The following is a 63,737-nucleotide window of genomic DNA, read 5'->3' as shown; positions in this document are numbered from 1 at the left end:
GTTCTTACGGTTGACACCCGATTTGGTTCAGGTGACCTAATGAATTCCAGGTGAATTCCTAGGATTTTACGTTCAATGGTAATGAACGTATTGAAAATAGGGCTTTCAGAAAACAAATCGGTTTGTAATTTTGATCAAAATATTTTCTCGTTTAAGCTCGAGTTTAGATATCATCGAATTCCATGAGTTTGTAATTCTCAATCTTTAAGGTCAATCTCTAGGATTGAGTAATATCAGTCTTAAAAGCTGATTTTTAATCTTTAAGGAGATTATCCTTTCTGGGGATCTGATTCATTAGTCTTATCCAGCTAATTTGCACGGTGCCTCCCCATTGTACGAGATAAATCCTTCTCATGGTTAGGATAAATCTGACCACTTGGCGACCCTGTTTAATGCTGAGGTTCGTGGATTTCCTGCTGATTTTAGTGATGATTTTTCTAGATTTTTCGTCAACCTACAGCTGGTCTGGACGACAACTTCATGACCTAAATCAAGAAGCGCGTGTCTTTTTCGGAAGACTTTACTTCCTTTTAATGATGGAATTGATTCATCGTGTAGATCCATCTCTTCTTTTCTTTCATCGGGTAAAACAGTTTAGTTTAGTCCAAAGCAAAAGTATTTTCAGTTATTTGTTACAGATATATGTGACATATGTTTAAGATAACTTGGTAAATTTTCCCACACTTGGCTTTTATTTTCCTTTTTATCGTCCTCTATTCCATTTTAAATGAATTTTAACATTTTAGTTTGTTTCTTAATTTATGTCCTTTCCGAGGTAACAATAATTTCGGTGTTAAAACCTAGTTTTATCGTTCATAAATATGTATAAACATGATTTTGAATTCATTTAATTAAAAATTTTGAAAATTTTTACTAGAATTAGGTAGTCAGTATATAAGACTAGGGCTGTTCTTTTTTATCAGAGAGCACTAGATTCTAATACAACTACTGCTTTACTAGCATTTTTAATGGTAACCAAGTGTATAAAGTAAAAATTTTTAAAATCCGAAAGAATTTAACCCCTTCCCACACTTAAGATCTTGCAATGCCCTCATTTGCAAGAAATCGGTAACAATTTAAATTATTGAGGGTGATTAGTGTGAAAATGATTAAATTTTACCAAAGTTTCCAAATATATTGGCGTTTGTTTGCTGAATGATAAATGGTGCACATCATTTGTTCATTCCGTCTTGTTGTTATTTCACATATATTTTGCATCTTGTCGTCAAAATTAGTTGCTTTTGCTGAACTTAATGCCAGTCTTTGAAAATGCGTTGTTTTACCCTGTTGTGTACATAAGATAAACTGCAAACATATATACATATTTTTGAAGTTTGGTATATTACCCCACATTCAAAAATTATTAAAATCTAAGAATAAAAGTTAGATAATTATAAAAAATGATTACAATATTAACAACAGTATTAAATTTATCAATAATTACAAATTACAAAATAAATAAATAAATAAAAAATAATAAGTATACTAAGGATGATATTGGTACCAATAGGGGTTCCAGGCATAACCATAGGTGCTATAGAATGCTTCGGCAGGGTCATACGTAGGATATGGTGGCTGCATCTCTATAGACCAAGGAGGGAAGATGGGTTTCGGTGTAGGAATATAGTTTCTACCTATATGTTGGCAATGAGCTATGATTTAGTTCTGATGAACTTGCCAATCTTCAAATGCTCTCTGTCTAGCATTTTCGTATTCCTGAGAAGCTATAAACCTATGCATTTCTTGCATCTCATTCCCCCCTCCTACATTACCTTGTTGCTGGTTTCTCTCCACCTGTGGATGTCTACCATGGTATCGTACTGCGGCGTTATTTCACCTCTTCAAAACTTTCGCACCATGGTATACATTTAAACCTATAGTATCACGGGGTTCCGGCTCTTCTAGTAATAATCCCCCCCGACTTATATCCACACCGAGATATTCACCAATCAAAGTAATAAAAATACCACCTCCTATTATGCTATGTGGTCGCATCCCCCGAACCATAGCTGATAAATAATAACCCACACAATATGGTATACTTACAGCGCTTTGTGGGTCTCGAATACACATATGGTAAAACAAATCCTGTTCATTTACTTTTTCCTTGTTTTTACCCCTTTGTGTAATCGAATTAGCTAAAAACCTATGTATCACTCTTAATTCGGCTCTATCTATATCCAAATAAGAGTAATTTCCCCCTTTGAAACGGTGATGGCTTGCCATTTGACTCCACACACCGTGTGTATCAAAATTTTCATCTATCTTTCTACCGTTTAGTATCAATCCTCTACAATCGGCAGACGCTAACTCCTCAGGCGTATATATACGTAAAGCCTGAGCCATGTCCAGTAAAGACATGTGGCGCATCGAACCGCCTAACAAAAATCTAATAAAAGAATGATCGGTTAAACTAGCTACCCGATCATTCAACTCTATACTACATATCAATTCTTCACACCATACTTTATATACAGGTCTACGTATGGTGAATAAACATATCCAGTCATTAAAAGAAGAATTACCATACCTCTGTACAAGTAATTCCCTAATTGGCCCGGCCAATTCTACAGCTTCTAAGGGTCCCCATTCTATGACCCTCGGTACCTCAACAACCTTAGAATGAAGAGTATGCAAACCCCTTTGATATTTTGGATAATCTATCCAAAGTCTGTCAAATCTCAGGTTCGGGTGCAACTCTTCCAAGTGCATATCGGAAAAGGTCATGACTGGATGAGGTATATCCTGCTTGTAGTAGTTATCCACCTCCTGTTGTTCCAAATTCTCAGCAGGAGCATTGCGGGCTTGGGATGAAGATTCACCCCTTTCATTCTGCAAAACACACCAAACACAATTTTTGTGCATCCAAATATGCATTAGTGTCAGCAAAATCATCAATCAAAATAATTACAATGACATTATCAATTTATATCAAACTTAAGCTCATTTTTACATTTTTATCAAATCTACACTTTTTCAAATAAGCATATACGAAAATGTTCGCCAAGTTCATAAGCATTCAACTCAAATAACATGTCAAAATAATCATTACTAGCAATTAAACAAGTCTCAAATGGCATTATCTTTCAAAAATCAAGTTCATGAATTTTAGACTTGAAAAAGTCCACTTTAATTCTCAAAATCATGTTTAGGCTCAAAGTTTGGATCATTTAACTACCTAAACATGTTACACTACTTAATTTAGCAACAATTCATGACAAAAATCGGCCATAACCTGTTTATATCAAAAAGCCCCAAATTTGCTCAAGAACACAAACCCTAGATTATTCAAAATTTGAAGTTTAAGGCTTCTAATCATGTTAAACAGCATCAATCTAGGTTATACAAGCATAATACATAAACAATTTAAGCTTAATTACACTAAAAAACATCAAAATCAAATTGGGAAAAAATAGCTCAAGAACATCAAATTTCGGATTAAATGGTGTTTAGGTGTAGAAATTTACCGTTTTTCTTGAGTAATTCTTAGATAGCATCCTTCTCAACATGATTTTAGCAAAAAATTTGGTGATTAACGGTTAAAAATTGGGATTTTTGGGGTGTTTTTGGGTGGTTTTTCGCAGCTATTTTTCTGTTTTGGGGTTGTGTGGTGCACTGATCGTTCAGCTCTTTTTATTTTTTTTTTCTGATTTTCGGTCCCTCCGATAGTCGCGGCAAAATACACTTCAAACTCCGCGACTCGCGGAGTTTTTTTTTTTTTTTTTTTTTTTTTTTATAATCATTAACTTTTGAAAACAATTAAGAAATTAATTTTAAAATTTTGTTTCCCTTGTTATTTAGGACGAGGTCGTTTCGGATCGATGTCCTAGTCCGTCCTTCGACAAAATTTTAAAATTTGTCTTTTTGTAGCGATTGTTTTAAAAGCTAAGATTTTTGGGTTTTTTCAATGTTTTTGGCATACTCTAATTCAATAAGATTAAAAATAATGATAATAAAAGTTCTCGTCCCTCCCTCGGGTAAAGCAATTTCGGTTCAAAGACCTAGTCTTCAACTTACGACGAATTTTAAAAATCATATTCTTAACTTAATGAGATAAAGTAAATTTTTGTTTTTAAATTCACACAACTTAAATATAAAATTCAAAATTATTATTAAAAATTCACACCAAACTTAAAATTTGAAATGCATAAAATTAAAAATTTATATTTTAAAAATTAAAAATTCACACCAAACTTAATTTAAAAATTTATAAATTCATATCAAACTTATATTAATTTTTCAAATATTTACAATTTTAAATATATTGTTTTTACAAAGTTTACAATATTAATTTAAGATTTAAATATTAATTTTAAAAACATGGTAAAAAAAAATCTTTTTGTCTTTTTATCCCACTTTAATCAATCAAATATTATCAAAAATATGCGCCCCTCTTTTCGGTAAAGTAATTTCGGTTCCAAAACCTAATTTAACTCATGACGAATTTTTGAAATATTTTGGGTTGATTGTTTAAAGATATTTATACCTTAAGAATAAACGTTAAATTTCGCAGTTATGTAATAAATTTTTGAATGATATCAATAATTTCGGTCGCCAAACCTAATTTTATTCAATACCAATTTAATACTTTTTAGCGAACAAATTAGCGTTTATTATCAAAAGGTTAAAAATAAAAATAAAAATAAAAACTGTACAGACATACCTGTGAAATAGATTTCTTAGTTATATGATCTATCCCATTCATAAGATAGTCGGTTTAATTGGTTTTTCATGGCTACATAGGCGTAACCTCGAGCATTCAGTGTCTTTTCTTCTAAACATATGAACGGTCCGTCTCTGCATAAAGTAACAAATTCGGTATTTGAATAGGTTTGATTATTTGAACATTTACCTCCATGTGACCATTTTCCGCATTTGTGACATCTTTCTAGGTGTCGTGCTCTTCTTTTCGCTGCGGATTTTGATTTTCCTTTACCAAATTGTAACTTATTATCTTCGCATCTGGATTCTTTTCTAACTCCGTCCATTCTTTCTCTGATTACTGATACTATTTCACTCGGTAGTATGTCATTATTTCTTTTAGTGATCAAAGCGTGTAGCATTAGACCATGGTTTAGTTCACAGGCAGTCTTCATTTCGTAAAAACCTAAAAAAAATAAAAATTCAGAATGGGGGGAGAAGACTAGTTCTTTAGGGTCTGCTAGGGAAAGACCATACGTGTTCCATTTTCGAGAACTACACGAAAACAGACAATCTAACTCTAACAGAAATACATATTATCCTTTAAAGACTTGATTCTCCCCACACTTAGTTAGCTGTAGTGTCGAAATTGTGATTAACTTCGTTGTCGACTTCCATCGGACCATGTATGTAATGTTTATCTCTGTGACCATTAACTTTAAATTCAATCCCATTTGAATTTATCAATTCTATCGTTCCGTATGGGAAAACTCTTTTGACTATGAATGGTCCAGACCATCTTGATTTCAATTTTCCAGGAAATAGCTTGAATCGTGAATTGAAAAGAAGAACTCTGTCTCCTTCTTTAAATTCTTTTGAACTTCTGATTCTTTTATCATGCCATTTCTTCGTTCTTTCTTTATAGATTAACGAATTTTCGTATGCTTCATGTCTTAATTCTTCTAATTCATTTAGTTGACTTAATTGTAGACGTCCGGCTTCATGTAAATCAAGATTACATGTCTTCAAAGCCCAAAATGCTTTGTGTTCAATTTCTACTGGAAGATGACATGCTTTTCCATAAACAAGTCTAAAAGGTGTGGTTCCAATTGGAGTTTTGTAGGCTGTTCTAAAAGCCCAGAGTGCATCCTCCAATTTAATGGACCATTCCTTCGAATTTGATCCTACGGTTTTCTCTAGAATACGTTTTAAAGCTCGGTTGGTATTTTCAACTTGTCCACTTGTTTGTGGATGATATGCGGTGGAGATTTTATGAGTTACTCCATATCTTTTAAGAACTTTCTCAAGTTGATTATTACAGAAATGAGTACCCCGATCACTTATTAAAGCTTTCGGTGTTCCAAACCTTGCAAAAAGACGTTTTAAAAAGTTGACTACAACTCGTGCATCGTTAGTTGGGAGAGCTTGTGCTTCCGCCCATTTAGATACATAATCAATGGCTACGAGTATATATAGATTATTATGAGATTTTGGAAATGGACCCATAAAGTCAATACCCCAAATGTCAAATACTTCACATACTTGGATGACATTTTGTGGTATTTCATCACGTTGACTTATTTTTCCGGCCCTTTGACATGCATCACAGGATTTGCAAAGAAGGTGTGCGTCTTTGTAAATTGTAGGCCAATAGAATCCAGCTTCATAAACTTTTCTTGCTGTTAGTTGAGGCCCATAATGCCCTCCTGTTGGTCCTGTGTGACAATGGTTTAAAATTTTACTAGCTTCATCTCCAAATACACATCGGCGTATTATTCCATCGGGACAACTTTTAAACAGATGTGGATCTTCCCAGAAATAGTGTTTTATATCACTGAAGAATTTCTTTCGTCTTTGGTACGATAATCCTTTTTCAAGGAATCCACAAACTAAGTAGTTTGCATAGTCTGCAAACCATGGGATTTCTTTATAATCTATCTTCAATAGATATTCATCAGGAAAGTTGTCTTGTATGGCCGATTCATTTAGAACTTCTAACTCGGGATTTTCAAGACGAGAAAGATGATCAGCGGCGAGATTTTCTGCTCCTCTTTTATCTCGAATTTCAATATCAAACTCTTGTAAGAGTAAGATCCAACGGATTAATCTTGGTTTAGCATCTTGTTTTGAAAATAGGTATCTAAGAGCAGAATGGTCGGTATAGACCACCGTTTTTGCTAGAACGAGATATGATCGAAATTTGTCAAAAGCAAAGACAATAGCAAGGAGTTCTTTTTCAGTAGTTGTATAGTTCGTTTGTGCTCCTTGTAATGTCTTACTAGCATAATATATAGGTTGAAATCGTTTTTCAATCCTTTGTCCTAAAACGGCTCCCATTGCAAAATCACTTGCATCGCACATTAGTTCAAATGGTAGATTCCAATTTGGTGTTATCATGATCGGCGCATTAGTGAGTTTTTCTTTAAGAATATTAAAAGATTTGATACATTCATCTGAAAAGATGAATGGCGCATCCTTTTCTAGGAGTTTATTCATAGGAGTGGCAATTTTAGAAAAATCTTTTATGAAACGTCGGTAAAAACCGGCATGCCCTAGAAAACTCCTAACTCCTCTAACATTTGTGGGATGTGGAAGTTTAGCAATTACATCTACTTTAGCTCTATCCACTTCAATTCCTTCTTTTGAAATTTTATGTCCAAGAACGATGCCTTCTTTAACCATGAAATGGCATTTCTCCCAATTAAGTACTAGATTTGATTTTTCGCATCTAATTAGCATTCGTTCCAGATTAACTAGACATGATTTAAATGTATCACCGAAGACTGAAAAGTCATCCATGAATACTTCCATGCATTCTTCTATCATGTCGTGAAAAATCGCCATCATACACCTTTGAAAGGTTGCAGGGGCGTTACAAAGTCCAAATGGCATGCGTTTGTAAGCAAAAGTACCATAAGGGCACGTGAATGTGGTTTTCTCTTGGTCCTCGGGTGCTATTGGAATTTGAAAATATCCGGAAAATCCATCTAGAAAACAATAGTAACTATTTCCGGCTAATCTTTCCAACATTTGATCTATAAAAGGTAAGGGAAAGTGATCTTTTCTGGTGGCGTCATTTAATTTTCTATAATCAATACATACACGCCATCCTGTTACAGTCCTAGTAGGAATAAGCTCATTTTTCTCATTTGTAATGACAGTCATGCCACCCTTCTTAGGTACGCATTGAACTGGGCTTACCCATGGACTATCAGAAATTGGATAAATTAAACCTGCATCTAGCAGTTTAATAATCTCTTTCTTAACTACATCTTGCATATTCGGATTTAGTCTTCGTTGGCGTTGCACATACGTTTTATGACCTTCTTCCATAAGGATTTTATGTGTGCAATACGAAGGACTTATTCCTTTAATATCATGAATCTTCCATGCAATGGCTGGTTTATGAGCTTTCAACACAGAAATGAGTTGTGATTTCTCATTTTCAGTAAGAGAAGACGATATTATTACAGGTAATTCAGATTCACCATGTAAATAAGCGTATTCCAAATGGTTTGGAAGTGGCTTTAACTCTAATTTCGGAGGTTCTTCTATCGATGATTTATATCGATATCTGTCTTCTTCTTTTAGCATTTGAATTTCTTCTGTTGTTGGTTCATATCCATTAGCTATAAGTGTAGCTAACATTTCAGTTTCATCAATTGGTTCATTACCTTCTCCTAAAGAACATTCTCCTGTTCCTTGTAATTCTGGAAATTCTTCTAATAATTCTGCATGTGCATCTATAGTTTGAATATAATAACATGTATCATCTGCAGATTGTGGTTGTTGCATTGCTCTATCAACTGAAAAGGTAACACTCTCATCCTCTATACTTAGGGTCAGTTTCTTACCGAACACGTCTATCATTGCTTTAGCCGTGTTTAAGAATGGTCTTCCTAATATGAGAGGAACTTGAGAATCTTCTTCCATATCCAAAACAACAAAATCTACTGGAAATACTAAAGTACCAACTTTAACTATCATGTTCTCCATTATCCCTCTAGGATATTTTATTGATCTATCGGCTAGTTGTATGCTTATTCTGGTTGGTTTCAATTCTCCAAGGTCTAGTTTAGTGTATAGTGAATACGGCATTAGATTTATACTAGCACCTAAGTCTGCCAATGCTTCTATTGAACTAAGACTACCCAGAAAACATGGAATTGTGAAACTTCCTGGATCAGATAGTTTTTCTGGTATCTTATTCAACAGCACTGCTGAACAATTAGCATTCATAGTAACAGCCGAGAGTTCTTCCATTTTCTTTCTATTTGAGATTAGATCTTTCAAGAATTTAGCATATCTTGGCATTCCTGAAATCACATCAATGAAAGGAAGATTTACATTTATCTGTTTAAACATATCCAAAAATTTGGATTGCTCGGCTTCAAGTTTCTCTTTCTTCATTTTACTCGGGTAAGGAAGTGGTGGTTGGTATGGTTTAACATAAGGTTTATCCTTAACTGTGTTATTTTCATTAACCTTTTCAACTACCGGTTCTTTTTCCTTATCTTGATCAGGTTGTGGTTCTTGTGGAGTAGGAATAGCTTCATCAGAAGTTACAGGTATTTCAGGTGGTTTAAGTGTTGTACCACTTCTTGTGGTAATGGCTTTAGCTGTTTCATTCCGGGGGTTAGCATTTGTATCGCTCGGTAAACTTCCCGGTTTTCTTTCACCTATCAACCTTGCTAGGTTACTTACTTCTTGTTCCAGATTTTGAATAGAAGCTTGTTGATTTCTAAATGCTTGAGCATTTTGTTCATTAGTTTGTTTTTGAGATGTGAAAAACTGCGTTTGAGTTTCAACTAGCTTCGTCATCATATCTTCTAAATTTGGATTTTTATCATCGGTTTGTTGTGGTGGTTTGTTTTGAAAATTAGGTCTTTGCTGATTGTAATTATTATTGGATACTTGTTGATTGCTAGGACCTTGTTGGTTGTTGTATGGAATATTTCGGTTATAATTCTGGTTTTGATTGTAAATCGGTCTTGGCGGTTGATAATTATTCTGATAATTATTTCCAGGCCTTTGGTTTATGTATGAAATATTCTCTCTTTGTTCCATTGTTAATTCAATACTGAGACAATCTTTTGTCAAATGTGGTCCTCCACACTGCTCACAACTAATTCGTATTGAGTGAATATCTTTAGTCATCTTTTCCATTCATCTCTCCACAGCATCTATCTTTGCGGAAATGGAATCTAAGTCATGGCTAGAATCGGCTCTAGCTGCTTTAGATGATCTAATGATATCTTTTTCTTGGTGCCACTCATGTGAGTGGGAAGCAGTGTTATCAATAATTTTGTAAGCATCAGTTTCGGTTTTCTTTATAATAGAACCACCAGCTGCTATATCTATGTCTTTCCTTGTAGTGATGTCGCATCCTTGGTAGAATATTTGTACTATTTGACAGGTGTCTAAACCATGTTGCGGACATCCTCTTAACAACTTTCCATATCTTGTCCACGCCTCATATAGAGTTTCATTTGGTTTCTGTGTGAACGTAACAATTTCTGCTTGAAGTCTTACGGCTTTAGATGCAGGAAAGAATTGTTTAAGAAATTTGTCAACTAAAACGTCCCATGTATCAATCGCCCCTTCAGGTAACGATTCCAACCAATCTTTGGCTTCTCCCTTTAAAGTCCAGGGAAATAACATGAGATATATCTGTTCATCCTCCACTTCTCGAATTTTAAATAGTGTGCAGATCCTATTAAAGGTACGTAGATGTTCATTTGGATCTTCCTTCGGCGCACCACTAAATTGGCATTGATTAGTCACCATGTGTAGAATTTGTCCTTTGATTTCATAATCTGGCGCATTAATGTCTGGATGAGTAATTGCGTGACCTTGGCCAGTGCGTTTAGCTCTCATTCGGTCTTCCATACTTAAAGGTTCCAGATTCTCCATAATTGAATTTGTTGAATCGGTATCACTAGATGATTCTGATTTAATGGTTCGTTCCTCAACAATCTCTGTTTGAATGATTGGTGGCTCCGGAGGAAGGTTTAGTGGTTCAGGATCTACGAACCGTTCCTGAATATTCTCCGGATTCTCAATTGTGAGGTCGGGTTCAAAAAATGGATTATCGGAAATTTGAACTGAAGTACTTGGTTGACTGGATGACGATTCTAAAGAAAAATCAACGGCGGTTATATTTGCTAAATGTCTTGATCTAGTTACAGGTGGTGAACGTACAAAAGGTGATGATCGTCTTGCTCGGTGCATTCACTGAATATCCTATTAGTTTTTAAAAGGAAAGAAAAATTATAATAAGTTATCCAATTAATAGACTTTTCTGATTTTGCCCACGTTTCGAATAGCCAAAAGATGCAGCAGAGGGGCAGGATTCGTTTGGTCTCAATATAATTGAGGACTGTTTGGCTCCAATAACCCGGTCCACGTACAAATCCAACTATTACTACGAACCAGAAAATTTTGATGTCTATCAATTTAACCACTTAAAATAAATTTTCGTAATTTTAAGAAATTTAGATATGAAGTAGAATAAAAATCTATGTCCTAAAACTAGAATAGCGAGAAATAAGAAAGAAAAAGAGTTCGTCGCAAAAGGTCGAAAAAGAAAAAATGGTTGAAAAATAAAAGGTGACGGAAAAATAAAAGAAACTTATAAAAACTTAAAAATACTTGACTAACCTAACCTTATTACTACAACTAACTTAAAATTATAATCGCAAATTGAAATTACTAATTGGAATGATAATTGATACATAGTAAAAGGTCTAAAAATATTAAAGCTTACAGGAAAAACTAAATCCCAAATGGAAATAACTTAAAAAGAAACTAAAACTTAAAAAGGCGTCGCAAAATTCTAAAGCACCTAAATCTTAGTCTAAAGAAAAAGCACTTAAGGAATTCTACGGCAAAGCCTAAAAATCTAGGAGTAAAAATAACTATAGTAAAAACTAAGTTTAAAATTAAATATGAGCTAAAAATACAAAAGTTACGCTACAACGATTAAAAAGGGACAAAATATAAAAATATACAAAAAGTTGTAAAAAGTACAATTTTTATAAAAATATTATTTTTATATTATTTATTTAATTAAACTATTAATTTTACAATTTAATTAAACTAATTAATACTAAATACATAAATTAAATAAAAAGTAAATGTAAAAATAAAACTAATAACAATAATAATAATTATTAGGGTTAAATAATAATAATAAATAATTAATAATCGTAATTAATGCAGGATTAGGGTTTCTGTTCGCGTGTCAGAGAAGCTCCGCGACTTGCGGTATTTAAAACTTCAAACCCCGCGACTCGCGGGGTTCAGAAATTCAGTTGACAGATTTAACTTCGACGCGTTTTCTTTATTTATTTTTTTTTTTCTGTTTTTAATTTTTTTCTATAAATAAAAGATAGTTAATAAAACTTATATTTTTATAAACTAAAATAAAAATAAAGAAACTTATAAAACTTAAATATTTAACAAAATCTTAAAAATGCTTATATTTTTGTTTTTCTTTTTATATTTTCGAATATTTAAAACGTATTTTTACAAAAAACGAATTTTTAATAGAAGTAAGCTAAATTTTTTTTTTTTTTATATATTAGCGTTGCGCTTCCGGCGTTTAAGAGTGTCCCCGGCAGCGGCGCCAAAAATACTTGATGTCAAAGCAGAGGGGTATAAAATACTATTAATTTTTACAAGGAAACACTATTAAATACGATACAATTTTACACAAGATATTTATTTATTTATAGAATGGATATACTTAAACCTTGCTACAACACTTATAGGCAGTGTACCTAATCGTACAGTAGTGTAGTTTTTAGTAAGTCCGGTTCGTTCCACAGGGAAATCTTTAAACAAAGCTCAACGCTATATTAGTTTACTTTTATAAAAATACAAACATATATATAAGTAATATTATTACTATAAAGGGGGGGTTTTACCGTTTAATGACCGGTTTGTCGATTTTAAAACTTTAGTCGCAGTTAAAACCTAATGTAAAATATTAAATAAATACAAGACTTAAATTAAAGCGTAAAGTAAATAACGATAATGAAATTGCGAATAATAAAATTGCGATAAAATAAAATTGCGATAATTAAAAAGTACGATAATTAAAAGTGCGATTAAATAACAATAAATAAAAGTGCGATAATTAGAAGTGCAATTAAATATAAAATAAAGGAAATTAAATATGAAATAAAAGAATTATGCTTATTTAAACTTCCGTAATCATGATGTTTGACGTGTTGATTTTAGTTTTATGCCCATGGGTTAATTGTCCTTTGTCCTGGATTATTTAATATGTCCGTCTGGTTTTTGTCCATAACAGTCCATCAGTCATAAATATAAAGTGCGAGTGTCCTCGTCAAATTATTATTATACCCGAAGTTAAATATTCCAACTAATTGGGGATTCGAATTGTAACAAGGTTTTAATACTTTGTTTAATGAATACACCAGGTTATCGACTGCGTGTAAACCAAGGTTTTACTACTTTGTTAACAATTACACCAATTACCCTTGAATGTAATTTCACCCCTGTTTTAATTATTCTAGTGGTTATTAATCCATTCCCGTGTCCGGTTAAATGAACGATTATTCGTACATATAATTACCCCGCCCATCTTGTCCGATTGAGTGTATATGGTAATTTATAGGGACGCCCAATTGTAAATCTTTATATTAACATTAACAAACTTTCATTTAGTTAAACAAATATAAAGCCCATTAATAGCCCATAGTCTAATTTCCACAAGTGTCGTTCTTTTGTCCAAACCCCAATTATGGTACAAAGTCCAATTACCCAATTTTAGTAATTAGCCCAACATCATGATTACTTCGTTTTAAATAAGCATAATAATAACTTAGCTACGAGACATTAATGTAAAAAGGTTGAACATAACTTACAATGATTAAAAATAGCGTAGCGTTACACGGACAGAATTTCGACTTACACCCTTACAACATTTGCTAACATACCCTTATTATTAGAATTATAATTAAAATTAAAATATAAATTATAAATATAAATATAAATTTTACGTATGAATGAGGAAGAAAAAGATGATGATTTTGATCAGAATTCGGTTGGCTTTATAGGCAGTTTTCAATTTTGGAGCTCCGCGACTCGCGGTGAAAACCTCTTCAAACTCCGCGAGTCGCGGAGGTTACTTTTACAGCTCAGTCCTTGGAGTTTTTCTCTGCCGACGGTTTTTTATTTATAAATATAATATATATAATTAATATAATTAATTATATATTATATTATATTTATATACATAGTTAACTTGTAATTTTTAGTCCGTTGCGTCGAGCGTTAAGAGTTGACTCTGGTCCCGGTTCCGGATTTTCGAACGTCCTCGCGTACAATTTAATATCTTGTACTTTGCGTTTTGAATCTTGTACTTTTGTAATTTCGAGACGTTTCTTATCAATAATTGGAACCTTTTTGATTGTCTTTTGTACTTTTGAGCTTTTTGGTCGTTTGCGTCTTCAATTCGTCGAATCTGTCTTTTGTCTTCACCTTTTATTATACAAACGAATATCACTTGTAAATAGAACAATTGCAACTAAAAGCTTGTCTTTCTTGAGGAATAATGCTATGAAATATATGTTCGTTTTTAGCATTATCAGAGGATCTCGGAATGATGGGGATATTCTTATATGCATATTGTGAATGTCGGTTACCAGGTGTTCAATCCATATGAATGATTTTTGTCTCTATACATGGGACGTATGATTATGAGAAACGGATATATGAAATCTTGTGGTCTATTAAAATTATGAAATGATTATTTATGTTAAACTAATGAACTCACCAACCTTTTGGTTGACACTTTAAAGCATGTTTATTCTCAGGTACGAAAGAATTCTTCCGCTGTGCTTTTGCTCATCTTAGAGATATTAATTGGAGTCATTCATGACATATTTCAAAAGACGTTGCATTCGAGTCATTGAGTTCATCAAGAATATTATCAAGTCATTTATAGTTTAGATATATTATGAAATGGTATGCATGTCTGTCAACTTACGATGAAATGAAAGTTGTCTTTTAAAAATGAATGCAATGTTTGTAAAATGTATCATATAGAGGTCAAGTACCTCGCGATGTAATCAACTGTTGTGAAACGTTTAAAATCGATGTGGACTTCGTCCGGATGGATTAGGACGGGTCCTTTCACTTCAACTAGCACCAACTTTGGGTAATTCAAACCCAATTCACCCAAACTAGGTCAACATTACTCTTTTTGACTCATTTTAACTCTTACTCTACCAAACTTGTCAAACATGACCTATTTACCATTTCAACAATATTTTACAAGTGTTCAATGCTTGACAACACCATTAACACTTACAAATCCTATTTTCATTAGACCAAAATCTAGCTTGTGGCTATTAGGGTTTCATTATAACAACATAACCCAAATTCGCCCATTTTACCCTCAAATGGGTCAAACAAGTCTCTAGTAACCAAAACCCTAGCCATTAACCAATTAAAACCCAAAACTTAGAGTTAGAACTTACCGAGACTATCAACGCGTAGCTAGAGATACAAGGAACAACTTTAATTCTTGCTCCAAAGATCAACCCTCAATCCTTCACTCTCAAATCTCACTTTTAAATCTAAATGGGTGTTGAGTTTTTGGGAGAGAAAATGAAAGAAATTGAAAGGAAATGAATTAAATGAACTAATGGATGAGATTTAATGCTCCCATCAGACTTACACGTCAAATTACCAATTTGCCCCTTAAAGTCATTTAATTTGAGCTAAAACCGGATTCTGTCCAGCAGGACTGCTGCGGCGCGGCCCATTTGTCGCGGCGCGACATTCAACATGAAAATTGACCCTTCTTAACTCAACTTCTGTTCCTGGTTTGCTTGCTTTGCTGCGGCGCGGACCAGATTGTCGCGGCGGCCTAAGGCACTATCTGGCCAGTTCGACAACCTTAAACACAAAAATCGTTTTACACAACATTCAATTCGTTCAAGCTTCCAATACACGTCTAAAACTCATATCTAAGTCTCACAAGACTTAACACTAACCGAAACTCATTTACAAACTTATATAAGCACACATTAACAAGTACATATATATATATATATATATATATATATATATATATATATATATATATATATATATATATATATATATATCTACACAATTACGAATAAACAACGAGTTACAAACGTACAAATGATTAAGTATTTACCTTTCGATACGTACGAGAAAAACGGGATGTTACAAAGTAAGTAATTGAGTAAGTAAAATAAGTTGAACCACAAGATTTGCAACCTTGAAATAATAATAATACATTCTAAAAGTTAATATTCACGAGCACCCAATTATCAAAGCTTAGCTTTCCTTCCATAGAACCCCATCACAATAGTGTTAGAACACACACTGTTTCTCGAAAATATATTTCATCCGTATAACGGTAGCGAACCGTCCGAATGAGGGTTTGTCAAACCCATATGGCCATATAACATAAGTTCTCGCTTACACCCGACAAGTGTAACTAATGATAATCGAATTGAGGATTTTTGTTCAAACTCGTATGTAGAATGTTTGTTTTCGTGTACTTGTGTTTACTTAGTAAAATGAAACGTTTATGTTTTCTCATCCCAAATGTAAGTTCAAAGAGTAAAAGTGGGACTATGATCTCACCTTGAGTGCACGAGTAATAAAGTACTTCAACAAGTAAACGTGTGCAAGGACAATTGCTAGTCTTGACCTAAACAAATAGGTTGTATCAATAACAATAGTCACGATTGATCAAAGATGTTCAATTAGTCATATGGCTCGTTACGACTCGATTATGTAGCATGTGAGTCATGTTGTCAAGTTTCATGCAAGATACAAGTATACAAGCAAGTTAGAATGGTTGCATAAGTATTTGATTAAGTTTGACTAAAAGTCAAACTTTGGTCGGGTCAAAGTCAAAGAAAAAGTCAACACGTTCGGGTCGGGTCCCGAACTATTTTTCTGAGGTTTTTAATCATATATAAGCATGTTAAAACAAGTTACATGTGAATCGGAGGTCCATAGCATAGCAAACATTTTTCTTAAAAATGACAAGTGGGACAGATTCTAAAACAAGGCAAATGTCGCGCCGCGACCAAAGAGTACCGCGCCGCGGCAATCAACGGGAGCTGGTACCTGGTCAGTTTCAATTGTCCAAGTCTCATCCAAACTTCAAACAAACACAAATCACAATCCGTAAACACTTAGGACACGCATCTTATATCGTTGGAAATGTAATTTGACAAGGAACACAACTAAACACATTACATCAATCAAAGACATCATTTGCAATAATCGAATTTCTCAATTAAATGATCAATTAATGTTCATCATTAATGCTTCCAAATTCATAAATGCACAATTATGATTCGGGAATTAAATGCACACATATGATACGCCGTTTCGTAGATAATTACGCATACAATACAACTAAACACTTACAACAACAATTCATGGCATTCAATACATCAAATGTTCACATTTAGGTCTATCAAACCCTAACTAACGTCACCAAAATCAATAATTAAGTTTATGAAGTTTTTTAAGCAACCTTCACATCAAATTGAAGCTAGTGATACTAGTAACACAATTAAAACATGTACTTATAACATTTGACAACATTCAAGCAACCAAATCATCAAATCAAACACACCAAAATTGAAGTTCATGCTAGTTGCTTAAAATAACAAGATCGAGCATACAAATCACATAATCATGCTAGAGTTGAGCCATAGACACTAATTAACACTTTTATAAGTCAAAAACATCAAGAACACAAAATCTAGTGTTTTTAGAAAGTTACCCAAATGAGATGTAATCGGTATGGATTCGAAGAGTTAGATGCAAGGATTCCGAATATGTAATTTGTTTGGATTGATGCTTGTTCGACTTGAAATAGATGATGATTCTTTGGATTGAAGTTTGAGAGAAAATGTTGTAAGTATTAAGAAAAATGGAAATGAAATGGATAATGAATGGATGAGGAAGAGAGTTGACTCTTTGACCTAGTCACCTCTTTGCCCATTTGACAAACTTAGTCCCTCAACTTTGGAAGCGGGTGCGTGAATTACCTAAACGAGATAATTTTAAACGCGTATCAACGGGAGATGTTATATATATATAACGGACTTTAAATAGTTAAACGGAAAGTAAACGGAAAAAGGCGGGATGTTACAGTAAGTTGATCATTGATCGACTAACCACGACAGTCGACCGACTGACATAGTCAGACGACTGACTGTCGCTGCAGACACTATATATAAAGGTTTCGTGTTTCATTGATAGTTTACACACCCCTACGAAACCCTAGCCGATTGATGTCGATTGTTATCATTCCCAGATGTCCAACCCACCGAATAACACATTCTAGGCATCGTTCTAATCTATATTAAGGTCTAGGTTCGACTAATTCGGTCCCGTGAACAAACCGTTATTCGATTAAGGCTAGGTCTAGTGTTTTTCGCATTTAGATCTAGTCAAGATTGATTCCAAGGTCCACTAAATTCATCTACAAAACTTACTAAGAAGCGGCAGCTTGAGAAGTCCCGGTCGGTAGTATTGAGAATTGTTTCCATAATCAGTAGCATAGTTCAAGGAAGTTCTTCCAGTTAACGAATCAAACATGAAAATCTATGAAATATATAAAAATTATACATGGGAGCCATACACTCAAATTTAAGTCATTTGGGTCAAGTTTTCGTGTCACTGGGGTCTTAAGAAAAATTAGACCCCTCGTTGTAAACAGTAAACCAAAACTTAAAAAAAGATCCAATGAGTTTTCTTCCAATCTATTGGGTCCTATAAAAATATAAAAGAACAGGTTCAATAAGCATCAATTCTTAAAGCTCAATAAATAGAGATAGATCAAATAGATTTTGTGAATGGGTCAAATGGGTAGAGTATATAACAAGCTTCATCCCTCAAACATTTTGAATACATTCATGGTTATCTCAATTATTATGTATATTAAGAGTTTTCTTATATATATAGGGGCGGGATCAATGGGGAAGTAACCAATCGGGGGAAAGCGGAGGGAAGCAAATTTTTTTATTTTTTTCTTTTTTTTGGAATTTTTTTCAGGCATTAAGATCACACGAAAATATGAACATTTAAAAAAGATACTTCGTGATGAATGTTAATATTTAGGCGGGAAAACGATCGACAAAAATAACATTCATGATAATATTAATCGTGAAGAATGTTAACGATTTTTTTTTCCATGTTTTGTGAAGTAAAATTTAGCCCGATTTAGAGTTTAGGGTTTGGTGCCCTAAACCCTAAACTCTAAACCGTTCGTGTTAAAAACTCAATCTAAATCCTAAATCTAAACCCTAAACCCTAAATTTCTAAACGCTAATATCTAAACCCTATAAACCCTAATATCAAAACCTCAACATACGCTCGAAAAACACGATAATTGTTATATATTACTTCTTCGAGCGTTTTCCCGCCAAAATAAAAACATTTATCACAGAGTGTCTTTATTAAATGTTCATATTTTATCCAATCTATAATGTTCGTGAATAAAGTTTTTTCAAAAAACGAAGAAAAAAAATTTGCTCCCCCCCGAATGGTTACTTCCCTCTTGATCCTACCACTATATATATATATATATATATATATATATATATATATATATATATATATATATATATATATATATATATATATATATATATATATATATATATATATATATATATATATATATAATAATTGTAAAAAATCAAATGTAAAAGTATATGACCCGTTTGTACCCATTTGACCGATGACCTATTTCGACCCATTACCCAACCCAACCTGGCCCATTTGGACTAGTTTAAAATTTTGACATGTTTGACCCGTGACCCATTCCAACTCAAAACCGTTTCGACCCAATACCTAAACCGACTCAACCTGACCCATTTGTAGGTATAATAAAAATATAATTAGCAGTTCAACTTTAATACAAATCTACTTATACTTCTTTTATCTATCTATTCTATCTACTATTAAAAGAAAGTGATAATTAGTGAATATCACTTTCAAAAAGTAACTTATGAACATTAGATCAAATTAAATCACTTTAATCTGACTATTTTCCATTAGCTGCTTAGGGAAAACTAAACATTTCAGATAGTAATCTGTAGAATGTACACAACGTCAAGTACTCAATCGTTAAATATATATTTATATATATATAACTTTTTGCTGATAGAAAATGATAATTAAGAACATAAGAGTGGTAGTTACAAACACTTCATAAAATTTTACAAAGTATGGTAGCAAATCAACATGATCAAGTACTCAATCGTTCACAACATTTCAAATCAAGCGCGAACTTGCACAACAGGCACTTCAAGATCAACTGATTACGCAACGTGTCGTCACACTCACTGCAGTGACCGTCGTTGTCAATCCCTTGAACTAAAGAGAGATCATGTGGGTGGTTCTGAATCTTGTGAATAGCCCCAAACTTTATATTCACAAACTCATATACGCCTACATCATGGCTGGAAGATGTAACCGTTTCAGACTCAAGTATAAATTGTCCACAACAAGAATGGATAGATTGTTTGCACTCCTTGCAATGATAGAAACAACGTCTTGGATTGAACTCTTCCTCACAAATTTCGCAAAAGTATTGACCTTTATGGTTTTCAATAGGTAAGTAACTCAGACTCAGGATATGTCTGTCGTACTTGTGCCGTATCTTACTAGGCAACAAGAAAGCACATTTGGTATGTAGACATTTTCGACACTTCATACACTGGAACGTCATTTTGTTTTTAGGAACTACATTCAAACATAGAATACATTTCAGGGAAGTATGTGCCATACACCTATCTAAGATGTGATCTGGATGAGCTTCGTGTGCAACTTTTTCCGGTATGAACCCACAATTAACATCAATGTGGTAACCACATTGGACACAACTATAGACAAATCCGTTACATGGTAAGCTGCAAACCCTACAAACGAACACAGACATAAATTTTGAAGGGATATTTGAGTAGAGAGTGAGCGTATGTTTGGGGTGACCTGGGTACTTTGGCAGTTTATCTGGCAACCGAGTGCACCACTCATGAAGAACAAAGTTACAGTGTTGATCTTCATAGTTCGCACACATGTAAAATGGCATACTAGTGATTGGTCTCAAACATCCATTGCATAATAGCTGACACTTCTTCATTGGGTTATGACATAATATCAAATTTGACGTTGAAGAGGTTGTAACTAGAATCAAAGGGTGTTGGTGAACACTGTATTGTAAGGCCACCTCGCTCGTTTCACATATTTCATTTTCGGTTTCTTTAAAAAAATAGTGCTTTAATAAGTTGTAAGTTTCATCAACGAAAGGGAGACGAAGGAGCCCAGTTTGATTCAAGTTATCGATATCATTTAGCCGCCCTGTTAAATTTGAAACAGAGAATCTGTTAAATTTGAAATAGATTTATCACAATGTTTTCAAATTCTGTGAAGCTACATGTAGTCATGAAATCATTAAAAATTAATAATGTATAATTTTACCGGCACCAAAGGGCCTTTGGCCTAGTGGTATCAAGTGCACCCCTCCAACTAGTGGTTGTGGGATTAAGTCCACAAGTGGACATATATGTATATATTCGTGTTGAGTGTGTAAGTTTGCCTTAAAAACAACAAAAAAAATTAGTTTTACCGTAAAATAGGAACCTAGAGATGAGGGTTAATCCTGGTATTATACAAGCGAGATGAACATAGTATCTGCATTTCTGACATTTATAAATCCAAAGTTTCTGATTATAAAAGAGGCTACTGCATACCCTGCATGGGGGATCAAATTCAGCCTTCTGATATCCTCTTGGAAAGGAATAAGAAAGAGTCAATAAGTGAGAATGAGAGCGATAATTATTTGTAGCTTGTTGAATTAACAACAATTCTGGCATGAGTGCACATTTACTATGAATGAAATAATTAACACAAGTGGTACACATATAGAAGATTCCTTTATGTTCTTCACCACAAGCATGACACTTGCACTTATGTTCATTAATGGTAGCTACTAAAGGGTGTTGGTGGCTAGGGTGATATACGGTTCTGTCTTTTGCCCTTGACATAGCACAATGTATATCAACTTTAAAATCACATTCAGAACACTGATAACAAACCATATCACCTTTACGGCCACTTCCACATATACCACAATACCATTCATAATACCTATAATTCACGTGGAAAAGAATAAGATTATGTTTTGAATGCGATGTGTGTTTTAACGTTAGGGGAAGATCTGCACAAGAATTGTGAATCAAGTAGTCACACAAATTAGCACATTTATAGTAATATCTGTGAAACCAATTGATTTCTTTCTTGCACCGATCACATTTATGTTGAAAGCCTTGTTTCCTGACTAAATCATCAGTTTCATCATCATATTCTTCTTCATATTGTGGATAGTCTGGTTGCATATCTACGAGACAAAGTGGATGTTCGTTATCATGTTCAACCACCTCCATTATGGTTGTATTTTGAGATTGAATATATTGGATAGGATTGGATTAGATTGGATTATATGTTACTCAGTACTTATAAGCAAGTGATATCTCTACAACACAAATCTTGAGGTTGAGTAGGTATCATGTTTCTATTATGCAAAGCTTTGTATCTTTATTTTTGTATATTAAATTTTCATCTTTTTCAAAAGAAGAGAATGAATCACATTAAAAGCGATGCTTACAAATTTGTTCTATTAATTTTGCTTAACGTTGAGTGTAAGCCATGTAAACCAAATTAAATATTTAAATTTGATTATTAGAAATTAGTAGAGTACAAGTAGCCATGATTTATATAAATAAATCTAGACTAAGGGATATTCGTTGAAGTGTATAACTTGAATAAGTAAAGCACGGTGATGTCTAACCATGACTATGGGGTTGACCATATATGTTGTTGATAATCTCCCATGGCTTTAACTGTTGAGTCAAACTATATAACACAAAATACATTACAGCATAAAGTATCTCTACCTTTCACTCAAGGATCAAGATATAGTAGTAATTAGAATGTAATTTGCAATATATTTGGTATAGCTAGCAAGCCAAAACATAATGTAATTCACTTTTAATAATTATATTATATAATTATTATATTTTTGAGACCTTATTGGAATTTTTATAGATTAAAAACGCGAGAAATTAACGATTATCGATTCGGTTTGCGTTTACGATGACTTATTCTATTTTACATACGAAATATAGGGTTAGTTGAATCGGTATCCTTCTTCAAGATTTGTTCAATTGTTTAATTTTATCAAAACTTTAGTTCAATAATTGTAATGTTCATCGATCAATTGTAATGTTCATCCATCAATTGTATTGTTTATCAATTAATCGCAGGTTGTTAATGAGGTTTCCATACATCACTCAATGTTTAAAGGTATGTAATATTTAAGAACCCTAATATTTTATTCTGTACCATTTATTAATATTTTTTTTATGAAAAAAGCTCTAATTTTGATTTATCCTAATCGATATTGTTCAGATAAGTTTATCTACGTCATTTTCAGTGTTTATTTTATTTCAATATTGAGGTGAATTGCAAGCAAGTAGGTGATGATGAACTCAAGCATCTTTAACGGAAGCCATATTCTTGTATAAGACCATAAACCGTTTTTGATTAGAGTAGTTTCAACTACACTTGTGACCTGTGATGTAGATGTTGTAGCTGCAGGTTTTAAAGGTGACATGTGATGTACTAGGTTGGGTAAGTTTTAGCCACATCTTTATAAGAATTCTGCAATTCTGCAATTATGTACACTCAAATATGCAATTATGCGCATTCGAGTACCTTTATCGAGTGTCTTATAGCTCTAGATAGTAGATACAAAAGATGTAGTTTTCTTACTCAAAGGTCGAATCTCCATTATTAACCAGAAGTGTTTTTATGTTATTTGTATTCTGTATCAAACAGATGGGTGGCAAGCCTGTCGGCGAAGTCCAATTGGACGCAAGTGAAGGAAAGGATGGTTCAACAAAACAAATCTCCATGCTTTTCTGCATTTGGTTGCACTGATGTTTTAAGGTTGCTGAAGGATGAAGGACGAAAACTGAAACTCCCAAACGTCTTCAGCAAAAGGAAGGGCATTGAGGTAATGCCTCTAAATTTTTTTATTATTACGTTTGTCTTTAATTTGTGTTTTTGTAACTTCATCAGGTTGTATATGAAAATATTGGCTACATGGGTAAGGCTACAACTATGGCGAATTTGACCTCACTTAGATTTTCAATAACACGAGATTGATTGTGATTTGTATACTTGATTCATATTAGCATGACACTATGTACTCTCAATTGATAAGATTGTTGATAAATAACAATCATCTAATATTTGATTAACTACGTATGTTGTTTGCTTCAGGTTACATGAGTGATAAGGTATTTATATGAATAGTAATTTTCAATTCCTTCTAGGTACTGAAAATGCATCTAATTTCTTAGATATGATGTATGATATGTAGTTCAATTTTACAATAGGCCAGAGCTTGGTCAATTAAGGGATCACTTGAGGTAATTGCATTGCTCATATTCATTGATTATTATGATTTATGATCCGGTTATCTTGGGTTTAGATTTGGTTTATATAAATTCGGTTTCATTCATAGATGGAATTTTGATAAATTCAGTTTCAATCACTGATATCGTGTTTGTTTAGTGTTATGTTGTTATAGTCAGGTAGCTTCAAGGCTCACCAAAATACACCCAACTTCAAGACTCTTATTAATTGGGAGGTGATACTCACACACCAATAATTGATGCATACACACTTTTTAGCACGAAATTTACAGTTATATCCCTAAGTTTATCTAGAGAGATGAACCTTCATAATTATAAATTAAGGGTATAATAGTACATTTGTGTGGATGGATCAATTTTTAGTGTGTATCATCTCCCTAATTAAAATGCCAGAATACCATCTGTATAAAATGTAATTTGGTAGGTTGATCATCTTCTTTATTATGTTTTTGGATAGACTTATCTTTTGCTTATATGGCATTGCTTGAGTCCTTAATCGAAAGGTTATGGTCGATGATTTGAACCAACTTTTCAATATCATTAATCTCGTATTTGTGTAGTTATGTGTAGGTTATTTCATTTCACAGTCGATGTCTCAAAATGGAGATGTTGGATAGGTTAGGTGGTGGGTCAATGATAATGGTGTTCAAATGGGTAATATTTTGTATTTCTTAAAATGGGTTAGCTTGAGTTGTCACATTGTCTCTTTTCCAAATTGATATCTTATTAGTATTCTTATTATTAATTCATAACCTGTTTGTAAGTTCAATGAAATTGGGTTACACATGTTCTCACTTGACCATTTAAGAAATATTTATTAATCAAATCATCTATGGGTTCAAATTTGCAACTTTAATGTTTTTTAAATGTGACTAATATACATAAAGTTGTAACATGTAAATATGGCTATGAGAGTTCAACAGGTGGATCATGGCTCAAAATTCAGTCGGTTCATATATAACATTTTAATAAAGTCTGTACATTGATTCATATAAATAACATGGTTGAGAATCTCTTCGATTATATGTGCTTAGGAGTTGTCTTCCCTTGTGTTAATGCTTTGGAGGTCCCAATATTAGACGTACATATTTGTCTATCACCTTTGTATTTAATGTAGTATATCTTTGTATTTAATGTAGGATATATCTTCCCCTTATATCTTCCCCTTAATGTAAGATATACTACATTAAATACAAAGGTGATAGACAAATATGTACGGCTAATACTCCCCCGCAGTCGAAGCTATCGGTTTTCGTATGCAAAGACTGGACCGAAATTCGTTAAAGAGTAGTCGAGGTAACCCTGTAGTGAATATATCCGCAATCTGAAAGCGTGTCGGTACGTGTAAAACACGCACTTGTCCCCGCGAGACTTTTTCTCTGACAAAGTGGATGTCAAGCTCGATATGCTTAGTTCTTTGGTGCTGAACTGGATTGCCAGATAAATAAATGGCACTAACATTATCGCAGAATACTATGGTGGCTTTCATAATTGGGCAAGTGAGCTCGAGTAGTAAGTTACGGATCCAACATGATTCAGCGACTACATTTGCCACTCCTCGATATTCGGCTTCAGCACTTGAGCGTGAAATGGTTGGCTGTCTTTTGGAAGACCATGAAATGAGATTATCACCCAAGTATATACAGTAGCCGAAAGTGGAACGACGCGTGTCAGGGCAACCAGCCCAGTCGGCATCTGTATAAGAGACTAGTGCATGTGATGAAGTTTTGGAAATGAAGAGGCCGAGACTTAGTGTGCCTTGTATGTATCTGATAATGCGCTTTAGCGCGAGCATGTGATCATCATGTGGAGCGTGCATGTGAAGGCAAACTTGTTGCACGGCATAAGAGATGTCAGGTCGGGTGAAGGTAAGATATTGAAGGGCACCTGCAAGACTTCGATAGTAAGTGGGATCGGAATATAAGTCTCCCATAGTAGCACTTTGTTTTCCATGTGTGTCAACGGGTGTGGCCACTGGGTTGCACGACTCCATACCTGCACGTTTAATAATGTCGCGAGCATATGCCGTTTGATCAAGAAATAAACCGTTAGTGCTACGATGAACCGATATTCCAAGAAAAGAGCTCAAAGGACCTAAATCCTTCATAGCAAATTCACAACCCAACTTTGATATTAAGCTGTCACGTAGTGTGTCTGAAGATGTGGCAAGAATGATATCATCGACATATAATAACAAGTATGCGATGTCTTTTCCATGATGATATATAAATAATGAGTGATCACATCTGCTATGTGTGAAACCAATAGTAGATACATAATCTGCAAACCGTTGGTACCATGCACGCGGAGCTTGTTTCAAACCATAAAGAGTGCGTTTGAGCAAGCATACGTGATTTGGACGATCTCGATCTCTAAAACCTGTAGGCTGATACATATAAACCGTTTCAGTTAGATTACCATGTAAAAATGCATTTTTAACGTCCAATTGATGTATAGGCCAAGACTTAGAAATGGCAATGCTAAGGACGGTCCGAATGGTGGCCGGTTTAACAACTGGACTAAAAGTCTCGTGACAGTCGATACCTAATTGTTGAGACCGTCCATCACCTACAAGACGCGCTTTGTAGCGCTCAAAACTACCATCGGATTTCGTCTTGTGACGAAAAATCCACATAGATCTAATAACATGCATATTTGATTTGCGGGGAACAAGTTCCCACGTCTCATTATCCAACAAAGCCTGGTATTCATCAGTCATGGCATCAACGCCTTGGTCATCCGGGTGTTAATGTTATTAAATCTTTAAATAATAAGAATTATGTTGCATGCAATTATAATAAAATCTCATTTTGTCAATCTTGTGTGTTCGGAAAACATGTACGATTACCCTTTTATTCCTCCACCAACTCTACATTTTCTCCCTTTGATATTATACATAGCGATCTTTGGACATCCCCAATTGTTAGTACTAACGGACACAGATATTATATTCTCTTTCTTGATGATTTCACAAATTTTCTTTGGACAGTACCAATAAGTAACAAATCTGATGTGTTTAACATATTTCTTTCCTTCCAAAAACTAATTCAAACTCAATTTTCTCGACAAATAAAAGCATTCCAATGTGACAATGGTACCGAGTATAATAACTCCTCTTTTCACAACTTTTGTAATCAAAATGGCATGATGTTTCGTTTTTCATGTCCTTATACATCTTCTCAAAATGGTAAAGCGGAACGAAAAATTCGCGCAATTAATAACATCATGCGCACAATCATGACTCACTCTTCCGTTCCCCCGTCCTTTTGGCCACACGCACTCGAAATGGCTACTTACTTACTTAATATTCTACCCAGCAAGCTTCTACATAACTTTTCTCCTACTCAAATACTCTATCGACGTACACCGGAATATTCACATCTTCGTGTTTTTGGTTGTCTTTGTTATCCTCTCATTCCTGCCACCACAATAAACAAATTACAACCACGTGCAACACCCTGTGTCTTCTTAGGATATCCAAAAATCATCGCGGTTACAAATGCTACGATCTTAAAAATAAAAAGTTTATCATCTCTCGACACGTTATCTTTAACGAACACCAATTTCCATTTTCTAACTCCGTCTCATCTACAATTCCCGATATTAGCCGTACATATTTGTCTATCACCTTTGTATTTAATGTAGTATATCTTTGTATTTAATGTAGGATATATCTTCCCCTCATATCATGGGATTATGGTGAGATTTTCCACAGACATCATAGATTTTTCACATGCTATCTTTGTATATTTACCCCACAATTGTGCAATAAGAATTCAAGCAAATTTGTCAACACCTTTATGGTATCAGAGCCTTTCTCCACAATATTCTTCTCTGCTTCTTCTTCCTCACTTCCTGCTTCATTTTCTCCATGGCAGAAAACAAAATCCATCCTGCAGTCACTGTAAACAATATCAGAAACTTTATTCCCATAATCCCATGATATAAGGGGAAGATATATCCTACATTAAATACAAAGATATACTACATTAAATACAAAGGTGATAGACAAATATGTACGGCTAATATAAACCAACTTAGGATATATCCTACATTAAATACAAAGATATACTACATTAAATACAAAGGTGATAGACAAATATGTACGGCTAATACCCAAATAGAGGTATGTTAGAGATTTGAGTATATGATTAAGACTCGAAGAGCACCAATCTATAAGAACTCAATGTTTTTATGATGTCAAGTTGTGAAAAAAATATTTACTTGTGTGCTTGATGATTGGTGTCAGGTTGAATGTCATTGTGTATTCTTCTTTTTTACCATTGGAGTATATATCTGTAAGTTGTTGTAGGAGTTTTAGCGAGCTCTTGATTTATGTGTAATATTAACATAAAACAAGGATTTAACAAATAGAAATAAGTTGAATATGTTAGACTACTTTTATCCATGACATACTTTTCAATGAGACTGACTGTCACATCAGCATTATCTCCGAACTTCCTCCTCGAGACATGTAATATCCATAACATCCTTCATCACCATCTCATGGACCCATCTAATTAATTAAATATACCAATCTACAAGTGTCATGGCCAAAAGTACAACACAATTAACCATAATTATTCTTCCTTGATTATGCTATCCGAAGAAAATATTGAGGACGAGAAACTTGAGGGCGAGTGAGAGCGGATCATAGCATCTTTGCTAATATTTCGGTGCCCTTGAGAGCTAAAATGAGGGCGGCTTGAGGAAGCCAACCGATATTAGTGCTATAAATGCACCAACAATTACTATGCATTTAAGATATTCTCCACGAAGTGGATGTACTCACAAATGGGTGTATATGAGGTAATTAATTGTCATTTTTTTAGCAACATACCCTTGAGAACAACTTAGCCAATAGAACTTTAATAGAATGTTTTCTAACTATATTCGAATATTTTCTAATTATATTAGTATTATTAGTATATTTAGTATTCCATCTAAAATGAAGCATACCTTTATAAAGAACTACAACATATACGTTATCAGCTACTTTAACTTATATAACAACTCTTACGACAAATTTCATATAGTAGTTTATATTATAACCCCGCGAATTGGCGGGTTATAAACTAGTACAAGTTAAAAGATGAGGTGTATACTCTTTTTTATTTTTATTTTTTATAGAAATGAGAAGGTACGAATATTGAACTGTATCGAAATTGAAAATAAAAAACCGAAATTGCTTAGAATTAAGGATCAAAAATCGAACCGACTAAAAAAATGGTACCGATTCGATGTACGAGTATATTTTGTATAGTACCAAATGGAACCACATTCAATTACCATTACCATATATATCAATTACGAGTATATACGTTCCCGGGTATCGTCGTCCCCTCTGATCCACGTCACTGTTCACAACTTTTTTTACTATTCAATTTATTTTTGAACGGCGATTTTTTGGCATCAGTAGATCATTTATTTTAACGACCCTCATCATTTGCATGTAACACACACGTTAGGGCAGAAACCCGAACCCGATCGACGGTACCCGGGAACACATCTACTCGGGCAGTGTCCGTGAACGAATCCGGTAAAACCTCCCTATAGGCAGAAGATATACTTTTTGGTCAAAAATTGAAATTTGTCTGTGATTTGGCAAAGTCATGTTCTGACCTTTTTTAATTCAAAAGGTCAAATTCTTAATACTCAAATATTTGCAGGATGATGTGGTAAAATCTGATTGAAAATTGGTTGAGTAAAAATAATTAATAATATAAATATATATTTATTTAATCATTGATTGACAAAACTGGATCTCACGCCTCACTTCAAATTCGTCACATTTGCGACTAACGCCGACAACTGACACCGGGTTAACAATCGTCACATTCCGTCAAAAATGCCAGCGTGGGAAACGGATTGCATGTAACGCTCGGATGAAAATGATCTTATCATATACAACACCTATTACTCCTCCGTCCCATATTGATAGTCTACTATTTCATTTTTGAATTGTCTCAAAGTGATATTTTTTTTTTTCATAAATAGATAAAAATAATAATAATAATATAATGTTCTTTTATACCATTAACTATTGTATATAAGACAAAAAAGATATAAAAAATATGGGTGAACTGAAAAATAAAATAAAATAAAGTATAATTATGAGATATTTTAAACTGCGTGTTTCTTGTATAACAACTTTTAACGTAGCAGCGAAGCGCGTGACTATCTTTATTGTTTGTATCAGATTCGAACACTGAGCTAAAACAACTACTTAAGCAAGATCACGCCTAAACGTTAACCAAACACTACTTAATGCTAAACTTTACATAAACACTGAAGTCATTTGATATAAACCAGCATAGCTTTTTTTTTTTCTTCTTTCAATAGTGATTCTATAGGTCCTAAACCATGCGCTTGGCACGATATTTACTATCGAGATCATATCATTCTCGATTTACATAAAAAAACATATGCAAATCATAAAAGAACTGTAAAGGTGATTATATGAGCAAGTGAGCAACGGTTTATAGTGTGTCTGCTTAATAATAAGGCGTCAAAGGTTTGCCTTCATATAAAGAAGACGTTTTATTTGTTCAGGTTACTCGAGAAAAAGACATGCTCTTTATTTAAATTTAGGCGCTCTAATCGAGTTTCCTGACAATTTTCTACAATTTTTTTCTCACCACCAAAATATATTGTTAATAAAATAAACCATGGTTCTAATAACTAATAACATGTAATGATTAGATGACTTTAACCATTATCTTTCAATATATTCGCTTATATAAATGATATAACAAATATTTGAGTGGCATTTAGTAAATAAGAGAAATGAGAATGAGATGAACTTTTTAAATGTTGGAACAAGAAACACCCTATGTTAAAACACACTATATTGGTGTTTCAAGAAAAGTAGATTATATAGAAATATTCGCTTATATAAATGATATAACAAATATTTGAGTGGCATTTCATTTCAATATATACTAACTGACACCAAAATTTTGGACGTTTAGCCCCAAAAAACTAAACCAAACGACACATAAAAACACAAATGGAAAAAAACAAATTTGCCCCCCAAAATTTTAACAACATGCAACTTCACCCTCCAAAACAGGAGTACAAAATGTCAATTTTTTATTTTAATTAATAAACTTCACCCGATTTTTCAGAGAGTCATATCTTTCCGCTCGGTGCGCGTTAAATTTTTCCGAGACCACCGTTCAGCTCTAAAAAAACTCAAGAATCCAACGGGACTAACTACACGCGAAACGGATATCGTTAAAAAAACACTAAATAACGGGCCCTATATTCTCGCTCGGTGCGAGTTAAATTTTTCCGAGACCACCGTTCAACTCGAAATAATTTTACGAACACAACGCAACTAACTATACGCGAAACGGACATCGTTAAAAAAGCTTTACATACATATACATACACGTTCAACAAACAACCCAACATACTAGATATATTAGGTACCAAACAACGTATATCTAAATTCGACCGCGCGTCGAATACAACCGCAGCAACGCGCGGTCGAATTTTTTCTAGTTTAGTATATAAGAGAAATGAGAATGAGATGAACTTTTTAAATGTTGGAACAAGAAACACCCTATGTTAAAACACACTATATTGGTGTTTCAAGAAAAGTAGATTATATAGAAATATGTTAAATTCAGTAATCACAATTGTATGACAATTTTTTGAAAATCGGGTTTAAGAAAAAATTAATAGTTTTAACAACAAAATTTTTAAGCAGAAGAGAAAAGTAGATTGGAAAGAAAATATATTTATTACAAATCAAGAATAACACAATTTGAATGATAATTTTTTTGTAATATAAGTACAACAAAAAATTCACAAAAAAAAACATGTTTTACCGAAAAAAAATTATTTAAGCAGAAGCCACTCCAATATATCAGAGCCAGGTTTCGATCCTGGGACCTGTGGGTTATGGGCCCACCACGCTTCCGCTGCGCCACTCTGATTATTGATAATGCATTCTTCATGTTTAAATATAATCTCTAAGTAACTTACTTCAGAAATTCTGACCTGAAATATGATCAGTATCTTCATCAATTACTTCAAAAAATTCCTGCTAAAATAAAACAGAAATCAGTAATCGAAGATTGATCAGAATTTGCAGAATAAAATTATTGAAAGATGAGACGAAGACCAGGAATCGGTGGGTTACAAACTGCTGCCGCTGCTAGGGTTCGTATAAATTCATGTCTTTAATTTTTACATACATACAATCACATATTTATATGTATACATCAATTACTGAATCTATATATTTTACTCTCAAAAACTTTGTTTTCATCAGGATCAATATCGATTACTAGGAGAAAATGTAGCAAAATTGAGAACAGATCTTATGAAAGAACAGCTTTCCACTTTTCGTTCTCAATTAGAAGACTTTGCTCATAAACACAAGGTATTTAGGATTCATTTAACTATCTCTATAACTTGTCTTAATTTTAATCATTAAGTTTTTTATTTAGCTTTGTGTTTGGCAACTCAATTTATGATTGTGTTAATTCGGTTATGATTAAATGCAGAATGATATTCGTAAGAATCCTGCATTCAGATCACAGTTTCATGAGATGTGTGCAAAAGTTGGGGTGGATCCATTAGCCTCGAATAAAGGTTTTTGGGCTGAGTTGTTGGGGATTGGTGATTTTTATTATGAACTTGGTAGGTGTTTGTTTCTTTTCTGCTGTTTATATTGGTGCCTTTATTGTAGAAATTTAATGCATTGTTTGGAAAAAATTGTCAGGTGTGCAAATCGTTGATATCTGTTTAGCTACGAGACCTCATAATGGCGGTTTGATTAACCTGGAGGAACTGTGCAAGATACTAAGTCAGAGACGAAAAGGTGCTCGTGAGGCAGTAACTGAAGATGATTGTTTGCGGGCAATTAGTAAACTGAAGGTACTGTGTTTGTGCTATATAAAAGTGTCATTAGAATTTGTGTTGATATATGTTCTCAATTTAGTCATTTACATTACTTGATGCCACTTTAATGTTCGTTATGTTATAATTATTGTGCTAACATCAGCAGTGTAAGTGTTCAGGTGTTAGGGAGTGGTTTTGAAGTGATTACGGTTGGGAAAAGAAAGCTAGTGCGTTCTGTCCCAACTGAATTGAAGAAAGATCACAATGATATTCTTGATTTGTCCCAGGTTAGCTTTATTATTTGCAGGTGCCATATATATTCTTTCAATATTTGTATCCCTACTTTGTTTTATTTTTAAAGCGAGTTTCTTTATTTTTATTATGCTTTTTAGGCTCAAGGATTTGTGACAGTTGAAGAAGTAGAGAGACGTTTATCATGGTCTACTGGTCGTGCAACTGATGCTCTTGAAAATTTATTAGATGTGAACCATTACTTTCGTTACCATTCTCATATATGTTTCATTGATCCGTATTATAAAAACCTTACGACTTACGTGATTTGTTTTCATACAAATTCATCTCATTCCCCTCACAAAAGTGAATTTTATGTCTACAGGAAGGCCTTGCAATGATTGATGATGGCCACAAAGATGGAAAACGACGTTATTGGTTCCCTTGTGTGTCTTCTGTCTCATCCTTTGTGGTATCTGAGACTTCCTAGCATCCCGATGTGCTCTGAGCGTTTTTCCACCTGATTTCTTAGAGGTCAAATGTTGTTATTTATATTTGTTTCCATTTGAGAATATTCAATGTACGATACACAATTAGCTGAACTTCGTAGCGTTTGCGTTTGGTTGTTCCTAAGTGGTAAGTAATCACCACCCCCAAACAAAGAGGAAGCAAATTGACCCATTTTTTACTGCAAGGTCAAAGGATTTTCAAATTCATCAGAGTTGGAAATCATTTGTTTCGTTGTTTATATTGAAGTTCTTTAGTAAAAATTTGCCTCTCAGGGTTTGTTACTCCGTATTAGATTTCACTGATTCAAAACTTTGTTTTTACAACCAACTCGTATGGCATGGGAAGTGTTGAATAGAACGAGAAATGGCACGTCTACTCTGCTATAGCTGAAACAGCAGATCCTGCTACACCAAGTGCCCCTGTTCACGTTTTAGAGATGTGCATTACTGGTTTAAACAACAGGAATGCGTCTATGTTTTTTTTTTTTTTTTTTTTTTTTTTTTTTTTTTTTTTTTTTTTTTTAAGTCTGAATCATGCTCTGCAGCTGTGATGAATGAAGATTCAGGGATTAGGAAGATATTACCAGAATCTCAGATTTGTGTTTTTGATTTTGACCCGTGTGGGTACTCTATGAAATTACGAATGCTATAGAAGGGGATGCGATCTCCACCATTCAGGCGAAACGTGAAGACGAGTTCAGCTATGTTAGCTTTGAAGCTGTTGGGTACGATTTTAAATCAATGAATTTGAGTATTTGACCCGTGTGATTCAGAGGGTGTTGGCCTGCTTTCAACCGAGTGAGTTCTCTGTATAGGGAACAGTGACTTGAAAGATCTTCACTTGGATATTAACAATCCGAAATTGAAAGGCTACAATGTTGAAGAAACAAAGTTTGAAGCTTTGGGTGAAGGAGACGGTTCGATGGTCTACTATGGGTTTGTAAAGGGAAGAAGTCATTGCGGGCCTCTGGTTTAGTAACGGCATATTTTCTTTGCTAGTCATTGGTTTTTTATTTCTTGATTTTGTTAAGAAACATGTATATGATGACTTGTTTCATGTATTGACTAGATTCAGTGTTTTCTTTTCTATACTCTGCAATTGGTGTATAATTTATATTTATATAATCCAGATGTTTAGCAAATTTAAAAAGTTTGTCTAAGCACGTATCAAACATGTTGGTCGTTCCAAATCGGCATATATAATATATAATAATACGTTAATATCATTGTATTAAAACAATAAGTATGCATTATAGGGCGTTCTGTTTGTGCAAGATAGGGTGGATAGAACAAACATGCTGATATTGTTGATTATTTTACATAATTATTGTTTTTGATTCTTTATTACAGATTAAAAAATAGTAAATTTATAAATACAGATGAAACACTAATAATGAATGTACCCATTCAAATTCAAGAATTTGGCTAAAATTAATGGCACCACAACTGTGTTTCATCCCAAGGTAGTCCAAGTGGTTGGGGCCCTGAGATTCTTGCAAGAGGTCTCAGGTTCAATTCTTGGGGTGGCCAGGGAAGGGTTGGAAACAGCCAGGGAGTATTCCTGATGGGCTGCGTACACTAGAGTATGGGGTCGGATTACTCGCCCTTCCCGGGTAACCCGAACAGGGAAACCCTTACAACAACAACAACTGTGTTTCTGGTATAAACAACTATTTCATGAATAATGTCATGTTAAAAGTAACTTAAAATAGAAATTACCTAGCTAAACAACTTCCTGTTATTACTCTCTGATCTAACAAATGTGCGGTCTAGTTCTATCCAGATCTGAAAATGTTTCCAATCGTACCGGAAACCAATGGACAGGATGTGATTTCTAAATATAGAAAGCTCATATGTGAGCAATTTATCTGGTCTCTTATGCTATATATAACATCCCTTCTTAGTAGTTTATGATCAACACAATCTGTCTGTTTTTATACAACACACATCAATCTCAATACGACAATATGAACAACAGTCAAAGCGCAGAGTACCAAGCTGGCCAGGCCAAGGCCCATGCACAGGTTACATCTAATCTAATACTCTCTCATAGTATCGTATATTCGCTCCTTTAATATAAATTCGTTATTCATATTCGTACACGCATTTATGTATAATCTTGATCTTCTGTTGTTGTCAGGAAAAGGCCGGCCAGTTGAAGGACCAAGCTAGCAGTGCTGCACAATCTGCCCAGGACTCGATGCAACAGGTCGAGTTTTGAGCTTTTTTCTAGACTATGTGTAGCAATTATCATAGCTTTTTTTTTGTAAGAGATATAATCTATATATAATGCAACATATATGTCATGTTATAATGAATTTATATATGCAGGCTGGACAACAAATGAAGGAGAAGGCACAAGATGCAACTGAGGCAGTGAAGAATGCTACTGGGACAAACAATTGAAGCCCTTTCTATATTTTTTTAAAAATTTTCATTTTCCTTTAATTATTCATCTCTGAACTATTAAGAGATGGACAGACATAACGAAGCTTGTTTCGATAATATAATCTAAAGACGCCAAGATGCTTATTTAACGTGTGTGGCTCGTGGTGATCTTTCATTTTTGCAAGTTGTAACTAAATTTTTTTTTATCAAATCTTTGATGTTAAATTGAAAGAAGTCAGCATGCATTTACTCCTCTCCTACATGTTTTGGATCATGTAAAACAATATTATTTTGAGTTTCAGACGTATGAATACAGTTAATATCATAATATGTCAAGAAGTATCAACAACTACATTAAGTTGTATGGTAGATATTCGATTAATTAATATTGTTCGAATGTCATAAGTATAAAAATATAGATATAACTATACTCAATGTCAACAACTTTGAGAATATAGATAAAAAGATAAAAAATAAAAACAAGTGCCTGCGTAGCATAGTGGCAGTGCGTTCCCTTCGTTAGGTAAAGGTCGTGAGTTCGATCCTCACCGTGGGCTCTCGGATTTTTGAAAACAATAACAATATATTTTGTCCCTTCACTTACATTTCTATTTCATTGGAAGTTATATACATGGCCTATAAAGAACGGTATATTCTGTCCTCCAACTTATTGGTTTTTTTCATTAATAGAAAACTAGTTCAAAGTTGTTTGTTTGTCCGGTCTAATTATGGTTAGGGATGGCAAAAATACCCATATTCGATGGGTAAACCCGAAACCCGATATTATTGGTTCGGGTTTGGTTCGGGTATGGGTATAGGTTTACCTTTTTTCGCGGGTTCGGGTTCAGGTTTGGTTTTAAATAAAAACTCATATACCCTACCCGTATGCCCGACCCATATACCCGATTAGTTTATTCAATATATTATATTGAAAGTTACAAACAAATACCAACCAGAGCTTATATCCTACTAGCCCACTTCATAAGGTCCACCTAAATGGACAAGAAAAACATGCATACATTACATCTGAGTACATACATGTAACTGAGATTAATCCTTGAATGCTACTATGAAGAGGCTGCATAACAAGATTCTTTAACATTTAATTCTTTAACATTTAAATCTCAGTTAGTAATGTAGTTTGTAAATTCTTTAACATTTAATTTAATTTGATTTGAATTAAATGGTTACCCGATTATCCATGGGGAAATCCGTTACCCAACGGTTAATTAGTTAATGGTTACCGCCGGGTATGGTAACGGATTTGGGAGTGAGTTTCTTAATCGGGTTTGGGTTTGGTATTGCCTATACCCGACCAAACCCGACCCGATGACATCCCTAATTATGGTTAGTGTGAGCGTTATAAAGTTTTTTCCGGTTGTTTGGGATAATGAATACTTTTAGTTCTTATGTACACGGCGACCTATTTGGAATGGTTCGTGACTGTTTTCCAAACATTCCCTGATCACCTCAAAATTTGAACTTACGATTTGTTAATGTTGAACATCCAAAAGTCCCCATAGTGTAATTATGTAACAGTAAAAAGAAAATTTTCAGAACAATAATTATGAGTGACGTAGCCAATTTCACAGAGATTACAATTAACAACCCATTTCATCGGGGATCACAACCCGTAGTCAAGTTTTCGTTAATTGATCCAGTTAGTGTCACTTGATTCGTCGTTTTTTTGCTTTCCTTTGTTCCAATTTTCACACCCAACCGAACAGGATCGTGGCCAACACCTCAAAAGTACGAGTCCTTTTTTGAGTATTTAATAAAAGCATGAACCATTATTCAATAGGGGCGCAAAAGTTAGTTAAACGTTTAATTACTCATTAATTGTTTGCCACCAAAATGGTTATCTAGGTTGGTTGTCCTATTAAGAGTATATACTCATTTGAAAACAAGAATCAAAAGCTTCAACAACGTTTTTTCGTTTTTGTAAGTCGTGAATTTATCAACTGATTAAAAAAAAAAGTTACAATAAAAATATTTGAACATATTTTACAGTTTATACCACTCAACATTCATATGTGTACATGTTCAACTGATCCTTCAAAACTAACTCCACCAAACTCATTTTTTTTTTTTTTCAGAGGTAGTGATAATTCTACTCATGAAATTGATAAATTCAATCATATCATGCATTAAATACTTGTAATGTACATACATGTTATGCAGTATTATGAGTCAAAAATCGGGCTTTCTCATCGGGCTTTCTCTTAATGACAACTATATACAACACTTAAATTGAAAAATAAAACAGCCAGGACCTCTTAAATTAAAAAATACTCATTTTTTGTACTTATATAATTTACCAATTACCGTAACAAATGCACTCTTGCAACCTCTATATATATAGCTTTAACATTGCTTCAAGACTTCAACCAAAAAACTGGGAAAAAAAGCTCCAAAATGATACCTTCCAACATAGCAACAACCACCACCATATTAAGATGGAACTCTCCGGTGCCGTACATTTTTGTTGGTCTAACTCTGATCATGAGTGTAATAGCATGTGGATTGTTGACTTTAGCATGTTCTTACAAGAAACAACATTCTTCTTCAAATGATTCATCTAGCGATCTTAATATAGTCCGGTATGAAGTGAACCCATCTGAGAACGAGCCAAAAATCGCGATCGTGATGCCCGGAGACATCAAACCATCTTACCTTGCTAAATTTGTATCAAAAACTCCTTTTCTCCCACAAGTTTGAACCACATTTCTCAGATTTTCGTACACATTACATATTACATCTTTTTGACAGACAAGTTGTCCGCATCACCCAGAGGGGTATCAACCACCTTCACGATTATTTGTCACAACGCACACAATAATAATTACATCATATTACATGCTTTTATTATTCTGTTGCTAAAATTATGTATAGCAATGATATTTAGCTCATTGGCGAAGTGAAAATATTGTTAAAAAAATAAATTAGTGATGTACTTTTTGATGAAATAGATTAATAGACATCAAATTAGAAGTTATAGCTTATATCAAACCACAGTGTTTGAATTGCATTTAATTATTGAATTGATATTGATGAACGATTTTAATTTGGGATATTAATCATAACCGCCCATTTTCCAAACAATCTATAATGATACGCTCAAAAAATAAAATTGTCAAAATGCTCTCGCAAGCCGCAAGGTAGGCTTGCGACCTTACGACCTCCCATTCATCGATTATACTCAGCGTCGAAGTACAGGTAAAAATGACTTAATTTACCTTGAACTAGTTAGGGTAAGGGTACGCCTTTGATCTCCAGCTCTTAACACATTTAACGTGTTAGAGCATCAGAAGAAGTGATTGAGTTCAGGATAATGTTTTGCCAGAGCGTTGTCTTTGAACAATTGATGAGGGAGGACAATATTTTAAAGTTAAAATATGTCAATAAATATGGTTTTTTACCGAATCATAGAAAGAAAAGAAAAGAACAAAAAAACGTTATTTAAATTATTTTCTGACTTATGATAAAGTGATTTATTAGTTCACAGTAATAGGACTATGAACACCAGACTCTCACTTTAAACAATAAATAAGAATTATAGTGCAGAAAATGAGAGAACACGATGAATAAAATAAGAATTAGATAATAGATCATGTAAAAGTATGGGTTACAAATGAAAACATATGCCCCTATTTATACAGGTAAAAATCAAATCTGGAGATTTGGTTTCCATAACTACATTCCTATAAAAATGGAAAAGATAAACTAAAACAAGCCAAATTAACTATTAATTAGGAAGTCAACTCTGGAGATAAAATCAAATCTTCAAAACAAATCTTCTTAAATAACAAGTATATCTCCAGAATATTCTTTAACTTTGGCTTCAAGAAATCATTATACGTTTACTTCAACAATTCCAGAGTCTGCAACTTCAGACTCTAAATCTCCAGATTCTAAAACCTGCAAAATACTTTTGACTCATCAGATTATTATTTCTATTTTTTCAACAATCTCCCCCTATCTGATGATGTCAAAACAACCTGTACTTCTAAACAAACATCTTTGCATACTCCCTTTCAATTAGCTTGCACTTGCTCTTCATATGAAAATTTTTCTTCAACATGCTCAACTTGCTATGCAGGTGTTTTAACTACTGCATCCTGAAAGGAGTTGTTTGCTGTGTTTCACATCTGGACAGCAAACTAATCAACATTTCAATACCAGCTCCTTCAAACTGATCACACCTAATTAACATCTTTTGATTTCCAGTGGTCTTAATCATTAAACCATCCAAATATTAAACATACATATTATCCACAAATTCCATATGCTCAGGAACAGCATACCTTTCAACATTACCCTTAACTCTTCTTTCTTTCATCTCCAGATTAAAAGCTCCACAAAACACTTCATAATCTTTAGTGCTTATGAACCCCTCTTCAAACACTAAGTGCACCAACATAAACACCCTTTTTAAAACTTCATTCAAAATAACATGATCCCCTGCACACTCCTTAATACAAAAAGCTATGCCTCTCCATTCACAAAAACTCAAACGAACTATTTGATTTATTTTCACCCTCAATCTTCTATCTGTCATATGAGTCATTGTTATCAAGAGAATTACACCTTCAAACTCAGATCTTTCAACCTTAACTTTCACAATGTCACCATCATATCTTCTGAATCTGAACCTCTTATTCATTTGAGTCCTAAGATCACCATCTGATCTTTGTGTAGCAGCAACCAAAACACCACCAGAACTACCCTGTTTATCACCAGCACCCTTATCAGTAATATCCTCCCCCTCAACTTGAGTCTTCTTGGATTGCTCCCCCTCAATGTGAGTCTTCTTGGATTGCTCCCCCTCAATACCTGCAATACCTGCATCATCTGATCTCTTTCTTTTCTCCTCCTTTTTGACATCATTCAAAGGAAGAGTAGATAGGAACTTTCAAATTTCAGCCTATTCAGCCTTGAGGGAAGAAATATCAGATGCAAACTCAGTAAAACATTCTTTTATTTCATCAACACTAGCCATTCTTTTCTCCAGTTCTGTCAACCTTTGATTAATCTCTGTTACAGACCCTGAACCACTTGAACCAGTCAACCCCTGCATATCCCCAGCCAACCTCCTCACCTCCATCAACTCATCTTTAGAAACAAAATTATTATTAAAGTTAAGATTATTAAATTTAGACTACACAACAGAAAGCTTGTCATCAAACTCCTTAGTCATCCTGGTCAAAGCCTAATGCAGGCCAACCATGGTGACTTGTGCCTCAGTCTGAGAAGTAGTGCCAATGGATGTGGGTAGGGTTGGTATGTCCTCACAGCCTTACTGTTGTAAAGAAAGCCGATCTTTGGACATAGAAGGATTTGAGGCCTGTATCTCACCCTGTGACATGAGTGTGACATTGGCAGCCTGTGCAAGAATGTGTAAGGATGGAACATTTTGGGTAGGTAGTGACAGACTTAAGTCTGGGGTAAAAGTAGGCTTGGTCATTCCAGCTGGGTTTTGGATTTGGTTATTGGTGTCCAGGATTGGGACTTCTTCATGTAAGTCAACTGAGTGGGTTTCTTCAGTGACTGTAATGTGGGTATCCAAGTTCACCATCCTATCAGGTTTAGGTTGGGTCAAAGCACTGCTCTCACCAACCTCTAGCACAGGTGATGGAGTAATACTAGAAGCACCTTGCCTAGTGAATTTTATAGGGGAATCCACAGGTGCTGTATTATCTAAGGTTTCAAATATGGTGGTATTCTCTGTATAAACTGGTGAGTTCATAAGGTGGTTTGAGTAGGAAATTTGCTCAGTAGCAGTGGGTGAAGATGGGTTAGACTGAGGTGGGATTTCCTCATTCATGTCCTCAGCCTGCTCTGTATGTGTAACATTATGGGGTGGAGAATGTGTGGGGGTAGAATCTGATTGCTCAGATTCTAAAGAGTGATATTGACCATTGTTGTGACCCTCTTCAGACTCTGATTGCTCAGAACCTGATGAAGATGCCCCTTCAGACTCTGATTGCTCAGAATCTGCAGGTTGGTCTGCATGGCCAAGATTGACCCAATGCATCATAGCAGGAGTAAGAGCAACTTCTTGATCATCCACAATGTGCATGTGAAACATTCTGACACTACATTCTGGCATATATGTATACTCATACACACCAAATACTCTAAGCCCATCATACAAAACAGGAGTCATAGCTTGTTCAAACATAAGACTTAAAACTCTGATAAATGGAACATTATGATCCCTTTGAATTTTTTCAGTGAGCACCAAGAGTTCATTGAAATATAAACGTGCAATATCTATATTCCTCCCTGTGACCATAGCATGAAACAGATATGCCTCAAAATCATTGACTTCAGTCAAACTTCCACACTTGAAACTCAGACTTCTAGTGATATTTGACAACAAAAACATCCATTTTGGAGAAAACATACTAATTTTAACAGTTGAATCAGTTAAGGGTTGACCAACCAAAGGAAAACTAGTTCTTGCAGTAGTTTTTGACACAGTTCGAACAAAATTATCTTGAAAAGAAAAATTTAAAGCAACCCTTAAATGATTTTCAGTAAGTGTTAAGGAATTGTTACCATCTCTGTAAGTACCAGTAATAGTCCTAGCTTCTCTGTTCCCAATGCAAGTGTACCAAAACTCTGCCAACATCTCTGGAAACATGATCATAGTCTTGAAGAAAGCATCCTTCAAAGGATGATTCCTCATAAACAGTATCAGATCCTCATACCCCTTATTAGCAAAACCCTCAGGTACAGTACCACAAGCAACCCTATTATTAACCGAAACCTGAACATCCTTGCCTCCTCTGATTTCTTTAGCCCTAATCATATTATCGGTGGGTTCAAGAACAAAAGGAATGAACTTCGTGTTTGCCATTAGATACACAATTTTGAATCGAGAGAATTTTCAAGAAGATGATGATCAATTGAGAGAGTTTAGCAAGATACACAATTTTGAAGAGTAAAAATAGAAGAGATAAAATCAAATAAATACACCTGATACAAAGATTTTCAAAAAGTTACCATTAACCTCCTTCATTAATAACAAATTTGACCCTTTTATTTTAGAAAATAAAATAAAGAAAAAAATAAAATAAACCTAAAAATGACATTTAAAAAAAAATTATTTGACTAAAGAAGGAAACAATTTTATACACAAAAAATACACTTGAGTAAACTTTTCCAGACTCTGAATAATAATACGTCACCCAGACTCTAAGAAAATAATTCAGACTCAAGGAATATCATCACTGGACAACATTTCAATAGACGGATTTAATATTCTAAGTTGTCCAAGAAGATAGAAGTGCCTTTCCTCAGTAAGTGCCTTAGTGAAAATATCTGCCAATTGATCCTTAGTATCAATATGCTTTAAAAAGACTTTGCCCTTTTCAACACAATCCCTTATAAAGTGGTGCCTGATTTCAATATGATTGGTTCTTGAGTGAAACACTGGATTCTCAGTAATAGCAATTGCACTCTCATTGTCACACATGATTGGAGTGTTGGACAATGTTAACTCAAAATCTAAAAGTTGATGTTGCATCCAAAGTAACTGAGCACAACAACTTCCAGCAACAACATACTCAGCTTCTGCTGTAGAAGTAGCAACAGAATTCTGCTTTTTGCTAGACCAGCTAACCAACTTTCCACCTAGCAATTGACATCCACCAGAGGTGCTTTTCCTGTCTAACTTGCACCCTGCATAGTCTACATCTGTGTAACCAATTAGATCAAATCCTGAGTCTTTAGAATACCAAAGACCCAGGTTATGGGTACCTTTTAAGTACCTAAAAATTCTTTTCATGGCTTTATAATGAGACTCCCTAGGATCAGATTGGTAACGTGCACAAAGACATGTAGCAAACATTATATCAGGTCTACTTGCAGTTAAGTATAGCACAGATCCAATCATACCTCTATAGTTTGATTGACAAGTGAGTTTCCCAGACTCATCTTTATCAAGCTTTTCAGAAACACACATTGGAGTTCTTAAAGTGGAACAATTTTTAAAATCATATTTAGTTAACATGTCAGAAATGTAGTTACTTTGGTTAATAAAAATGCCCTCAAAACTCTGTTTTATTTGCAACCCAAGAAAATAGTTTAAAGTACATAAATTACTCATTCTATACTCTTCAGACATAATGTCAGAAAACCAATTTCTCAAGTGTGGATTTGTAGACCCAAAGATAATGTCATCAACATAAATTTGTACAAGTAACACATCACCTTTGTTATCACACCCCCAGTTAGGGCCTGGGCGAAATGTGACTTAATATCAAAATATACCAACATATTATAATAACGAGAACAATACTAAATGAGAAAGTTAAACTTTATGGAGTACGCAGCGGAAAATGAAATGTCATTACAAATGAGTAAAGTAAATGTTTAAATGCAATAGTAATAAATGCGATAATCTCTTGATCCTATGTCCAAGTAGCATCACATAAGCAGTCGATAAGCAAGCTTGAATCAAACAGCACCTGTGACAAAACATGCTAAAGTGTCAACCAAAAGGTTGAGTGAAGTTCATAGGTTTAACAAAAGTTTGACCGTTGTTTTAGACCACAAGATTTAGTTTGTAAAGTTGATCTCCCGCAGGATCAAAAAGTTATGCCAAAGCGTGATATTTAGACTAAACGTTCAAGTTTGCCCCATGACAAGTTGTGTCTGTCCTTATCGGTTTAATTTCATTATCAAGTAATACAAAGACTTAGTCAAATGTATCGGGGACGTTACTCCCGATAGGCCTACCCCCAATAATTAAGCATGCAGCAGCAATTAAAAATATCACTGTAGGGACTTAGTCGGACATAGCCGGGTATAGCATAGTTTAACAGTTTGGTACTTGTGTCTAAATTATAAAAAGTAAAAATAGCATGTGTCTCATCCCAAGTAAAGTAAGTAAGTTTGCTAGCAATAAAGAGGGGCTATGAATTCACCTTAAATAGCAGTTGAAGTATTCCACGCAAGAAGGAAAGTAAAGCAAGTAAGTGATCTGGATATCAACCTAGAAGTATAACGTTTGATTAGTTAATGTCTAACTGACATAAAGTATGTTTATTAATATAGCAACTATATTGACAGTGACGGTTTTCGAGAAAAGTTCCTATTTCTCAAAAGTTTCTATTTTTGGAAACTTACTATTTGTGGAAAGCTTCCACTTATAGTAAGCTTCTAGTTTAAGAATGTTCGGGTTATAATTCTTAACAAAGATGTTGTACAATCTCGCCCAAACTTCGTTGCTAACATGCAAGTCACTCGAATGATCTATTGTTACCGAGTGGCCCAAGATCTCTTGACCAGAATCTAAGTCTTGGCATTCGAGATCCACGAGCGTTCCATAATGGTAACAATGATCACCCTAGGCCACAAGTAGCGGTGATGTTTGTAGTCTTTGTACGCTATCTTTAATTATAACCTTCACGTTAGGTGCGTATATACATATATATTCATTAATTCGATTTTAATTATAATTCCTATATATTAATTCATAAAAATACTTTTATAATTTTTAGTAACATATATTACTAATTATAACATGTTATTTATTTTATTTTTAATTGCATATAATTTATAACATTATTTACATGTTTTGGTAAAAAAAATAATAAACCGAAGTAAAAGTAAAAAGTAAAAAGTAAAAAGTAAAAAAAGAATACTTACTAGTAGTAATTCTTCAAAGAGAGAATGAGAGAAATTTTGATGTGAGTTTGAATGAGAAATGAGGGGTATTTATACTTGAAAAAAATTAGGTAAAAAGAATAAAATAATTAAAAGAAAAAGAAATATTTTTAATGGGATTTTAAAATTCAAAAGTATTAAATGTTAGATCATGGGATAATGCACAAAATAAAATAATAAAAGTAGTTTTTCCATTATAATTTTTAATTAAAAAGTAATTTATTTATTTATTTATTTATTTTTTTTTAAATTCATTTATTTTAAGGATTTTTTTATATAAATAAACAAATTGATTTAGTGCTTTTTCAAGAATATTTGTCAATATTTTTTATTTTTTATTTTTATTTAATTAATAAATACAAATTTTGTATAAAAATAATAAATAATTCGGTATTTTGTATTTTTAATAATAATTATGATTTTAATTATTAAACTATAGTTTTAGTAAGTTTGTAAATATTATTACATTTATATATAATTGGATTCATTATATAGTTAAATATATAATACGTTAACTAAATAATAAAAGTGATACAAAGTTTATATACTTAGTTAAATTATGTCAAATTATATAAATTAATAATATATTATTTATTTAAGCGTACATTGTTGACTAAAAATTACTATTCGATCAATATTTAATTGTATATAACAACCCTTAATACATATAGTCAGGCAGATAACCCTATGGTTAATTCACTAAATTTAGAAGTCGAAAAGTGAGGGTTGTTATAGTACCTCCCCGTTAATAAAAACTTCGTCCCGAAGTTTTAGGTAGACTTCTCGGATGCATCAGCGGTTGAGAAGAGATGGGGATATTTCTGTTTCATTTGGTCTTCACGTTCCCAGGTATACTCGGGGCCACGTCGTGAATTCCAACGGATCTTAACAATAGGTATGGTGCTTTGTTTTAAGCGTTTAGCAGATCTGTCCATGACTTCTACGGGTTCCTCTATGAAGTGCATTTTATCATCAATGCAAATGTCATCCAAAGGAATAACGAGAGTGTCATCAGCAATGCACCGTTTAAGATTTGAGACATGAAATACATCATGTACTTGACTGAGTTCGGTTGGTAGTTCTAATCGATATGCCACGGGACCAATTCTTTCAGTGATTGTGAAAGGTCCAACATATCGTGGACTGAGTTTACTTCGTTTACCGAAACGAACAACACCTTTCCAAGGGGATACTTTCGACATGACTTTATCTCTAACTTGGTATTCGATGTCCTTTCATTTCTTATCGGCATAACTCTTCTGTCGGCTACGGGCAGTTTCTAAACGTTGCTTGATTTGAACGATCTTTTCGGTAGTTTCATGAATAATTTCAGGACCAGTTAAATGTCTGTCCTCAAGTTCATCCCAACACAGAGGGGATCTATACTTCCATCCATATAGAGCTTCAAAAGGTACAGCTTTAATGCTAGAGTGATAACTGTTGTTATAAGAAAATTCAACCAAAGGCAGATATCTATCCCAGCCTTTGCCGAAGTCGATAACACAAGCACGAAGCATATATTTCAATGTTTGAATGGTTCGTTCACCTTGAACATCGGTTTGCGGATGATAAGCAGTACTCATGTTGAGTTGAGTTCCAAGAGCAGTTTGTAAGGATTTCCAGAATCTGAAAGTGAATCTACTGTCGCGATCGGATATGATTGATATAGGAACACCATGACGAGAGACAATTTCTTTGATATACAGTTGTGACAATCTCTCCATCTTGTCGGTCTCCTTGATCGGTAAGAAATGAGCAGATTTAGTAAGACGATCTACTATGACCCATATAGTATCATTTCCACTAGAAGTCTTGGGCCATTTAGTAATAAAGTCCATAGCGATACATTCCCACTTCCACTGCGAAATATCGGGTTGTGTCAACAGACCAGAAGGCTTTTGATGTTCAGCCTTGACTTTCAAACAAGTGAGACACTTACTAACATAAGTAGCAATGTCGGTTTTCATGTTAGGCCACCAGTAGAATTCCTTCACATCGTGGTACATCTTACTGGAACCCAGATGAATAGAATACCTAGTCTTATGCGCTTCATCCAAGACTAGTTCACGGAGATTACCGAAGCGAGGAACCCAAATTCTGTTACCAAAGTACCGTGTACCATTAGCTTTCACTTGGAGTTGGTTTTCAAAACCAATAGGTCCTTCACCTTCGATAATTGTTGGTTTAATAGCTTCTAATTGAGCTTCACAGATTCGTGAGATAAGATTCGATTTGATTTTCAGATTCAGAGCACGAACACGTTTAACATCGTCTTTTCGACTAAGGGCATCGGCAACTACATTCGCCTTGCCAGGATGATATTTCAGTTCACAGTGATAATCGTTCAATAACTCGAGCCATTGACTTTGCCTCATATTCAGCTGTTTTTGATCAAAGATATGTCGAAGACTTTTATGGTCAGTGTACACTGTAAACTGGGTACCATATAGATAATGTCTCCATATCTTTAATGCAAATACCACGGCACCTAACTCAAGGTCGTGTGTGGTATAGTTCTCCTCGTGTTTCTTCAACTGTCTAGATGCGTAGGCAATAACCTTTTCACATTGCATTAAAACACAACCAAAGCCTTGCTTTGAGGCATCGCAGTAAACAAAAAAATCGTTAGTACCTTCAGGTAAAGATAGAATCGGGGCTGTGGTCAACTTCTCTTTCAGAATCTTGAAAGCAGATTCCCATTCTTCGGACCACTCAAATTTCTTCCCTGTTTGTGTTAGCTTCGTAAGAGGTTTAGCAAGAAGTGAAAAATCCTTTATAAATCTCCGATAGTAACCGGAAAGTCCCAAAAATTGGCGAATATACTTTGCAGTCTTTGGTATCTCCCAGTTCTGAATGGCAGTGATTTTAGCAGGATCAACATGTATTCCTCTTCTATCAACAACATGTCCAAGGAATTGTACGGTTTTGAGCCAAAACTCGCACTTAGAGAATTTAGCATAAAGTTGTTCCTTTCGTAAGAGTTCAAGAATCATACGCAAATGTTGCTCATGTTCTTTCTCACTCTTGGAATAGATCAAGATGTCATCAATGAATACAATGACGAATTTATCGAGATAGGGTTTGCAAACACGGTTCATAAGATCCATGAACACAGCAGGAGCATTGGTCAAACCAAAAGGCATGACACAGAATTCATAGTGCCGATAACGAGTGCGAAAAGCAGTCTTAGGAATATCGGATTCCTTGACTCTAAGTTGGTGATATCCGGACCTCAAATCAATCTTTGAATAAACACTTGACCCTTGAAGTTGGTCGAATAGATCATCAATACGTGGCAACGGATAACGGTTCTTGATAGTAAGCTTGTTAAGTTCGCGGTAATCAATGCACATCCTTAACGTACCATCCTTCTTTTTAACAAATAGAATAGGAGCTCCCCATGGGGACGAGCTTGGACGAATGAAACCTTTATCCAATAGTTCTTGGAGCTGGTTGGAAAGTTCCTTCATTTCAAAAGTTGCTAAACGGTATGGTGCTTTAGCAATAGGAGCAGCACCGGGAGCTAAATCAATTTGAAATTTAACTTGTCGAGGAGGTGGAAGACCAGGAAGATCTTCGGGAAACACATCGGGAAAGTCCTTAACCACTGGTACATCTTCAATACACTTCTCTTTCGATTCGATCATCTTAACGTGGGCTAGAATAGCTGGATAACCTTTCATAAGGTGTTTGCGGGTTTTAATACAGGAGATAATATTGAGATTGGAACCACTCTTTTCACCTTGGATGATAAGAGTCTCTCCATTTCCCAATGGAACATTAACAGTTTTATCGTAACACATGATATATATAAAACACTTTATATTATTAAGGAACGAGGCATTAAATAAGCCTTTTAGTGCACGGTTCGGAAATAGAAATAGTTTTAAGGCATAGCCTTTACATAGATAGAAAATGGAAAAATAACTAAAGAATATTAAGATTGAAGTAGTCTTCATGTCTCTTCTTCTCTTCCTCAAACTGCTTCATCACTTTTTTCATGTTATCCTTCACAAGTTTCTCTAGCCTTTCGGTTTGAGATTCGAGAGATTCTTTGATAAACTTATCATATCGCTCGTTCTTTCCTTTTTGATTTTCGTAGAGGTACTCGAGATTATCGTAAAGGTTGGTAACACGACTGTTAACGGCATTGATATCGTATTCCCTTAAGGCAAGTTGTTTGTCGACTCGGATTCTCTCCATTTTCATTCGGAAGTTAACATCCTCCTGGAGATGAGCAAGTGATTGCTTTCCCCAACGAGTGTTGTGTTCTTCCTCGTACTTTAGGAGCCTTAATTCTTTTCTTAGTTCAACATTTTCCTCCACCAACTTCTTAATTTCGCGGTCCTTCTCATCCATACGGACCTCCACTCTCGCCATGTGGCGAAGCAAACCCTCATACTTAGTAGCATCATTATAAGAAGGAGTCCGGGCTCTCTTCCTTGATGGACCGGCTTCTTCATGACGTTTTCCTTTATCTTTGATTCTCGAAGTTGGATAATATTGAGGAGACCTTTGTGAATTTCGCAGAGTATTTGGACTATAGTTTGGTGAAGCAGGACTGTAAGAAGGACTTCGAATAGGTCTTGATGTTTCAGAGTGTCCAACACTTACTTCGGTAGTAGGGATGTGAGTTGCCTTGTTAGGCTTGTTAACGCTTGGGCTTGACATCCTATCATTAGGAAAGAGACTTTGATTAGAATCTTTTAGTCAAGTTTTGAAAAGCATAAATGTTAAGATTATAGGGCAATCCTAAGTGCATTAAAGTCTATGGCAGGAAAGGTTATAGTTACCTAGATTGCTAAGTCACCCTAGCTAACACATAATGCACACACAAAAATGCAATCCTGGTTCTCTATAACAGCCTGGTTATGCTCTGATACCAATCTATCACACCCCCAGTTAGGGCCTGGGCGAAATGTGACTTAATATCAAAATATACCAACATATTATAATAACGAGAACAATACTAAATGAGAAAGTTAAACTTTATGGAGTACGCAGCGGAAAATGAAATGTCGTTACAAAGGAGTAAAGTAAATATTTAAATGCAATAGTAATAAATGCGATAATCTCTTGATCCTATGTCCAAGTAGCATCACATAAGCAGTCGATAAGCAAGCTTGAATCAAACAGCACCTGAGACAAAACATGCTAAAGTGTCAACCAAAAGGTTGAGTGAAGTTCATAGGTTTAACAAAAGTTTGACCGTTGTTTTAGACCACAAGATTTAGTTTGTAAAGTTGATCTCCCGCAGGATCAAAAAGTTATGCCAAAGCGTGATATTTAGACTAAACGTTCAAGTTTGCCCCATGACAAGTTGTGTCTGTCCTTGTCGATTTAATTTCATTATCAAGTAATACAAAGACTTAGTCAAATGTATCGGGGACGTTACTCCCGATAGGCCTACCCCCAATAATTAAGCATGCAGCAGCAATTAAAAATATCACTGTAGGGACTTAGTCGGACATAGCCGGGTATAGCATAGTTTAACAGTTTGGTACTTGTATCTAAATTATAAAAAGTAAAAACAGCATGTGTCTCACCCCAAGTAAAGTAAGTAAGTTTGCTAGCAATAAAGAGGGGCTATGAATTCACCTTAAATAGCAGTTGAAGTATTCCATGCAAGAAGGAAAGTAAAGCAAGTAAGTGATCTGGATATCAACCTAGAAGTATAACGTTTGATTAGTTAATGTCTAACTGACATAAAGTATGTTTATTAATATAGCAACTATATTGACAGTGACGGTTTTCGAGAAAAGTTCCTATTTCTCAAAAGTTTCTATTTTTGGAAACTTACTATTTGTGGAAAGCTTCCACTTATAGTAAGCTTCTAGTTTAAGAATGTTCGGGTTATAATTCTTAACAAAGATGTTGTACAATCTCGCCCAAACTTCGTTGCTAACATGCAAGTCACTCGAATGATCTATTGTTACCGAGTGGCCCAAGATCTCTTGACCAGAATCTAAGTCTTGGCATTCGAGATCCACGAGCGTTCCATAATGGTAACAATGATCACCCTAGGCCACAAGTAGCGGTGATGTTTGTAGTCTTTGTACGCTATCTTTAATTATAACCTTCACGTTAGGTGCGTATATACATATATATTCATTAATTCGATTTTAATTATAATTCCTATATATTAATTCATAAAAATACTTTTATAATTTTTAGTAACATATATTACTAATTATAACATGTTATTTATTTTATTTTTAATTGCATATAATTTATAACATTATTTACATGTTTTGCTAAAAAAAAAAAAACCGAAGTAAAAAGTAAAAAGTAAAAAGTAAAAAGTAAAAAGTAAAAAGTAAAAAGTAAAAAGTAAGAAAAGAATACTTACTAGTAGTAATTCTTCAAAGAGAGAATGAGAGAAATTTTGATGTGAGTTTGAATGAGAAATGAGGGGTATTTATACTTAAAAAAATTAGGTAAAAAGAATAAAATAATTAAAAAAAAAAGAAATATTTTTAATTTTTAATGGGATTTTAAAATTCAAAAGTATTAAATGTTAGGTCATGGGATAATGCACAAAATAAAATAATAAAAGTAGTTTTTCCATTATAATTTTTAATTAAAAAGTAATTTATTTATTTATTTTTTTTAAATTCATTTATTTTAAGGATTTTTTTATATAAATAAACAAATTGATTTAGTGCTTTTCCAAGAATATTTGTAAATATTTTTTTTATTTTTATTTAATTAATAAATACAAATTTTGCATAAAAATAATAAATAATTCGGTATTTTGTATTTTTAATAATAATTATGATTTTAATTATTAAGCTATAGTTTTAGTAAGTTTGTAAATATTATTACATTTATATATAATTGGATTTATTATATAGTTAAATATATAATACGTTAACTAAATAATAAAAGTGATACAAAGTTTATATACTTAGTTAAATTATGTCAAATTATATAAATTAATAATATATTATTTATTTAAGCGTACATTGTTGACTAAAAATTACTATTTGATCAATATTTAATTGTATATAACAACCCTTAATACATATAGTCAGGCAGATAACCCTATGGTTAATTCACTAAATTTAGAAGTCGAAAAGTGAGGGTTGTTATATTTGTCCTTTTTGATAAACAAATCTTGTCAATAGTTTCTCTGGAAAAATTCTTTTCTAGAAGAAATGTTGACAAGGTATCATACCAGGCTCTGGGAGCTTGCTTCAGACCATACAATGCTTTCTTCAGTTTGTAGACATGCTTAGGAAATTTCTTACTTTTAAAACCAGGAGGTTGTTTCACATAAACCTTTTCTTGCAATTTACCATTCAGGAAAGCACTCTTCACATTCATTTGAGACACCTTGAAATCTTTGTGAGCAGCATATGCCAGAAACAGTCTAATAGCTTCAATTATAGCAACAGGAGCAAAAGTCTCATCATAGTATATTCCTTCTTCTTGTCTGTACCCCTGAGCAACCAACCTTGCTTTATTTCTGATCACAATACCATCTTTATCAACCTTGTTTCTGAAAACCCATTTTGTGCCAATTGCAGTTTTATCAGCAGGCTTTGAAACCAATTCCCAAACATCATTCCTTTCAAATTCTGTCAATTCTTCAGTCATAGCCTCAACCCAATCATTGTCAGCCAATGCTTCATCTACTTCTTTAGGCTCTTATAGTAAGAGAAAATTAGAAAAGAAGCAGTAATTTGCTATAGCAAAGTTAGACACAGGTGTCTGAGAAGAAGAACTAGGTTTAGGCAAACCTGTAGAATCCATAACATAGTCCTCAAGATGCTTTGGAGGAACTATATTTCTAGATGATTTTCTAGTAGGAACAATGAGATTCAAAGTGGTATTTGATGACTGATCACTTTCTTGATTGACAACAGATTCATCTTGCTGTGGAGGTTCTTCTGTGTGAGTATTATCTGCAATTTTATTTCTCAATCCAGACAAGTTTGGTTCATCTGACTCAGACTCTAAATCCTGAGCCTGAACACTATTTTCTGAAATCAAATTTGACAATTCACCAAGTGCAGATAGCTTAGTACTGAATGACTGATCTATTTCTAAAGAACTTTCATCAAAGGAAACATTAATGGATTCTTCAATCTTCATTCTCCTCTGATTATATGCTCTGTAAGCTTTAGATACAGAAGAATATCCCATAAAAATACTTTCATCAGACTTTGGCCTCATCTTATCAAGATGATCTCTTTGATTTAAAATATAACATTTACACCCAAATATATGGAAGTAATGAATAGTAGGCATCTTTTTATGATATAACTCATAAGGAGTTTTGCCATGTTTTTTCACAATCAAGAACCTATTTTGAGTATAACATGCTGTATTGACAGCTTCAGCCCAGAACCTTAGGGCTACATTTGATTGGCATAGCATGGTTCTGGCTGCTTCAATAAGTGTCCTATTTTTTCTTTCAGCAACTCTATTTTGTTGTGGAGTTCTAACAGCAGAGAAATTTTGACCAATTCCAGACTCTACACAAAAATCAATTAATGTGATATTTTTGAACTCAGTACCATGATCACTTCTCAACTGTTTAACAAGAACACCCTTTTGCACCTGCTCTCTCTTGATCAAATTGATGATTTCTTCAGGAGCATCACTTTTTGCAGCCAAGAAAATAACCCAAGTAAATCTAGAATACTCATCAACAATTACCAAAGTATATCTTTTTCCACCCAGACTACTAGTGTTCATTGGACCAAACAGATCCATGTGAAGCATGTGAAGTGAATCACTGATGGTAGCCAGGGTTTTTGAGGGAAACTTTATTTTGGTCTGTTTACCCATAATAAAAGCAGAACAAGGTTTATCTTTCTTAACAGGTTGTTGTGGAAGACCTCTTACAAGCTTCTTTTTGGAAAGCTCATTGATGTTTTTAAAATTAAGATAAGAAAGCCTTTTGTGTCAAAGCCAATTGAGCTCAGGGACAGTCTGAGAGTACAGACATGTCTCAATTCCAGCAGCAACAGATTCTAGATCCAACATATACACATTTTGAAATCTCCAAGCCACAAGTGTTGGCCTTCCTTTAGGATCATAAATAATACCAGCTTTCTTCCTAATTCTGATTTCACAGTCTTCATCAGCAATTTGGCTCACACTCAGCAGATTATGCATCAGCCCTTCAACTAAAGCAACTTTCTTTAATGTGACACTTCCAGCTTTAACAGTACCATAATCAATAGTCTTTGCAACAGAATTATTCCCATATCTTACAGAAGGACCATTTTCTTCAACAAACCCTACTAGATGCTCTTTGCATCCAGTCATGTGTCTTGAGCAGCCACTATCCAGATACCACATACTACCCTGCTACACAAGACACAAACAAAAGAGAATGATTAGTTTTTAAGGGGAACCCACTTTTCAGTGGGTTCAACTTGAGTACCCTTTACTCTCCAGACAAAAGCTTTATTCCCAATCCAGATCAACTTGTCCTTAACAGATTTCAAGACACTTTTATTTTCACAAACTTTGGGTTTCCATTCCTTCTCAAATTTCTTAGGAAAACAAAATGTTCTCTTAACTGAAGGTTTTTCTTGACTCTTGATTTTTTCATTGAGTTTTGAAATTTCCTTTTTGAGTTTACAAATAGTCTTAGCTTGTTTTGACTTTGACCTTCTCTTAGTTGACCTTTTTGGATCTGAACAAATGTAAGTGTCAGAGGATGATTCAGAGTTGCCCTTGCAACTTGACTCTTGAGTGTCAGACTCTAGGTCAGAACACACACTTTTATTTTGAGAGACTAAACTGTTAGAGTCTGAAGGTTTCAAAAGTTCAGACTCTAATGGATTTTTACTTTCAAGTATTATAGTCTCGGAAGGCTCAACAGGATCTAATGACCTTACAAAAGCATTGGTTAAAATCTTTTTGTCACCATTAAATTTTACAAATGTATTTGGTAGAATGTCATGTTTGAATACACTTGGATCAACTTCCACATTATTATTTAATATGTAGTTTTCACCTAGTATAGCTTTAACATCATTTGGAATTTGTTTGGCAATAGCATCAGAATTCTTTTTGGAAGATACACACCAAGATTTACAAATTGATTCATAGTGTTTTGACCTTTTCATTGATCTTCCTAATTCAGTATTTAATCTTTTAGTTTCTTCTGTGTATGCCATTTTATAGGTGTCAAGTTCAACCTCACATTTTTTTAAGTCTTTAATTTCAGCATCTTTGTCTTTGATGATATTTTTAAGATCAAAAATTTGTGTTCTTAACCTATCAATGTCTTTTAAACACCATTCAAAGTCAAACAGCAAGTACTGAAACATTCTCACTTTTTCATTATCAAGATAGTTCACAAAGTTTTGTACCTTATAGGCAGAAGCTTTATTGCAAGTAGTGTCCTTATCCATCTTCTCAACAGCTTTCAGATTTTCCTGAAACTTGCTAGAACCACCAGCCTTTTCAATTATAGCCATATCTGGGGTAGTAATAATACTGATAGACCTAAAAAAATATGGATCGTTTTAAAGATCACCGAGATAGGATTTACACCTTTCCCGCTCTGATACCAGTTATTAGTTCACAGTAATAGGACTATGAACACCAGACTCTCACTTTAAACAATAAATAAGAATTATAGTGCAGAAAATGAGAGATCACGATGAATAGAATAAGAATTAGATAATAGATCGTGTAAAAGTACAAGTTACAAATGAAAACATACGCCCCTATTTATACAGGTAAAAATCAAATCTGGAGATTTGGTTTCCATAACTACATTCCTATAAAAATGGAAAAGATAAACTAAAACAAGTCAAATCAACTATTAATTAGGAAGTCAACTCTGGAGATAAAATCAAATCTTCAAAACAAATCTTCTTAAATAACAAGTATATCTCCAGAATATTCTTTAACTTTGGCTTCAAGAAATCATTATACGTTTACTTCAACAATTCCAGAGTCTGCAACTTCAGACTTTAAATCTCCAGACTCTAAAACCTGCAAAATACTTTTGACTCATCAGATTATTATTTCTATTTTTTCAACATGATTAATATTGTTACTGGGTTGCAAATCACGAACACTAGATATGTTGAAAATCTAAATACGGCCAAATGCAACTAGTTGAAAAATCAGTTTAATTTAAGTGCTTGTGGGCTTATATTTATATAGGTTATCTTGCTGATTTAGTTCTAACAATTAGTTAAAATAGTTATACCATTTGTTACGGTGGATGTAATTCTCGTGGTGTTGTGGAATTGTGTAAGTGATTAATACTGCTATGATAAATGTTGTGTTGGGGTGATGTAGTAAAATATAATCGATAGTTGTGTAAATAAAAAAAATAAAGATATAGCCAATAAAAAAAACATCGTTGTGGGTTTTGTGGTTTGCCCCACAACACCACAACAACCCCTTTGACAACAGCCTCACAAGACGTGTCGTGGGACAACAATCCCCTCCGTTATACCCGCGTAACGTATAGTCTTATAATTTAGATAAAAGCATATTTAATAAAGTTATATTTAAGACCATATGCTATGCGGCCGTTGTCACCCTTATTGTTGTCCCACAACGCCCATTGTGGGGCTGATGCCAAAGGGACTGTTGTGGTGTTGTGGGAGCAAACCACGAAACCCAGAACTTTTTTTTTATTGGCTAATTTTTTTTTTATTTCTTTATTCGCTGCCAACTAATGATTATGTTTTATCATGTCACCCACAGCTCACCACTACACAACATTTAACACAACGCTCCTGCCATTCCACTAAATGTTACGACAGCATAAATCACTCTCAGAACTTCACAACAATTACATCCACCATAACAAATGGTCTAATGATGGTAATAATGAGTTTGAAGAGTGTGAAATGCACATTCACAAAAGTTAACTTGATAACGTCTCGAAAATAGAGGTCAAGAGCAATGCAACCCTTACGGGTCAATAGTTAAAATGAAAGGTTGCACCTTTTCATTTTTCAACCCTATTATTTTTCTCAAAAATTATAAGCATGTTTTCATATGAAGCAAAAAAAACACATAAGTCCACTCTGATAATATAATTTGTGATTTGATCGGTCTATAACACAAATTGCATTTTTATCTTGTTTTTGTATAGATTTTTTACTTAGACACAATTTAAATGAAATGCTTTATTAACAAAGTATTTACACGATTTAAAAAAATAATTGAGATTGTTAATTATCATACCCTTACAAATAATCAGATAAGCATATTCTAAGATGTTAAAACTTATAAAATAAGTAAATAAAAACATAAAAATAATAAAAATATGACACAAGACTGTCCAAGTTTGTATTTTTCTCGGGATGTTAGGGAGGCTCGCTTATAGATAGTTTTTTGTTTAGTTAGTTGCTTTCTAGGCGCGAGTCATCCCGTTTTCTCTTAGTCATTTGATATTCCCTGTTGAAAAAGTTTTCTTTGAGAAAACGACCACGTTTCTATATTAGTATTTATTTTTTCGCAAAAAAAAAAAAAAAAAAAAAAAAAACTAATTTCAAGAACTTGTACTCTACTCTTGCTACATGTTTATTGAAGTTGTACATTTGCAGCTATATGTATACTTGTCAATTCTCTACTGTTACAACTTTAAACATTTACACATAGTAGACTATACTAATGGGACACCAGCCGGAAAACACATCATCTTCATCACCAATGGGGTCACCAGCACCATCATCATCATCATCATCACCATCATCATCATCATCATCATCATCATCATCATTGTGGCGATTGAATTCGCCGTTAATTTACCTATTTGGTGGCATAGGTTCAATGCTTATTCTCATAATGTTTGCTTTGTTAATGTTGGTTTGTTCTCAACTTAGGAACCGATCAGAGGATACTACCATAAGTGATGATAACGCAACTAATAACGACCAATCTCTAAAGACGGCTGATCATGAAGTCAATAAAGTTAGCCCCAAGATTGCTGTCATTATGGCCGGTGATGAAATTCCGACTTACTTAGCTGCGCCTGCTCGTGTACCCAGAAGCAGTGATAGCATGGCAACCCAAAGTTCTGACTGTTCTAGCTAGAGTTGTAAATTGACTATACTTGGTCTGTATGTTTTATTTCCTTTTTTAAAAAGATTCAGGAGTTACGTATGTAGATGAATGACATTAATAACTGAACTACGATAACTTTTTTTGGATGGTGAGGTTTGCAAACTTGATTTACTGATAAATCAAGGTATACTAGACATACATTTATATCTCATGATAAAGATTTCGGTGTTTATGTTGTACGCGGTCTAATCCAATTATTCCGTTATCGTTTTTGACATTTTCTCTGACCACCTCAAGATATGATATTTGAACCTTAAACCTTTAAAAAGGAGATTACGACCTTTTGTAAATAAACATTGCGACTTTTGCCAAAAGGTGTATGTTGGCTTAATTTTTTTAACTGTTATAACCGCATATGTATATACCATAACTAACACAGAAATACAGAATCAACTGTCTATGAAAACACAACTTAATTTCTTTATTACGCTTAAAATTCTCTGCCAATATATTTAATGAGATCTTGAATTACTCCAAAAACAATTTCGCGATTTACCCAGACAAAAGAGAAACACTATTGTGAAAGTGATTATGCATGATTCAAGAATTTGTCCATATTATCACCACACCCCGTTACACATTTCTAACAATTGCTTAACTAATGAGGGTAATGAGTATTTAACATGAAAAATGTGGTCGGAATGAACATATTATGATCTGGCGTGGCATGCAGTTGAAAGTGTGATGAAAAGTAGGAAAATAACAAGTGTAAATGTAGGTGAAGTGGTATTAATGTCGGTGAGAACTAGCATCTTCCTGCAGTCACAGTAGTAATGAATGTACAGTTTCTACAATGGATAAGAGATGAGATCTCATCTTTATTATTGTTTCTCCTTTCTACACTTGGCAAAATCTAACTTCATATTATGCAACAGGTTTTGGTTTTGAGTTTTACGGACCACTTTTCTTGTTTGCAGATCATCAGTTTATTTTATAAAAAAAAAAAAAAAAAAAAAAAAAAGTATAAAGTTTTCCCTGTTCTGTCTACTAGGAAGTGCGAGTAATACGACCTATACTCAGCCCAACAAGATTAGTCCCTGATTGTTTTCAACTCTTTCACTGACCACTACCAGAATATTCGTTCTAGACAGAATCCAAATCTGGGACTATAGTTACTTTTTACATAAACATAACAATTGTATCTATAGTTACTTTTACCCATTACAATATTGCCTAGTGATTAACAGTCTCGAGTTCACAAAAGTGTCGAGTTCAAACCTAACTAATAGCACATCTTGATGTGGCCAAAAGGAGGGTCAGAATGGGATAATCGGCTAGGCGAAAATTAACCTCACTGCCACGTGCACCGACCCAAGACTAAACTCTGGCCTATCATAACACCAAGACTAACTTTTATAAGCTTCACATTTACTATTATATATTATATATACCTTTATAATACACCCGAAATATAAAACCAACACACACAAAGATATATTTGGGAAAGGTAATCCTAAAAGAATGGGAAGTTAACTTGAACAAAAATAAAAAAGACAAATAAGTGATTCAATAATCTGATCAAATGATATTATTGAAGTAACAACGTCAACTTAAACACAACAACACAAAAAAAAGCTCTCATCCAACATATTAAACAAGCAGATTACAATTATCCAATAGTCAAATAAAAAACATATACCGGATGGGCATAAAGAAATAGGATTATTACAGTTTCAATTTCCAAATGACAAAATAGAAATCACCTGGAGAAACTTAATTTTTTATCTGCTTAGCGAGTTTGAACCACTCGGTGTGGAAGGAACCCTCCATGTCGGTCCTTTCATATGTGTGTGCACCAAAGTAATCTCGTTGAGCTTGCACCAAATTTGCAGGCACCCTTTCTCTACGATAAGTGTCAAAATAAGCAAGACTTGAAGACATACCAGGTGTACTTATGCCTGAGTTAATAGCCAAACATACAACCCTTCTCCAAGCAGATTGACGTTCCACCATTTCTTTTGCAAACTCGGGGTCCACAAGAAGGTTAGCCAGTTCTGAATTCCTATCATAAGCTTGCTTGATGCGGTCCAAGAATATGGCTCGAATGATGCACCCACCCTTCCAGATTCTAGCCAGCTCACCTAGTTTCAAATTCCACCCCTTTTCAATACTCTTAGCACGTATTAAATTCATTCCCTGTGCATAACTGCAAATCTTGGATGCATATAAAGCTTGTCTTACATCAGTAATTAGTTTCTCCTTATCCACATTTTGATCTGCTAAAATATCATCAAACCCACCTTGTTTGAAAACTTTGGAAGCTTCTACACGCTCGTCCTTTAAGCCACTAAGGAAACGTGAATCTAAAGATGCTGCAATGGTGGGGGCCGCAATTGACAGGTCAGCAGCTTGTTGAACGGTCCATTTGCCAGTACCTTTCATTCCGGTTTTATCCAACACTTTGTCAACTAAGTAACCGTCTGCCTTATCATCCTTGATGCCAAATATGTCAGCAGTGATCTCAATTAAAAAGCTTTGAAGCTCACCTTTGTTCCATTCTGAAAATACTTCATGTAATTCCTCATTCGAGAGCTTTCCAACTGATTTTAGCACATCGTAAGCCTCTGAAATTAGCTGCATGTCACCATACTCGATACCGTTGTGGACCATCTTGACAAAATTGCCTGAACCACCTTCACCAATATATGTGACACACGGGCCACTGTCGGGCACTTGAGCAGCTACCTTAAGAACAATGTCTTCAATATACTTGTAAGCCTCAATGGACCCACCAGGCATCATTGATGGTCCGTTTCTTGCACCCTCTTCACCACCAGATACACCCATTCCAAGGTAAAGAAGACCTAATTCTGCCATGGCTTTTTCTCTTCTTTCAGTGTTCTCATACCACTCATTGCCACCATCAATGATGCAATCACCTTTCTCCATATACTGAGACAAAGTCTTGATAGTCTGGTCAACAGGTGCACCAGCCTTTACAAGCATGATAATACAACGAGGTTTTTGGATTGAGTTAACAAATGATTCCGGATCGTGAAAGCCAAAAAGTGGAAGATTCCCTTCCTTTTTAGCCCGTTCAACAGTCTCGTCAACTTTGACGGTACTACGATTATAAACAGAAATAGGAAACCCTTTCTCAGCAATGTTGAGGGCCAGGTTTTGACCCATAACAGCAAGACCGGCAAGGCCTATTCTTGTTAGCTTCTGTTCAGCCATAGTTTTTTTCTGTAAACACATCAATTGAGATTGTTAGCAAAGCTGTTACCCTTTCACACATAAGTACATAACACAACTTATTTACTCCCTGTTCATTAGTATATTATCCATCTAATCACGTATCTGATCTGCAGTTAACTTTACTTAAAGCTGTTCTACGCCATCATTAAAACTAAAAAATTGAAATTAACCAAATTTCCATCAAAATGGGTTGCCCTTAACCCATCAGACATTACATAAAAGTAAACAGAGTGATATCACAAATTCATATAAATTGATAAGAGTCGAACAGCAAGAATTAGTGTATTAAATCACACAGTTGGCTGATGTTTACATATCATTCAGTGAACTGATCCTCCTACTTTACTAAGGGTACAAATTAGTAATTCTAAGTACTGAAAAGATTCCCTAAACAAACAATATTAGCCCAACCCAAAAATTATTCACTTAAGATTGAGTATTTTGAACAACTGTATCATGGCATTTATAATCTTTTACGACGTAACAGAACATAGCACTTGTACTTTATACCGATCCTCAAATGTAAGCATCAAATTAAGTTTTACTGCAAACTTCATTGGAGAGTGTCATCTACTCATATTTTAAAACAATCAACCTGATGCATAATCATGAATTAAAAATCAAATAAGATCATAGTATATGTCTGCTGAGTGCTGACCTATCACGAGCTTACACTTGGCAGCTTCATAGACAGCCTCAACTTACATATATATTCAGATCAAGATAAACTCTCTAACATTTATTAACAACAAATCATGTTATACTACAAATAAAATGATACATACAGTCAGAGCTAACGATCAAAGAGACGCAAGAGCAAACGAAACGACTCGAATCAAATCAAATTAAATCAAACAGATTTTACGTTTTAAAAACCTAGCGATCTAGCTCGTGATCGATCTATCATCTGAATCATATACGTACAGATCACAGAACAAGGAACTAATCGAATTACTTGTAATAATTAACACAATTCAAGCAATCACATGCATAATTAATACGGAAAATTGAAAAGAAATTGATACCTTCTAGAAATCGATCTGAGATATGATTGGAGAAAATTGTTAAATCGCGAGGATGTGAAATTGGGGGGAAATGGAAGAGTATTTAAAGAGATAAAGGGGGCGGCTTCAAATGGAGTCAATTTTGACCACCCTGTTATCGTTGGTGATGGTGGTGGTGGTTGGTGGATTCAGCATGGATCCGTAAAATAATATTTTCATTTACCTCCTTTTACTTTAGTATGTTTAGGATTCAACTCCCTAATTATTTTGGACCTTTTTATTTAGAAAAATATCTTGGAAAGGGCATATTAATACCTACCACATAATTTGCACTTTTCTTAATAAAATTTAAATGATATTTTACGTGTTATAATAAATCTCTAAAATAATGATATCATAAATAAAAATTATTCAAGCTTTAAAAAATTTAAAAAAAAAATTAAGCTCTATATAATGATATCATTAAAATAATTAATTGTATTTAATAAAAATATTGGAGGTGATTCTCTCACACCACTTTTTGATCCATATACACTTAATTTATTATTATACCCTTAATTATACTTTCAATAATAATATAAGTTCAACTCTTTAAGGGTATAAGTATAACTGTGAATTTATGAGACAAAAGTGTAGAT

The 63,737-nt window shown here is 34.0% G+C and overlaps 4 protein-coding genes, 1 long non-coding RNA gene and 2 other non-coding genes across 7 annotated transcripts; 4 read left to right on the top strand and 3 right to left on the bottom strand.

The window, feature by feature from the left end:
• Positions 1 to 19,930: 19,930 nt before the first annotated feature.
• Positions 19,931 to 22,127, bottom strand: LOC139900112 (uncharacterized). Its single transcript, XM_071882913.1, has 3 exons — positions 21,435 to 22,127; positions 21,163 to 21,280; positions 19,931 to 21,042 (listed from the first exon to the last, which is right to left on the bottom strand). Exons 1-3 carry the CDS (start codon positions 22,125 to 22,127, stop codon positions 19,931 to 19,933), a joined length of 1,923 nt encoding a protein of 640 aa, XP_071739014.1.
• Positions 22,128 to 23,005: 878 nt separating this feature from the next.
• LOC139896381 (uncharacterized) lies at positions 23,006 to 24,336 on the top strand. The gene is made up of 3 exons (XR_011776219.1): positions 23,006 to 23,046; positions 23,177 to 23,373; positions 23,581 to 24,336. It is a non-coding gene; the product is annotated as an uncharacterized lncRNA (long non-coding RNA).
• Positions 24,337 to 32,053: 7,717 nt separating this feature from the next.
• TRNAM-CAU (transfer RNA methionine (anticodon CAU)) lies at positions 32,054 to 32,125 on the bottom strand. Its single transcript has one exon. It is a non-coding gene; the product is annotated as a tRNA-Met (tRNA).
• A 112-nt stretch (positions 32,126 to 32,237) lies between these two features.
• Positions 32,238 to 34,280, top strand: LOC139896380 (vacuolar protein sorting-associated protein 22 homolog 1-like). The gene is made up of 7 exons (XM_071879016.1): positions 32,238 to 32,351; positions 32,464 to 32,574; positions 32,699 to 32,834; positions 32,917 to 33,071; positions 33,215 to 33,322; positions 33,428 to 33,517; positions 33,652 to 34,280. The coding sequence occupies exons 1-7, from the start codon at positions 32,301 to 32,303 to the stop codon at positions 33,754 to 33,756; spliced, it is 756 nt and encodes a 251-aa protein (XP_071735117.1). The 5' UTR covers positions 32,238 to 32,300; the 3' UTR covers positions 33,757 to 34,280.
• Positions 34,281 to 35,742: 1,462 nt separating this feature from the next.
• On the top strand, positions 35,743 to 36,207 carry LOC139896379 (uncharacterized). The gene is made up of 3 exons (XM_071879015.1): positions 35,743 to 35,799; positions 35,916 to 35,984; positions 36,107 to 36,207. The coding sequence occupies exons 1-3, from the start codon at positions 35,743 to 35,745 to the stop codon at positions 36,179 to 36,181; spliced, it is 201 nt and encodes a 66-aa protein (XP_071735116.1). The 3' UTR covers positions 36,182 to 36,207.
• Positions 36,208 to 36,648: 441 nt separating this feature from the next.
• TRNAT-CGU (transfer RNA threonine (anticodon CGU)) lies at positions 36,649 to 36,720 on the top strand. The gene has a single exon. It is a non-coding gene; the product is annotated as a tRNA-Thr (tRNA).
• A 23,679-nt stretch (positions 36,721 to 60,399) lies between these two features.
• LOC139900390 (6-phosphogluconate dehydrogenase, decarboxylating 2-like) lies at positions 60,400 to 63,333 on the bottom strand. Its single transcript, XM_071883163.1, has 2 exons — positions 63,121 to 63,333; positions 60,400 to 62,083 (listed from the first exon to the last, which is right to left on the bottom strand). The coding sequence occupies exon 2, from the start codon at positions 62,072 to 62,074 to the stop codon at positions 60,611 to 60,613; it is 1,464 nt and encodes a 487-aa protein (XP_071739264.1). The 5' UTR covers positions 62,075 to 62,083; positions 63,121 to 63,333; the 3' UTR covers positions 60,400 to 60,610.
• Between the last annotated feature and the right edge of the window lie 404 nt (positions 63,334 to 63,737).

The sequence above is a fragment of the Rutidosis leptorrhynchoides genome, chromosome 3 (assembly GCF_046630445.1).
Source record: "Rutidosis leptorrhynchoides isolate AG116_Rl617_1_P2 chromosome 3, CSIRO_AGI_Rlap_v1, whole genome shotgun sequence".
Lineage (NCBI taxonomy): Eukaryota > Viridiplantae > Streptophyta > Magnoliopsida > Asterales > Asteraceae > Rutidosis > Rutidosis leptorrhynchoides.
The sequence above is the reverse complement of the archived record's forward strand: the minus strand, read 5'-3'. Positions and strand labels throughout refer to the sequence as shown.

Excerpts from the sequence above, each read along its gene's own strand:
- LOC139900112 (XM_071882913.1), bottom strand. The coding sequence starts at position 22,127 with ATGGAGGTGGTTGAACATGATAACGAACATCCACTTTGTCTCGTAGAT. Across the intron at positions 21,281-21,434 it reads AATTTGATCCCCCATGCAGG|GCAAACTTACACACTCAACA; the intron begins GTATGCAGTAGC and ends GTTGTTTTTAAG. Across the intron at positions 21,043-21,162 it reads CCAAAGGCCCTTTGGTGCCG|GGCGGCTAAATGATATCGAT; the intron begins GTAAAATTATAC and ends CAAATTTAACAG.
- LOC139896380 (XM_071879016.1), top strand. The coding sequence starts at position 32,301 with ATGAGACGAAGACCAGGAATCGGTGGGTTACAAACTGCTGCCGCTGCT. Across the intron at positions 32,835-32,916 it reads TGATTTTTATTATGAACTTG|GTGTGCAAATCGTTGATATC; the intron begins GTAGGTGTTTGT and ends AAAAATTGTCAG. Across the intron at positions 33,072-33,214 it reads GGGCAATTAGTAAACTGAAG|GTGTTAGGGAGTGGTTTTGA; the intron begins GTACTGTGTTTG and ends GTAAGTGTTCAG.
- LOC139896379 (XM_071879015.1), top strand. The coding sequence starts at position 35,743 with ATGAACAACAGTCAAAGCGCAGAGTACCAAGCTGGCCAGGCCAAGGCC. Across the intron at positions 35,800-35,915 it reads AGGCCAAGGCCCATGCACAG|GAAAAGGCCGGCCAGTTGAA; the intron begins GTTACATCTAAT and ends TGTTGTTGTCAG. Across the intron at positions 35,985-36,106 it reads CCCAGGACTCGATGCAACAG|GCTGGACAACAAATGAAGGA; the intron begins GTCGAGTTTTGA and ends TTATATATGCAG.
- LOC139900390 (XM_071883163.1), bottom strand. The coding sequence starts at position 62,074 with ATGGCTGAACAGAAGCTAACAAGAATAGGCCTTGCCGGTCTTGCTGTT.